At 35.9% G+C, this 72,089-nt stretch overlaps 1 long non-coding RNA gene, 1 other non-coding gene and 1 pseudogene across 2 annotated transcripts; 2 read left to right on the top strand and 1 right to left on the bottom strand.

Annotated features, from left to right (window-relative positions):
- Positions 1-21,123: 21,123 nt before the first annotated feature.
- On the bottom strand, positions 21,124-28,000 carry LOC136204002 (uncharacterized; annotated as a pseudogene).
- Positions 28,001-39,420: 11,420 nt separating this feature from the next.
- LOC136204974 (small nucleolar RNA R71) lies at positions 39,421-39,527 on the top strand. Its single transcript, XR_010675784.1, has one exon. It is a non-coding gene; the product is annotated as a small nucleolar RNA R71 (small nucleolar RNA).
- Positions 39,528-45,315: 5,788 nt separating this feature from the next.
- On the top strand, positions 45,316-45,958 carry LOC136203154 (uncharacterized). The gene is made up of 2 exons (XR_010674722.1): positions 45,316-45,582; positions 45,728-45,958. It is a non-coding gene; the product is annotated as an uncharacterized lncRNA (long non-coding RNA).
- The last annotated feature ends 26,131 nt before the right edge of the window (positions 45,959-72,089 follow it).

Raw genomic sequence — 72,089 nt, 5'->3', positions numbered from 1 at the left:
AAAAAAAATTCATTTTGTTTGTTTAAATGGTAATCTCAAAATTTATTTCGATATTTTTTTTGTCAAAGTCCCACAATCAATCTATCAGGAAGGCCCGAAAGCTTGCGAGCACTCTATCATCGGTCGGATAACTCTGTTGCGAGGGAAATCCCTGTGGAAGCATGCCGAATTGAAATGCAAACTCAATTCTATTTGGAATCGTCAACTAGATTGGAAATTAATATCGATGGGTAAAAGATTTTACCACATAATCATGCCGACTTCACTCAAACCAGGTATTGTGTTTCTCAATAGAGATATTACGAGAAATATCAAGTTAGCACCTCAAGTTTTCCTTTATTTTCAATTGGATCATACTTAGATAAATTACACTGATAATCACTAAAATTTGAATTTTTTTTAAAGGAAGTCACTGAACTTAATTTTTATTTCAATACAACCATTCGTCAAATATAAAAAAATCGCTAAAACAATGATGTGACTGTTACACTGGAAATGTCTTACTTACATATGACATGGCAGATGTGACAAGTGGATTAATTAAGTAAAAAAATGCCTAATACATCAAGAGCCCCCTTCACTAGGCCTAGAAAAATTGATTGGCCTCCCTGAACTCACAACATGTCTCGTTAGCCTTCTGAACTTTCTTAAAATGATATGATTAACCTCCTAAATTCACATGGCTGAACAAGAGATGATTTGGGCAAGTTGGAATGTATATATCACTTTAAGAAAGTTTACGGGGGCATTAAATCACGGTAAACAAGTTCATGAGGTCAATATGTCACTTTAAACAAATTTAGGTTATCGATTGTCATGGAACCAATTGAACTAAAAGCTCAAACTAATAGTTAAGGTTCAATATCTTATATCAATCTCTGACACTGATAGGTAACTTTAAGCAAGTTTATAGACTAATGAGATAGTTTATAAGTGCAGGGGTCCATCAATTTTTTTTACCAAGCTCATAGGGCTCCTGATATATTAAGTAAGTAAAATAATATAATATTTTTTGTTGCCACATGAGTGTCATACATACATAAAAATCAGTCATTTATAACGTGATTCTCTGTGTCACTACTTCGGTAACTTTTATATTTGAGTTGGTTGAATGATTTTATTGAAATAAAAAGGAAACTTTATTATTTTATTGAAAGAAAATTAAGTTTAATGACCTTTATGAAACCGATATTAAACTTTAAGGACGATGGATGCAATTTACCAAATCATGTTTTTCAATTCTTTAAAAAAAATTCTTTAAACTTATCTTAAAGCAAAGGGAAGATTTGGAGATCTGTTAGATTGTGTTTGGGTGAACCTCTTACTAGAGGAAAACCAGCTAATCATGCAGCTAAAAAAGGAAAGAGACTTTCAAGTTGGATGGCATCAGTGGCGAATAAAAGATTGATCGGTAGGGGGCCGATTTTGTACGTGCGTGCGTAAAAAAAATTACTAAATCGAACTTGCTCAAAAAAATTTCCATATACATACGTGTTATATTCTAAGTGATCAAGAACAATTTTTAAGTATCAATATAAAGCTTTTTAAAATTAAGCTAGGTTGTCTAAGATTCTTAACATGTAAAAAAATTGTGTTCAATAAAAAATTTGGATTTAGGGAGGATCTAACAAGCAAAAAAAAATTAGAAATTTAGATTTGAGATGTCCTAACAGGTCAAAAAATGTTAGAAATTTGGATTTAAGGAGGGCTTAATAGATAAAAAAAAATTTAGGTCAAAGGAATGATAAGAAACTTCATGTCATTTATTATGCAAGTCACACACTTTCCGGTGCATAATTAAACTACACCACAACTGAGAAAGAAATGTTAGTTGTAGTTTTTGCATGTGATAAGTTTAGGTCATACTTGTTAGGTTCGAAAGTTATTATTTATACTGATCATGCAGCATTAAGATATTTATTTGCTAAAAAGGATGCAAAACCGCGTCTAATTAGATGGGTTTTATTGTTACAAGAATTTGATATAGAAATAAAAGATAAAAAGGGAGTAGAAAACCTTGTCGCCGATCATCTATCAAGACTTGAAGATGAGAACGGTCCTATAGGTGAAACTAACGGTATACGAGATGATTTCCCTGATGAACATCTCTATCAAATGAAAAGCGTCATGTCACCATGCTATGCGGATATTGCTAATTATCTTGCAGCCGATATTGTTCCGGAAGGATTAAATTTCCAACAAAAGAAGAAATTTTTCTTCGACATTAAACAGTACTTTTGGGAAGATCCTTTTTTGTTCAAAACTTGTGGTGACGGGATAATTAGGAGATGCGTTGGTGAAAATGAATTTGAATCCATAATATCGGAATGCCATTCTAGCTCTTATGGAGGACATAATGGAGCTAACAAGACAGCAGCTAGAATATTTGAATGTGGTTTCTTTTGGCCTATGATGTTTAAAGACGTCCGTTCATTTATTACTCGTTGTGATAAGTGCCAAAGAACAGGAAATCTAGGAAGGAAAGATGAGATGCCCCTCACAACCATATTAGAAGTTGAAGTCTTCGATATGTGGGGAATAGATTTCATGGGACCTTTTCCTCCTTCTAATGGTAAAACTTACATATTAGTTGCCGTCGATTATGTTTCAAAGTGGGTTGAAGCAATTGCAACACCGACGAACGATTCTAAAGTTGTCGTTATTTTTCTTGACGATATATTTTGTAGATTTGGTTGTCCAAGAGTCATCGTTAGTGATGGCGGTACTCATTTTATAAACCGAAGTTTTGAAACGCTTATGAAAAAATACGAAGTACGCCACCGCGTATCAACGCCATACCATCCTCAGTCAAATGGTCAGGCAGAGATATCAAATAGAGAACTCAAATGGATTCTAGAGAAAACAGTTTCATCCTCAAGAAAAGATTGGTCTTGTAAACTAAATAATGCGTTATGGGCATACCGTACTGCATTTAAAACACCAATAGGAATGACTCCATACCACTTAGTGTATGGGAAGGCATGTCATTTGCCAGTCGAATTAGAACATAAAGCCTTTTGGGCTATTAGGGAACTTAACTTTGATTTACGACAAGCAGGTAAGAAACGTTTGCTCGATTTAAATGAGTTAGATGAGTTACGACATCTATCTTACGAAAATGCAAAGATTTATAAAGAAAAAGTGAAAAAATGGCATGATGCCAAAATTAAAGTCAAACACTTTAATGTTGGGGATAAAGTGCTATTATTTAATTCACGACTTCATTTATTTCCAGGAAAACTTAAGTCCAGATGGATAGGACCATATTTAGTCGTCAAAACGTTCGATTATGGTTCTTTAGAACTGGAAGGTCCTAACGGAATTCGTTTCAAAGTTAATGGTAATCGATGTAAAATCTATTACGAAAATATTTCACAAATAGGAATTCCGTTCGTAACAAGATTATCTGACGTATAAATCACTCAGTTTTTCGATCACAGTTTCTTTTGTTTTATTTCTTTTTATATTTTTGTTCATTTTATTTTACTTTATTTTATTTTTAATTTAATTTAATTTTATTTTATTTTTCCAAATGCCAATTTTTGTGATTAGATGACTTTATGTTATGATTTAAATGTATAAAATATGTTTATTTCATGATTTTAGATTTAATTTTAGGAAATTTGAATGAAATTGAAGTTTCAGGCAATTCTCTGCCGAGAATTTAGAATTCTCTGCCGAGAATTCTATTTTTCAGATTTGTCCAAATTTTCTCTGAACTTACCGAGAATAATAAATTCTCTACCGAGAATCAGGAAATAGGTTACGATGCCTGATTTCCGCAAGGAAATCAGCATGTCGCAATCGCGAATTTGGAATTCTCGGTCGCGACACGCGTTTTTCCTGCACATTCAGGTCTGAATCATCCTAAACCTTTAGACGAACCCTTTGACAAACGAAACCTTAAGTTTCTTCATTCCTGAAAGGTGTAATTTTATACCTTTTCATGATTAAAACAACACCTCATTTCATCTAAAATCTTATAAATTAGTCCTAGAAGATTCAAGTTCTGTTACAACTCTTTTCATCTTTATCAGATTTCTGATTTCTTCAAAAACACCATTTTTCATTAAGTACAGAAACTTTGTTTCTTCAAATTCAACACCATGCCTACCAAATACAAACCTTCAAGGCACAATGCTACCTCAAGCAACAAACGCCCAGACTTATCCAAGCGATATGAGGCGCCTTTTCCTATCTTCAATCATGATGAAGGTAGGCGTTACTGGAATCTCCGTTACAAATTCTTCACTGGAATGTTGTATATGGATGATTTTCTTAACAACCAACTTGGCATTAGGGATGACATAAGCCGCTATATGGAACGCCTAGGGTGGACAAAATTCGCCAAAATGCGATTTCCAATAATAGGCGACTGGATACTCGAATTCTTTTGTACCGTTCGTTTCACTAACAAACGACGGGTACGTCTCAGTTTTCGTCGAGATGGCGAAATCTTCACTTTCGGCTATCCCGAGTTGCATGCTTGGTTTGGTTTTCCCCCGAGGGATACAATCAAACATCATTTTGGAAGAGACATGACATCCACGGATGTTTGGAGAATGCTCACCGGTTTCTAGCGGTTCAATTCAAAACTCGCCTATAATCACTCCTTTCGCTCCAACTCCATGCTGTATTTGCACAAATTCTTGTGTCACAGTTTATTCGGTCGCACATTTAGTAGTGTGGTCCGTGACACAGATCTTTATGTTCTTGGAGATGTATTCCAGGGAAATGCAGTAGATTTTTTAAAGATTCTGATGGAGGGTCTTGTCGCCGCTTCTCGATCCATGGATAAAAAGATTGGGTTCGGCAATATAATCTGTGGAATAATTCTTGGTACCAAGGGTACAATTGATGTTCCCTGGAGTGATGATGAATTCTTCCCGACGATAGACTATGAATTTCTCAAGCACGAAGGACTTGTGAAACGTGTTTTTCACGCAAGGCCTCACTTTCTGTCTGCACCGGAACGTGAAACTTTCGTGCAGTTTCAAATTGATCGTATTAAGGCTAGAAATATCCCGCTTGAACGGGATGAATATATAGAATAGTTTAGGTTTATAAGTTTTATTTTTGTAAATATTTGTGTATTTTGTGTTCATTCTTTGTTTTTCTACTTTGTTTTATTCAATAAAGTTTCTATTTCATTTTAGTTCATTTATTAATTTTACAAAGGTTAGATATATGATTGTTCTATTTCTTATATAATCATGGTTAAATCTATATATAATCCATAATGTTGAACAATCATGGTTTTCTTAATTAACACATATATTCACACATAATCCAATTTCACAAACTTCATTCATTGAGTTTAAAACATTAATTCATTCAATTGATTAAATTCATATAATTAATATATATTTATATGCACTTATTATGCACTTAATATGATTCTTTTAACTTATATGCATAAATGAACATTTAAGTTTCATTAATTCTTCATATACCAATTTATTACACTTTAATTCAATTTATTAAGGTTAAACCTTTGGTTTTCCTTGCAATTAATGTTATTTATTTTAGTTTTTAAGTGCAGGGACACTTTATATTACATTCAGGAACCAATCCATCAACAAAATTGCACAAACCAAGTCATTAGGCATCCGAATAGCCCATTTTGACTAATTCTCTACCGAGAATTAATAATTCTCGATATGAGCAGCAAAAACGGACGGATTTCAGGGGAAAATTCCCTGAAAGTCGCGTGCCGCGGCCGCGGCTTTGCTATTCGCGGTCGCGACACGCGTGTTACATGCCCTTTTGATTCCGATTTTGACACAATTTTTGCCTATTCCTATTCCTATTCTACCTATACATCTACCTAATCACCCTATATAAACCTACCTCTTACACAAACCTCACATCACCTCTATTTTTACCCAATCCCTTACTCCAAACTCTTCCCCATAAACCTACTTTTACTCTTCCCAATTTATTCATTCCAATTTCTATCCTCTTTTCCATTCAATCACTTCCAATTACAACTCCCAAACTCATCTTCAAGCTTTACTCTTTCTCTCAATTCCTTTTTTCTTCTTCTTCTTCTCAAACCCTAAACACCCTAAACACCATTACCATGGTAAGGACTAAGCGTGTTGGTAACAAGCCCGCTGTTACGGAAGCTAATCGCCTTCGGGTTCAATGTGGAGCTTATTTCGACATCGCCTCGGAGGAGGAAGCCGTTCGTTTCAAACATTTTTCACAAGCCGATCGCCAATTTGTGGATATGCACTTCCTAGATTTCCATTCGGTAAGAGCATTGAATTTCTCTACTAGAATTGATGCTTTTATTGAGGCGTTGGGTTGGCAAGAATTCGTTAATATGCGTTTTCCGCGTATTAATGAATATGTGGTGGAATTTTTGGTCACTTTGACCATGAACAAGAAGAAAACCTCAATCTCTTTTAGGAATAATGGTACCACTTACACCATTGATTATGAAGCAATTGGAAACATGTTTGGTTTCCCTACTTCTGATTTCTATGACAAGCCTAAGGATTTTGATAATGATGCTGTTTGGCAAACTCTTTCGGACCAAGACTATTTTAATTCGAAAAACACCTCAAACAAGTTGATTAAGGACAACTGTGTGTTTTTCTTTCACAAATTTTTGAGTTTCTCCTTGTTTGGGCGTGTTGAGAGTTCAAAGATTCAGGTTCGGGATTTGTATGTTTTGGATAGTTTGTTTAAAGGCTTGAGGATTGATAGCATTGGTATGTTGTTTGATAATTTGTTCCGTGCTTCGAGGGCTACTACCATTCAGATCCCTCTTTGTAATTTTATCACCGCTATTGTGTTGGGAGCACGGGGTGAATTGGCTGATTTTGACATGTCCACCTACCGTGGGTATGTTCCACTTTTGGACATCTCGGCTCTTGAGCGGGCTCATTTATTGCTTCTGCAAGGTCCCCCCGTCTTTATTTCGTATGCCTCTCGTATTGCCCATCTTCGTGGCATTATGGGTGGTGGCGCTTCAAGTTCTCAATTTGTAGGTACCGAAGGCGGCGGAGAGGCGGAAGGAGAGAAGGATGAACCCCAAGCTCAACCACAACCCCAAGCACCTCAAGCGGATGATCCGGTGGATTTACGGAGGATTTTGAACCAAATCCATTCCAACAATCATCAAATGAACTTAAGAATTGATGATTTGGTAGAAAACAACATGGTGATGAATGACAACCTCAACCTTTTGAGGCGTGAGCATAGATCGACTCGGCATCGGATGCTTTCCTTTTTCCGACGCCGCAATGTGGAGACTTCACCTACACCTCCGGATTCCCCGCCTCAAGCGTAGGTTGTTTTCTTTAATTTTATTTTTATCATGTTATAATTTGGTACAATTTTAATTTTCCTATGTTTGGTACAATTTTCCATTTTTCATTTTATGTTGAATGTTTCATTTGCTACAATTTATATCTTTATTATCGTATGCCTTATTTCGTCCTTACTTTTTATGTTTTCTCCATTTTTGCACCAATGAGGACATGGTCCAATTTAAGTGTAGGAGGAGATATACATATATCATTTACATATATACGAATAAATGCAACAAAATTTTTTTTTAGCAACATTTTGCAACACTTGCTTTATGCAAATGCAACATATATTGCAACACAATTTTTTTACATTATTTTTCATAACGTTACATTTTTTTTATATGTTTAAAATATTTTTAACTTATGATTGTTTTTAGGTTATCATTATCGTTAGAAATAATATTTCTATACGGGCAATATTATTTTTCAAATTTTTCACAAATATCCGATACGATTTTTAGTAAAATTGTCTCGAGTGAATGTATTTTAATTAAATAAATTCTTTATTTTAATCTCTATATTATATCATGCAATTCATGATACAATAAATCTTATTTTAAATTTTCAATTAGGTTTATAGGCATTAAATTGAACTAACAATTTTTCGCTCGGTTTGTTTTCGTCTTACATTAACACCAATTGAAGTTTTTAAGGAAACTTTAGCCATAATACATGTTGAATTTTAAGTCAATATATGATGAATGTGCTATCTTTCTTTTTCCCAAAGTTACAATTTTATAAAATTCATATTAATTAATCAATTAGTTGAATTCTTAACTTTTGGCCACGATTGAGACCAACCTTATCACAATCGAGGTATGAAAGGGAAGAAAATTAAGTACCGTTTACTTTTGGCCACGGTTGCGACCACCCTTATCACAATCGAGGTATGGAAGGAACGTTAAAAGCAAAAAAATAAGCGTGTTTAAGTTTAAAGTAACGATTGCGTCCACCCATGGCATGGTCGGTACCTCTTAAGCGAACACAAAGCAATAAAATACGTATAAAGTTACGATCAAGACACCCCTTATCTCGGGCGTAACTAAGCAAATTAACCTAAGTACTTATTTTAATTTAATATATCTCACATATTAGTTTAGGTTTGGGAAAGAAATTTTGTGCTTTGAAATGCCTTGAGATGAAAGACTCAATAACATGCGTGCTTATATCGTCCCGAATGCTTCAATTCCAAATTGGAAATACAAGACGAATGATATATCGTATTTATACTAAGTTAGTTTGATGTTTTGCGTATAAATTTGCCATGCGAAGCTAGTCTTTTCGGCTTAACTAATTCAAAAGGTAATACAGAGATATATGTTTTATTTTCATAAATAGATTAGTTAAAGACTAAATTCAGTGAAATTTTGCTCGGGACTAACAAAAGATTAAGTGTGGAGATTTGTTAAGCCCAAAATATACCTAAAATATCATCAATAATTACATCAATATTGCTACGAATTTATGCTATTTATAACTGTTTAGAAAGCTTTTACTCTCGAATATGTTTCTTTCTTGTAAGGTACATAAATATTTGGTAAAATCCAAATAGGAATGAAAAGAGCTCAAAACAGAAGAAAAACCCTACAAAAGGAGTCGAAGACGACGAAAATTAATAACGCCAAGTCAAGGACGAGAACGAAAGCCGAAGAAGTGAAAAACGTTCCGTGCCGCGACCGCGGCCCCCAAATTCTCGGTCACGACACGCGTTCTTCAGCTTCTCCTTCCCTTCGTTTGAAGACCAATTGATGCTCCCCCATTCTCGGTAGAGAATTTAACATTCTCGGTACGAGCAGGAGTCTGTAGAGGCCTAGTTACACACTTTCGTTTTCGACGAAACACGATCGTTCGGGTGGATAAAGACGTCCTTTCGCAACGGATACGACTTTCCACAATGGACACGACACTTCAATCAAGACTCTTCAACATCTATAAATAAAGAGTTGATGGAGAGTTGAATATATGTAGAAGAAAGAGATTAGTATAGAATTTATGCAGAAATTTCGAGTCAAGTGATTCAGAAGTTAGATTTCGACTCTGTAAAAAGCAATATGATGTACACACATTGTTTATTCAATAATAACAAGTTTAGTAGCGTTTAGACATTGTTCCAATTTAGTTTTCATTTTGGTAGTAGACCGACCCAGTCTCTATTACGAAGATTCAACGAGAAGATTGAGTAAAGGATCCGCCCCTGAGCCTGGCAAACTCTAACGAAACCCAAGGAAAGGATTGACAACCCGTTCACTTGCAAGTCGTCGAATGTTTCCATGCTCCATGTTCTCTGTAAACTTGTATCAATTTATATTTCATCTAATAAAGTCTGTTCTATTCGATAGATTTTTATGCAGCACTTTGGTAAAGGATCCGAAGTGGATGCTGGTGTTTTCATTAAAACGTATTTAATTCAAAATCTTTACAAGGAAACTTTGTTGAACACTTAAGAAAATTATTATCTCGAAAGAGTTTTAATTTGATTAAGGGAAATTATCTCGTATTGGGTTTTGTCATGTTCAAAGCCAAATAATTAGAGGTTTCGTCATTTATTTCATCTTTATAATTCATACAAAGTTTAAAGTTGTTTTCTTTGCTTAATGCAAACAAATACATTTGTTTACTTTTCTAAAAAGTACTAAACGTTCCTATCTTGCAAATTCATTCTTAAATCAGAGTATTTTCTAACGTTTTCATACTCTAACCTAATTCTTATTCTAGCAATTTCAAAACCAAAACCGATTAAATGATTTTCCATATTATAAACCTTAAAAGTAAATTTAACCGATTCTAAATAAGTTTTGTTTCGAAAAACGTTCCCTGTGGGATCGATATCTTTTATTACTACAAGCGTATACCGTGCACTTGCGAAAATCGCTCAACACTCAACTCAGAAAATCAGGTGACCAAGACAAAATTGAGTATCCCGTTGAGTTCTTCAAACCCGCTGATCACGTAGGAGACATATTCAGTACTTCCATGGGTCAGAATCAGAAGATGGCCCACTACATACTGACCAACTTCCTTTTCCCCAAGATCAACTGCACCAGCTCAGCAACGAACTTCGAATAATACTTCATTTATCACATGCTGAACTACCAGCCGATCAATATGCCAGTCTTTATTATCGGTGGTTTTCAACGGAGCACTGGAACCCTTAGGTTAGGCTCCATAATTACCAGAATCCTCAAAGATCACAAGGTGAGTTTGGTTGAGGAAATCCACACCTGGGGAACAGAAATCACTGCAGCTGCACTATTCGGCTTGGTCTACGACCAACCGATTATCCCTAAGAAAGGAAAAGGGGCCGCTGCTCAGGATACAAGGAGGATGGTGACCCAAAAAGGAAAGAAGGAAACGAGAGCTCAAGCTGACCCAAAGGACAGAAAGAGGAAAGCTGTTCAAAGCCCCTCCAGAGACGCTGTCTCTCCACCGAAGAAGGTTCAGTTTGTATCCAGAGGAACAAAGCCTCAAGTGGCACAAGGACAAGCTGAGCCTAAGTCAGCAGAAAACCTCAAAAGGCAAGTTGAGCCTGAGGTAGACGAGAGAGAGGACACTGATGAGCAACCACTTAGGAAGAAGAAGAAAATCTCTTCTGAGTTAAGTCCTATCAACGTAGCCCCACTAGGAGTCATCATTTCTGAAGACTCTCATTATGTGCGAAGTCTTGGCGTTGACATTGAGCAACCACAGGGTGAACAAGATGAAGAAGAACTGGGTGGTCAGTTTGATAATGAGGAAACAGTGGATGATGAGCAACATGAGCCATCAGATGTTGAACAACATGAAACAACCTACACTGAGCAGGTTGCAGAATAAGAAGCTGAGCCAACAGCAAAGGAACACACTGATCAAGGGGCAACTTCACCCACTGACTCTATTGAGTCCATCCCTGCTGACCCCACTCCTCAAAAGACTAAGAAATTAAGAAGACTTAAGAAGAAGGCACATAGATCCCCTATCATTGACCTTATGAGTGACTCACCTCTGCGGGATCAGATCACTGACCTATCAGATATGCAATTTAAGTTCTTCTCTAATCCCATTGAGTCTCCACCAGAGCAACAGGAAAAGCAAGCCTCTATTTCTAATCCTAAGGAACATACCGACTCAACTGCTCTCCTTAGCCAAGATGATCCCGAGCAAGTGCTCGAAGTTCGTGCTCCTCAACACGTTGAGCCAGCTAAGGAAATACCTGCTCAGGTCAGTGCTAAAATTCTTCAACCTCCTCAAACCAGTCAGCTTCAGTCTGACACTGAGCAAGTAGATCTTTCTGCCGATCATCCTCTTCCACAAATACAAGTGTAGAATATCATCCAGTCAGCGTCTACTGGAAATCTAAACTCAAGACCAGCCGCTGATCATGCTGGCACTTCCAATATTGAGCAGAACCAAACACCTCCACAATCCGGTTCTACTCGTATTCCGGTAATTGAGCCAAATAATGATGGATCCTACTCTTATTTGAATGCCTCTGAGTCAGGTCGAAGAATCATTGACTCAGCTCACGCTCTACTCCAGGACCTCCATCCAACAAATACCGATGCCGCTGGGTCAGTTCCTGTTGAGCCAACTCAGCTTTCGTTTATTACCCAGCTTCTCACAGAAATCAAAGGTCTTAAGGATCTTCTGAGTGTCATGACTTCACTTCAGTCTCAACAGCCCAAACAGGAATCAATAACAAAGCTGGCCGAACTCCAGCTGACCATGGTCAATCACATGAACTCTCTACAGGGTCAAATTTATCAACTGTCAGCTGCGAACACAATGTATGCAACTTCTGCTGAAGTTCATCAACTCTTCAACCAGCTTCACACTGAGCAAGCCAGAACAAATGAGCAACTCTCTTCCTCCTCCCAATGCTCCATTGAGCAAATCAGTGAGGCTGTCCGTCTACTCAACTTGAGTAAGGAAGAGATGGAAACTGGCCAACTCAAGACGAATGAAATTCTGAAGTACTCTCGAGTTACTTTCAACCACGTGCGCCACTCAAATGCTGAACGTCAGTATTTTGACACGTCCTTGCTAAAGATGTTTCATCAAGCCTTTGCCATGCTAACTGACAGTATAACCTGGGTTGGAAAGTCTCAAGCATACATCCTGAGTATGCTCAGTGCCTCGGCTATCAGGATTCCACATTTTGTCTTGGATGAGGGTGTTCCTGTTTTTGATGGCATCAATGAAAGCACACGCAGGCTTAAGGCATTCTCTAAACGCTTAACTCATGCTGCCATTGACGACACCTTCATTCCTCCTCCTGCCGATGGTGGCAAAACGGGGGAGAAAGAACAAGCTCAAAGAACTCAACAATCAGGGGAAGCATCAGGAAGTCAACAGAAATTCAGGGGAAAAGGAAAAGCTAAAGAGCATGAAGCCCAACTCAACTACAAGAAAAAATAGCTTGGCTAGGATTGCTAGACTTAGATTTTAAAAACTTGTAGTCTTTCCCTTATGAATTTTGTTGTGCTGACCCTGAATACAAAACTATGCATGCATCTACCTTTTTCAAAATTGACCAATCTTATGTGATGCTTACTTATGTTTTGTTATAAACTCTAACGCATCTTTATTAAATCAACTGTGTTAATTGTCTACATTGCTCTATGATTGTATGTTGTGTTGATCTATAAGTTGACCTCTTTTATATGTCTTCTTAAACACATTGAACAAAGATATACTCAGCGCTCTCTGATATCTAAATCTTACGCATAAACTGAGTTAAAAAGAATATGTTCCATGAGCTAACCTATTTCTGAAAACTGACCTTAGACTTACTTGATTAAACCTTGAAATGTTTAAAGTAAAACTAAGTCAGTAGCTCAACCCTTACGGGGGAGTATCCTGAGTAATATAAGGTCAACTATCATGGGGGAGCTCAACACTGAGTTCTTCAACTGAATATTTTTGCCAACATCAAAATGGAGGAGTTTGTTGAAACACCTTTCCACATGATTTTGATTTGACAAAATTATTTAAGTAATTGATAAAAAATATTCTAACACATTAAATTTAAATGCTTTGATTTATTCACAACTAATGTGTTTGTTCAATGTTGAGTTTATTGATTTATAAGACATTAAGATAAAAAGTCCAAATGCCCATAAGTGGAAGTCAAGCCCAAGTCAACAGATCAAGACCTCACGGCCCAAGAAGATAAAACGTAGTCGTATCAAGTAAAACAACGACTCAGCATGAAGAAGGGTCGAGAAGCCTTCTAACAAAAGCTTCAAGAGGAAGCTGCTGAGTTGAGCGACAATGCAGTCAGGTCAGCGGCAGAACAAAACCAACTTGTAGACAAAGTATTTCTACTTTGGGTAAAGTTCAAAAGGTGCAGGAAGCTGTCTGGAAGACTTTGCCGTAAATGTCGAAACATTCTGTTTATCTGACGAAAAGCTGCTGAGCACTGCCGTAGACAAAAGATGCAAGAATCTCATTGGCCAACGACACTGAGCACGTCCTGAGTGACAACGACAGGGAGCCGTTTGCCTCCAACGGTTATTTCGAAATTCAAAATTACCGGTGCTTGAAGTGTCACTATATAAAGGCCTCTCAATTGCTTCATTCGATGCAGATCTTCAATTAGTCGAAACGCTGTCCAAATTCATACTTGAAGTTCTGTGAGAAAAGCAAAGCAAAAATCTTACACCAATTTTCAATCATTGTGTAAAAGTCTAGAGTGATTTCAATCATCTAAAGTGTCTTAGCAATTGTTGTTTAGGACAAACACTTTATCATTTCTAGAAGAATAGAAAGGAGAGGCTGAGTACTCGGTTATAGTACTCAGCGGTAGTTATAGGAGTGAGTAGAGGTATAGAGGAAGGTACTCTTGTATACTCAGCTTCTATTGTAAAAGGTTTCATGCTCTTTCTTTAAAGAGCTCAGTAGAGAATTCAAAAAGCTCGGAACGAGTTCCGGGGACTGGACGTAGGTGGAGAGGCCGAACCAGGATATGTCTACTGAGTAACATATTTCTAACCCTTAAACTCCTTTATATATTGCTTGCTATAAAACTGACTAAGTAACGAACTCACGCTGAGTTGAGTTCACTAAGAAGCTGAGTTCAAGAATAGACTCTAAGTGCTATCTCCTGACTCAAGGAAAGAAACAGACTTAGTCACAAGTTGACTAAGCTTGTGTCTTAAAACTACTTAGCGCCGCTGTGTAAACCTTTTCTTAAGAAAAGAAGTCAGCCTTAACGGACAAAATTTTAAATAGTTCCTATCCCCCCCCTTGGAACTAACCTTGTCACGTTTTTCTGAGAGGGTGATTGCTATAGGTAGCTTTGGTCTAATTCTAACGGGTGGGTTCTCAAACCACTTTTTGATACTAACTCTCGAACCGGGTTTAGTAAAATCTTTCTCACCAAAACTTGGGGAGAAAGCGGTTTGAGTTGAGAACGTTTCACGGGCCTAACCAGGTTTCCCATGGCGGCGCCCCTACTTTGTTCTCACCTAAAATCCTAAAAAGGGTAAGACCAGAACCTGGCCTTTGAGTGTTCGTGTGATAGTGGGGATTATGATATGTACCGAACAATGTGATAAACATTTATATAAAAAAATGACATAATAATAACAATAATGAAGATACCTCACATATATTAATAAAACAAATAAAACAAACAAGCAAATTAACACGAATCACATATTAAATTAGCTTGACAGTCCCCAGCGGAGTCGCCAGGTGTCGCTACCGGATTTTTCGAGCACAAACGCCGGGAGCTAAATTGGTTAATAGTTTTTCCTAATCAAAACTATTTTTTAGAGTCGTCACCGATCAGAATTAAGGCGTGATTGGACACCGAAAATGGTTGAATTTTAACGGATAAGGAGATCTGCGAAATAGAGATTTTTGGTTCGTTTGTCGGTTATGTGTAGGGAAGAAAAACTTGATTAATCACCCTACCCCGTCCAAATATTGGTACTAAAAGATGTGATTTTTGTGTTAAATTTATTTGATTTACTTCGATTTTTATTAATACTATTTTATGTATTTATTAATGTAAGAGTATAATTTTATTAATTTCGATAAACGTCTAATTCATGTTTCTATGACATAGGCACATGAATTAGTTCGTTTTTTAAATTTTATTACTTTTACCGCTCTTTACACCCCCATAACATGGACGTATAAATTGAGGTATTCCGTTTGAATTAATTTTATTTTTGAACCACTTTCATACCTCTATGATATAAAAGTATAAATCATTCGCATTAACTTTGTTAGTTTCGTACACGTTTAACTTATATCCCTATAACATAGGGTTATAAATCAAGTCGTTTAATTTTAGTTAATTTTATTTTAACCGCTTTTTATACCCCTATGGCATAGACGCATGAATCGGGTTGTTTGTTTTATTAATTATTTTATCTCGGACGCCCTCATATCCCTAAAACATAGGTGTACGAATCGAGCCGTTTTACTTAAATTTATTCGGACCGATTTTATACCTTTATGACATAGGCGTGTGATTATGGCAAAAATAAATATATATTAGATATATAGTGAGATAATAATTAGGAATTCTATTCCGAATGGAATTCCTATTCAGTAACCTAATTCTATCTAACTATGGATTAGATACAAGAGATTATAAATACCCATTCCCTTGAGATTTTCGAAATCCAAGCAAGCCATACCCTACTTGTGATTTTCGAAATTCACCTAGTCCAAGAGAGAGAAAATTTGACACCCCTAGTTCGAGGACGAGATTTCTCTACGGCTTCGTTTGATCAATTGATTTTCATCTATTTCTTTTATCCTTGATCTTGTGTTGATTAGTTAGAGGCAATCTACTTTGGTTGCTATTCAACGGTTGATACTAAATTAATCTTCCCGTGTTTTATTTCGTGTTTGGGAACTCGAAGAAGAAAAACAAACAAAAGGGAGAAATTCGTTTTACTACTCCTACATCAGGTCAGTTCACGATTTCGCGGATTCCCGAAGATTGAACCGTCGGATCGTCGCGATTTTTGGACAGGAGCTTCTAGACATATTCTTCCACGTTTCCACCGAGGGATTGTCGTTCGGAGGTCTGGAAGGTCTGTTTCGGATAGGGGCAGATTGGTAGACAGTTTCTATCTCTTTTGAAGTTGTGGGCACTTCATTAACAACGGTAGATTGATCATCAAGAGGTAATTCTTCTTATCCCTCTTTATATGAAATAACGGTTAACGGATCTTGTGGTTTATGGAAATAGGTTAAAAATTTTATATTTCCGTTGTTATACCTTAGCCTAATTTCCAACAGTTCTCCCAACCAAAGTTGGGCGTTCGCCCAACTATTTTGGACGTGCGCCCAATGTGATAAAAAACACCGAAAAATCATAACTCGTGGGATCAACCGACTTCAGCTGTCAATACCGATCTTGAGGTATTATCCGAGGACTAGACTCGTTTTATTTATTTATTTTATTTATTCTATTCATTTATTTATTTTTAGGATATAGTTTTATTTATTTATTTAGTTATTTATTTATCACGTTTATTTACTTTTCTGCGTTTATTTAATTCCCATCTCGTATTAAATAAATGTTTTTGTTTTAAATAAAAAAACCCTCGTTTTGACATCCCAACACGAACCGTGACCCGATTTGAGGGTAGTTCGGGATCAAAACGTTGTAATTATAAATTTTAAAAATATTTCCAAATAACGTTTTGAAATAAAACATCATTTTAGGAGTCTCCGTTATTGACTATGATCCAATTTTGGTAGTTCGGAGACCTAAAACGATAGAATAGATTAGATTTAAAGTGCTTGAATAAAAAGTTAGGTGCTGTTTCTATAATTCTGCCATTTTCTATCGCTAAAGGTTGTTTACCGACGGATTTTCCGTCGGTAAATCTGCTGGAACTTTAAAAAGCCCATTTTTGAACATTGTTCTTACCTTTTTGGAATTGATTCTTATATATGTATATATATAACTATGTAATATGTTTATCAAAATTATTTTTGGGTATATAATTATTAAATACTAATTATTCATCTATTTATTCTTTATTTTGATATCATTTATATTAAATTAGCTTTGGTAAATTATATGTATATATATATGTATAGTTTTTTTGGTTTTTTTTGGGATAATCAATAGATGATGTTGGGGGTATTAAACCTTGGTTTAGAGTTTATTAGGTAAAAACTATTTTGGATTAAATGTTGTTTTTCTATGAATTTTGTTCATTGTTGTACTTAATTTTAACTTGGATAAAAGTATATTATATCTAATAGTATTTTCATCATTATTTTTACCTATTAATATGTACTATTTTCTCCATTTGGGTTTAATGGGTATTATTACTCATTTTTATGTATATATATATATTTCAAATGTATTTAGGGTGGAGTTTGGATTTAATGTGTTTATTATTGTAATTGTGTTTAAGTAAGGAGTAAATTGAGTGAAAAAGGGAAAAATAAACGACAAAAGAGATTTTAACTTGATTATTTAAACTAATGGTTTCTAGAGGTTCCTAATGTAATTAAAAGATTTCTCCTTAATTCTTTATCATTTTCAAAACGATTTCTTAAATATCACGTTTTAAAACCTTAATCCGTTCCAACGACGGATTAAGCGAGCCTTGTAATTAAAATTGTTTCTTTTAATTGTAAATAATAGAGTTTTGAATCGTTTTCCCAACTAAACGGTTTTGTACAAAAATAAATGGACTTGTATGCTTAATCACGTTTTTTTGGTTAAAATTTCTTGTTCAAACGTTTTCAAATGCTCGAGTCGTTCCAACGGCAATTCGAGTGGATATCATGTAAATTAACAGGGTTTTGAAACGTACCTAAATCGTTCCAACGGCGATTAAGGTACGAACCGTGTAAATAAGTTCGTTTTTGGGAAGTGAGATTGGCTTAGAGTTAATATATAAATTGAAGCATAAATCACACTGTGAGTAAATCAATTCTTTCTTCTATCTCCCTTTCTCTCCTATATACTTTAAATTCATACAAAATGGGTGATTCTTTACTAAAATGGCTTTCAATAATATGCTCAAAACGATTTTCAAAGCGAGAAAGAAAAGGTTTCAAATGAATTTTAAACTTAAAGAAATATGCGATTAGTCCGTTATCGCCTAACACGCTAAGTAGGAGGCCGGTGGTTCATAACCGGGCGATGTCGGGGTGCCTAGTAGCCTTTCTCTGGAAAGGAGCTAGCCTTTTCGGCTTGTACCTAAGTTTCTCGAACCCTCACCGGTCTCCCGCAAGGGATCGGTGTTCATTTTCCCATTCGTGGGTGGCGACTCTTCCATACTCTGAGCTCCGGCCCTGCCGAGCAGCTTGATTCCGCGATTGGTTGCTTTCGGCGCCAATCACAGCATCTGTCGTCAACGGTGTCCACCCCCCGGTCCGCCCGGGCGAGGCCGCGGCACCTACAGTAGGACCTTTTGAAGCTTTAATGGATTATCTCTAGAACCTAGAGACTTTCCATTAAGGTTTCAAAAGATCCGAAAGTTTCATAAAAGAAGAGAGTGGAGAGGACACTAAATGACAAATAACAGGAGGGAAACAGAAAGTATTACAAGAAAAGAAATAGTTATTACCTGGTGGATGGAGATATTAAATGAAGAGAATCACAGTGGGTTTTTGGCTCTTTCCAGTTACTTCTTCTGTTTCCTTCTCAACCCTCTTCTGTCCTGGGTCCCTCAGCTCAAGTGGGCTCTTTTTATAGAGACTTGGGTAATTAATTAAGGACTTAATAAGATGTTAATACAGTCTAATTAGAATTGATTTGGATTTGTGCCTTGATTAGTGAGTGCCAACTTATTAGAATGGATTTGGGCTTGGGTCCTGGATTTGGGCTTCATGCTTTAGGGTCATTAGTTGTAAATATGTAAATTATGGATAAACTTTTATTTACTTCATGTATTTCATATTTTTTTGTTAAGAATAACAACATAAAAATTAATTGCTATTTTATAACTAGATAACATGTGTTTACATTTTGAATATAATTCTATCAAATAAAATTAAACATCGTTTCATTCATATTTAATCAAAGAAATGACATTCCTTTAATTAATAATGGTCATCCTAATCAATCGACTTAATCTTTATAACATAAACATTCAACCGATTATAGGGATTTTATATAATTTCAGTTCCTTTTCGCAAATATTAGTTATTTAGTAAATATCTATAATAAAAATGTTTATGAAATAAATTGGTTAAAAAATGTAAAATTACTAAAAAATGAGAAATTACCCCGGACAAAATGGGTATCTACAGTTGCCCCCCTTTGTGGAGCTTTATGAAATAAAGATGTACAAAGTAGCTCTAGATATACATTTTGCATGCTTTTAATATGTTGTTTATCTTAAATAGTCGTCGATTCCGAGACCGGATCTCCATCGATCCAGGTGATTAGGGTTCGAATCGTGAGGCTTCTTAGAGGATTCTACGGAATAGACATTTCTATCTTGAATAGAAACGAGTTGCGAGACTAGATCTCAAAGGAATAACAAGATCGAAAATAACAGAATCGAATCGTGAGGCTTGATCTCAAAGGATTCTACGAAACAAACATTTCTATCTTGAATAGAAACGAATTGTGAGACTAGATCTCGAAGGAATAACAAGATTGAAAATAATAGAATCAAATCGTGAGGCTTGATCTCAGAGGATTCTACGGAACAAATGTTTCTATCTTGAATAGAAACGAATTGCGAGACTAGATCTCAAAGGAATAACAAGATTGAAAATAACAGAATCGAATCGTGAGGCTTGATCTTAGAGGATTCTACAGAACAAACGTTTTTATCTTGAATAGAAATGAATTGCGAGACTAGATCTCAAAGGAATAATAAGATAATAACAGAATCGAATCGTGAGGCTTGATCTCAGAGGATTCTATGGAAGGAGGTTTAGATGGGATGCTGAAATTTCCACTTCGTGACTAAACCGCAAGCATCCATCTCCTTGCAAAAACTAAATAGTCCTTTTGGACCAATGGGTGATACCGTCGAGCAAGGACAGTTTTGATCGAGGATGATTTTCACAAGGACCTATATATTCGTGAAAGTATGGCGTGGTGGATACATATGGACTCGACATTTCTTTAAATTCTATATTTATCATGCATTCTAGACACTCTAAAAGAGGCAACTAGTGCATGTAGTGGTTTTGAGGAAAAAGGCGCACATATGTTTTATTCTGTGTGGTATGATGCATGGCAAGCAAATTTACTTCATTTTTGTTTATCTCCTTTTTTCAGTTTCTTCGAACGCCCGAAGGAATGTCCCAAGTAGGGATCATTCACCCCGGACTCATTTATCCAAACCCCGATTGTCTAAGAAGTAAGTCTGACTCCCTCCATATTATTGGTAAGCGTTTGTTTATGCTGCACAAAGCGGTCCCTATTGACCCTCATCTTCTCCCCTTCATCATCCTTCTAGAGTTGGTGCTATCGTGGGAATCTGGTCCCTTATGAACGTTCTTTCTCTCATTATGGATCAATACAATTTTCGAGACTCGATCGCCGCTAATTCATTATTCAAACTTCATCCTTTCGGGTTCTTAAGACAAAAGCGAAATCTCTTACAATCTTCCCCTTTTGTGTAATAATATTCGTTAGCACCATGTTCCCCTCTTTTTTCATAAAAATTCATCAGTATTATGCGAGAGAAAAGAAAATAAGAATATAAAGAAAAGACTTCTTTTATGTGAGCATAATTATATATTAAAAGTATATACGTATATAGGGCGTGTTCGTGGTTGACAGAGGATCAGATATGTTCTTTTTAGAATCATGCGTTATTCGAATACCAGAATAAGATGTTTGACAATCGTTTGACAATCATAAGCACAATTATGCAAAATATTTCTTGACAGAATCAGAATTCACGGGGTTTGCCAGCTCGTCGCCATCCATGTTTGTCAAAGTTAACGCCCCTCCTGTGAACGCCCTCTTCACGATATAAGGGCCTTCATATTTTGGGGTCCATTTTCCCCGAGGATCTAGGTTCTTTAAAATAATCTTCTTAAGCACCAATTCCCCCTCTCGAAACTGCCTGGATCTCACCTTTTTGCCATACGACTTTATCAGTCTTCTTTGGTATAGTTGCCCGTGGCATATTGCTGTCAACCTTTTTTCTTCAATGAAATTTAGCTGGTCATATCTTTTTTTAGCCCATTCCGAATCCTCTATTCTTGCTTCCATCATAATCCTTAATGACGAAAATTCGACCTCTATGGGTAAGACAGCTTCCATACCATAAACTAGAGAGAAGGGAGTTGCACCAGTGGAAGTCCTAGCCGTGGTTCTGTACCCGTGCAACACGAACGGTAACATCTCATGCCAATCTTTGTAAGTCAAGGCCATCTTCTGCATGATTTTTTTGATGTTTTTGTTCGCGGCTTCAACATCGCCATTCATTTTCAGTCTGTAAGGCGTGGAATTGTGATGCTTAATTTTGAAATGCATACACATCTCTTCCATGGTTTTGTTGTTTAAGTTCTTTGCGTTATCCGTAATGATGCGCTCGGGTAACCCATATCTGCAGACGATGTTGTTTTTCATGAACTTCATTACCACTGTTTTGGTTACACTAGCATAAGACGCAGCTTCAACCCATTTGGTGAAATAGTCAATGGCGACGAGGATGAAACGATGGACATTCGAAGCCTTTGGTTCAATAGGCCCAATAATGTCTAAACCCCACATCGAAAAAGGCCAAGGTGCAACCATTACATGAAGCTTCTCGGATGGTGCGTTCATGTCATCTGCATAAATTTGGCATTTGTGGCACTTTCGGACATATTTGATGCAATCAGATTCCATCTTGATCCAATAGTAGCCCATCCTCAAGATTTTCCTAGCCAGAGCATGTCCTCTGAGGTGGGTTCCGCAAAACCCTTCATGTACCTCTTCTACTAGCTTCTGATTGTAAGGATAGCATACACATCGGATTAAAGTGGTATCGTGGTTCCTTTTATATAAAATGTCTCCGCTTAGAAAGAAACTTGTAGCCAATTTTCTTATCGCTCTCTTATCATTATTAGTTGCCCCCTAGGGGTAGATCTGCTCTTGTATGTAGTTCTTGATATCATGATACCACGGTTTCCCATCGGCCTCCTATTCTATATTCCCACAATAGGCCTGGTCTTCATGCAACTTAATCTCGATGGCCGGTAGTTTTTGACATTTCTCTAGTTCGAATGCTGAGGCTAAGGTTGCTAACGCATCTGCCATTTGGTTTTCCCATCGGGATACATGTTCAAATTTGATAAAATGGAAACCTTTGATCATTTCTTGTATATGCTCTTGGTATGGGATGAGTTTACTATCTCAAGTTTCCCACTCCCCATTAAGCTGGTTGATGACTAAAGCCGAATCTCCATAAACTTTCAAATTTTTGATTCCCATTTCTAACGCAGCTCGGACCCCTAAAGCGCACGCTTCATACTCAGCCGTATTGTTGGTATTTTGAAAACATAGCCTTGCTGTGATAGGGAAGTGTTGACCTTCTGGTGATACCAAAACTACCCCTATCCCATGACCCATGGCGTTGGAAGCTCCATCGAACCTCATAGTCCACATGTTAGGAGGATTTTCATCTACCTCGACAGCCACAATGTCTTCATCTGGGAAGGACACTTCCATCGGGCGGTCATGTTCCACGGGGTAATCAGCAAGAAAATTTGCGATCACCGAGCCCTTTATTGCCTTTTGAGCCACATATACAATGTCATATTCAGACAATAAGACTTGCCACCTGGCCAACCTTCCCGTTAATGCAGGTTTTTCGAAGATGAACTTAACCGGGTCCATCCTGGAGATCAAACACATAGTATTATTTAGCATGTGGTGTCTCAATCTCTGAGACACCCAAGCTAATGCTGCACAAGTTTTTTCTAGAGGGGAATATCTGGATTCGCAGTCGGTGAATTTTTTACTGACATAGTAAATGGCGTGCTCCTTTTTCTTTGTTTCGTCGTGTTGTGCCAAGAGTGCACCCATGGAATTATCGTGTACCGTTAAGTAGAGAAACAATGGTTTATCCGGATTAATAGGTTGCAATATCGGTGGATTCTGCAAGTATTCTTTTATCTTGTCAAGGGCTTTTTGACAATCTAGGTTCCACTTGCAAGGATTGCTCTTTCTTAGTAACTTGAAGATCGGCTCGCATGTCGAGGTTAATTGAGCTATGAAACGAGCTATATAGTTCAACTTCCCTAGGAAACCTCTCACTTCTTTTTCTGATTTTGGGGGAGGCATCTCAAGTATCGCTTTAATTTTGTCTGGGTCAACTTCAATTCCTCTTCTACTCACAATGAGTCCTAGGAGCTTTCTAGAAGTAATACCGAACACACACTTCGAGGGGTTTAGTCGTATTTGAAATTTTCAAAGCCGCTCAAATACTTTCCTTAGTATGGCCACGTGATCTTCACTTGCCCGTGATTTTGCTACCATATCGTCCACGTATACCTCCATTTCCTTATGCATCATGTCATGGAATATGGTGACCATTGCCCTTTGGTACGTTGCCCCCGCGTTCTTTAACCCAAACGGCATCACCTTGTAACAGAAGGTTCCCCACAGGGTTACAAAAGTCGTTTTTTCTCTATCTAGCACATCCATCAAGATCTGGCTGTAGCCTGAAAATCCATCCATCAAGGACAACATATGGTACCCGGCAGTGTTATCCACCAACACATCAATGTGGGGTAACGGAAAGTTATCTTTCGGAATGGCTCGATTCAAATCCCTGTAATCCACGCACATCCTTACCTTTCCATCCTTTTTGGAGCTGGTACCACATTTGCAACCCATTCTGAATAATTAGATACCGCTAAAAAGCCAGCATCAAATTGCTTTTTCACCTCTTCCTTTATTTTTAACAATGTTTCTGGCTTCATTTTTCTCAATTTTTGTTTCACCGGTTTGGATTCAGGTTTTAGCGGTAACTTATGCACCACTATGTTTGTATTTAGACCGGGCATATCTTCATATGACCATGCGAACACATCCTTATATTCCTTTAATAAGTTTGCTAGCCTTTCTTTGATGTCTTGGTCCAAATTTCCATTTATCTTAACTTCTTTGGGCTCCTTTTCCGTCCCCAAGTTTACTACTTCTAGGGCCTCATCTTGTGGTTCCATGGTTTTCTTTTCCGTTTCTAACATCCTTTCAATTTCTGTAGGGATTTCTTCCTCGATTTCTCCTTCAGAGTCTATTTCATAGACCGAATTATCAAAATTGCAAATTGGTTCATAATTATCATGATTGTCAAATACCTCATCACTGCTCCTAAATGCACACATCATAAAAGGAAGAGAAAAAGAAATAATAAATATTGGTATAGATATATGAAAAAGACAAGAAAGATGGTCGTAGGTATGAAAACTTGCACTTTATTGAATAACTTTTTATTGAAAAAGAAAAGGGCGCCAGATAACATTTCATTCTTTAAACCTTAGGCATAATTTAAAGAAATTAACGCTTATTATTACTTTTTTACAGGAAGATCATAAGTTTTCCAATTCAAGAGTTCCCCTTCACAATCAGACACCCAGTCACTTGGTCCTGGATCACCCTCGTCTTTTCCTATCACTGAAATGGTCATTGTCCCGTCATTTAGCGAGAACCTTCTCTTACTTATGAAAGCACTGCTTATAGGAGGAAACTCCCTTTTATCTTCATTGACCTCCCTATTTTCCAACCTGGCAAGGCGAGCTTCTCTTTTTTGTTGTTGTATCTTCCACCTTTCGTGCCTAGTAGCGTGGTACCCCAAGCCTACTCGAAAGTAGTTTACTGAAGGTTCCAAACAATCAGCCATTCCTTGATTATTCTTCCCTAAACCTCTTTGTACCCGATAATGGCTTCTTATCATTTCCCTGGCCATTGCCATTACCGCCCTAGAGTGTCGGGGCATAAAAATTTGTGGCCCTTTAGTAGTATAGGCTGCACTCGCAACCTCAAAGGTTTGAAATGAGCTTTCGATTGACTCTTCGGCGGCGTTGATGTAAGGTGTCGAAGGGCATTTTCTTATCAAGATATCCTCTTCCCCAGACACCTCTACCAGCTTCCCATTCACTATGAACTTGATCTTTTGATGTAACGAAGACGGGATTGCTCCTACAGAATGGATCCATGGTCTTCCGAGCAACAAACTATATGCGGGAGTGATGTCCATGACTTGAAAGGCGATGTTGAATATCACTGGTCCAATTTGAATTGGCAACTCCACGTCACCTATCACCTCTCTTTTAGTTCCATCGAAAGCCCTGACTAGAACGTTGCTAGGCTTTATGTATGAACTATCCACGGGCAGTCGAGCTAAGGTCAATCTGGGGATGATATTGAGGGATGATCCATTATTAATCAACACCCTTGCAACAACGTGATCCTTGCATTTAACAGAGATATGCAGTGCCTTGGTGTGCCCCGTACCCTCCACTGGTATTTCGTCGTCTGTAAAGGTGAGATAGTTGGATGCTACCACATTACCTACTATATTATTCAGATTTTCCACTGATATATCGTGGCATACATATGCCTGGTCCAAAATCTTGAGTAAAGCTGCTCTATGGGATGTTGACGACATTATCAATGACAATAAGGATATGCGAGCTGGTATTTGGTTCAACTGTTCAATCACTCTGTACTCGCTTTGCTTTACCAATTTTAGGAATTCACAAGCTTCATCCTCCGTAACAATTTCTTTAGTGGGGGACTTATCAGAGGTATCGAATTCTTTTTCCAAAGAGTCCTCTATCATATCACCCTCTTTTGCTTTTCCTTTTCTACGCCTTTCTGTACTTTCTCGACATCTCTTTTCTACTTCATCTGATGTGAAACATCGACCACTCCTAGTCATTCCCGTCGTTCCGGAAATGTCAGCAAGATTCTCCACATGACTGGTACTGCAATTTTGTGGTACCACCATACTATCATATTTCCAGGGTACCGCCCGTGTACTCTCAAATGGAAAAGGAGTTGGTGCTTGAATGATCAACTTTGTCATGAAAGTAGATTTGAGATCCGCAACGAGATCTTGTTGCTTTCTATCATAGTTAATCACTATAGGAATCGGTAATGATGATTCCTCCCTTTGCACCACGTTCACACCTGCCATTCTTTGATTCGACGCCTCAAAAATTAAAATCTTCGTATCCATGCATTCTTGGACCTTTTGCTTGAACTGATCGCATTCCGCGATCAGGTGTTCCACTTTCTCCGTGTGATAGCTACATGTGGTTCTTCTTTCAGGATTTTCCTGGAGTAGTCCTATTTTGCACATTATGCGGTATAAGCGTTCCATTGGCATCATTATTTCACCCACTTTGGTCTTGATCCAGCAACAATCCTCGTTCATCACCGCATTCACCACCTTTGCATCATGGTTAGGAAGTGGATTCTTATTCACGTCTGGTTTCTGATCTCGTTGATTGAATTTTAACCATCCCGCTTTAACCAGTTGCTGAACTTTTCTCTTAAAAGCAGTGCAATTTTCAATACTATGCCCTGACACTCCAGCATGGTATTCACACTTGGCAGTAGCATCATACCATTTGGGATATGGTGGCGCCATGGGTTCTATAGGACTAATTGACACTTGTCTGCTTTGGAGTAATTGGGGAAGCAGTTCAGCATATGTGATAGGAATTGAATCGATCGGCTCCTGGGGTCTCCTGGTCATAGCGTTTTGGGAGAAGTTATTCCCCTGATTTGAAGTATTGTTCCAATTCCTTTGTTGCGAACCCCTTGCGGCGTGTGCAACAAACCCATTTTGAGGTATGTTCGTGGCGAAAGCGCTTGGTCCATGAGAGAAGTTAGAATATTCTGTAGATGGGTACCCGTGAATCATATGTGTCTCTTCCTCCTTCTTTTTCCCCACGATACCCTTCCGGAAAGCATTCTTGTCAGGCGAACTACTCTCTAATTTTCCCTTTCGTATGGCCTGCTCTATTCTTTCTCCCACTACTGCAAAATCAGAAAAGCTCCCAGTTGTGTTGGCCAACATCATGTTGTAAAAGGGTGGTTTAATAGTATCCAAAAAGCTAGATATCATTTCCTTATCGGACAAAGGTGGGATCACCTCTGCTGCCTTGTCTCTCCATTTCTGAGCATACTCCTTGAAAGTTTCAGAATCTTTTTTCTCCATGGTTCTCAGATCCTCTCTATTAGGGGCCATATCCATGTTGTGTTTGTATTGCTTCATGAAAGCATCTGCTAAGTCCTTCCACTTGCGAATATGAGCTCGATCAAGTTGGGTATACCACCTTAATGCTGGCCCCTTAAGGCTTTCTTGAAAAATGTGCATTAAAAGCTTATCATTGCTGGCATAGGCTGCCATCTTATTACAGTACATTGTCATATGAGTTTGTGGACAGGATGCCCCTCTAAATTTCTCAAACTCGAGGGATTTGAATTTGTAGGGTATCACGATATCTGAAACCAGACAAAGTGTCGTGGTGTCTGTGGTTCCATTGACCCCTTCGATGGCCTTCAACCTTTCTTCCAGCAGACTCCTTTCCGTAACAAACTTTCTCAATTCATCCCTTATATTTGCATCGTCAAGATCTAGGAAGATGAGTGTTTCTGGATGAATCTCCTCATTCCTTGGTATTTCAATAAAAATAGTATCTTTCTTTTTATCGCGAGAGGAAGAAGAGGTCCCAGCGCCGTGTGATTTAGGCATTTTCTGAGCCCCCCCTGCCGATTTTGTCTTCACAATCTCCATTAGTTAAGTCATTTGATCCTTTAGATCCGCAAGCCCAACCAACTTAGCCATTTGTTCCTTTAACTGCTCCATTTCTTTCCTCATTTCTTCGTATGCCTCTTCATTCATCATTCTTACTCTTGCTCGGGTTTCGTAAAAATGAGCCAGGGGTGACTATATCGTTCTTGGTGAACTGCTGGCGTTAAGAGGAATTGTTAATCAAAATCTTTATTTTCATGATTTATGTATAGCAAAGAAAAAAAACAAATGACATGCAGACGATACTTATATGAAGATTCTAATATATCAAAGCAAGTTTTTCCATACAATATCCAAAATATGTCATAACAAATAATATTCAATAAAATCTCGATCAGAATCTTCATTCGTGATTGCCATAAAACTCTAGCTCTCTGATGAGTCCATCGAGATAACATGATAAGTTAACTCCACTAGCATCAGATATCACTAGCTGGTCCTTGAGTTGCGCTAACTCCTGTGCTATGCATCGAGCTCGTGCCGCAGTTTCCCTGAGAATGGTCATGGCCCTCTTAATTTGTTCCCTTGTCAAGTCTCCTTGTTCTTGATGGAGTTGATCCTGATCATACAGCCGCTGCACATCGTCCCACATGCTATTCACTTGTTGCTGGCTAGACTAATATAAAGATCTGAGTTCCCGGATCTGGTCTTCATTCTCTTGAAGTTTTCCGGTTGCTTCCTCGGCACAAAGCTGGTGTTTAAGAGCTGTCTCATCTCGTTCATGGATCACTAAATCCCTCTCCTGAATCGCTGCATTCCTCTCGTGGATTACCAAGTTTCTCTTATAAATTGCCAAGTCCCTTTCATGCTCCACATAAGCTATTCTCCTTTCTAACTCCTCTATCCTTATTTCCATTACTCGTTTCTCAAGCGTTTCAAACTCATCAATTGCCATGGGTTGAGCTTCAGCAATCTCATCGGGGTTGGCAGATTGAGGCAGCTCGTTAGATTCAAGGACTTCATCCTCTTGCAAACATAGAGTGAGTTCCGTTGCAAACCCTTGGTGCCATGAAATATACTCTCTGCTAATGCCCCCGGTCTGGTCCCGATTTGTGATAACTTTCAAGTTTTCCCAAGACTTTATTATGGTATTGACTTTGTCCCTAGTGTTTGTTTTGCCATAAGTGAAGTGGGCTTGATTCAGACCATTTGTAGCTGGAACAAACTGACGAGATCCGGCCTGTCTTCTTACTAAGCAAGGGGCGTATCCCGTTCCTCCCCATGGCCCTAACAAAGGTACCCAAAGGAATTCGCCACAACGGTATATGGTGTTAAGCTTTTCATTCCAAGCCGGTAACCACACAATATCGGACGATTCTATTTTCTGAAGGAATCTAGACCATTCTTTCTTCGATGGACGTTTCTTTGGCCATATAGCTTCCCCGAAATCTGTGACATAATTCTTGTACTGGTTGTAACTCCTATTGTATTTTATTTCTGGAAAGCCAAAGCGCTCCGGGCAGTGAAAATGACTTAGAGCCCATATGCATAACAGTGGCGCGCACCCCACAAACCTACCACCTCCATTAATTCTGCAATAATCTAAAGAACGGAAGGTTTCTGCCAATATCCCTATTACAAGGTTTACACCTTTAGCACCCTGAACTACCTTTGAGAAGTAGACGACAACCGCTGAGTCTATTCTTCCTAAACATCTCGGAAACAGCACCAGACCGTAAATTAATAAGGCCAACATCCGAGTTCCATTGTCATTGCAAAGGTTATCTACTGCGAATGCCATAATCTTAGGCACACTGAATTCTCGATCTGTTTCCCATTCTTCTATATCCTTGGCTTGAAGCCCTATCAATCTGGCCAGCTGTTTCTTTGCCTTTTCATTGTTATTGTAAATGAAGAGTCTGCTTTCCTTGGTCAGCGGGATATGGGTTAAACAGTGGTACTCTTCTAGGGTAGGAGTCAGATCGTTCGTGCCGAACGTGAAACATCTGATGCTAGGATTCTAGAACTGGACCAGTGCTTTAAGCATAGTGGGGTGAGTTGGTACATATATCAAGTGTCGTATCCACCCATACTCATGGGAGAAAGCCCTCACCACTGCAGTTGGCAACATCCCAAACACGTTTTTTAACTCTTCTAAATCATTTTGGTTGAAATCCGTTTTTACCCGGCCGGGGGTCACATGCACAGTCGCGACATCTCCTAGCCTTTGTTGGCTCTCTGCTGACCATGTCTCCACTGCCCTTTCTTCGAACATTTCATAGGCAGGTAATTCCATTGAGATTTTATTGAATATCCTGTGTTATGCATATTTCAGATAAAGGGTTATATAAAAAAATGGAAAAAAAAATGTATAAGTGATGATTATGGGATAAGAAAACAAAATGTTATGTGCATGGTTGAATGATATGTATCTCTTATTACGATTAAGATATAACAAACAGATCTCCCGGGAAAAGATATCATTCATAACGATAAGGTATCACATTTTTTGAAGAAACATGTAAAGGACAGTGTTGAGCGATTTCCGCAAGTGCACGGTTTCGCTTGTAGTTATAAAAATATCGATCCCACAGAGATACGTTTTTTAACGAAAAACTTATTTTTGAATCTTTAATTTCGAACTTGTTAGATTTATAAAATGTAAATAAAAAGTGAAAATTGGATTAATTGAATTTAGGAAATTTATTTGATTGAATTTGAAAACTTTGAGTATTTGAAAATACTGGAATAAGATTATGTATTTAGAATAAATCGATTGTTAGAAAGATCTTCTGATTTTAAGGATGAATTTTACAAAACAGGAACATTTAGAACTTATTAGAAAAAGGAATGAATTTGTTCATTTGCATTAAGCAAAGAAAAAAACTTAAACTTTGTATTATTATGATGATGAAATAAATGACGGAACCTCTAATTAATTGGCTTTGAACGCGACAAAACCCTTTCGGGATAGTTGCCCTTACTCAAATTAACATTCTTTCGAGATGATAATTTGCCTAAGTGTTCAACAAAGTTTCCTTGTAATGATTTTGAATTCAAGTGCATATTAATGAAAACACCAGCCTCACTTATATTGGATTGGTTACCATAAGTGCTGCATAACGATTTGTCGAATAGAACGGACTTTATTAGATGAAATGTAAATTGATACAAGTTTACAGAGAATAAGGAGCATCGAGTTCTTCGAGGGCGTGCAAGTGAAGGGCTTGATCGGTTCCGCTTCCTTGGGTTTCCTAGGAGGTTGTCAGGCTCGGAGGCGAACACTTTACTCAATCTTCTCGCTGTAACTTCGTAATAGGGATTCGGTCGGCCACTACCATGATGCAAACTAAAACTGGAACAATGTCTAAACGCTACTGAGTTATAATTAAACTATAAACAATATGTGTACCTCATCTTGTTTTGTACAGAATCTAATTTCTAACTCTCGAAATGTTTTTGCTTAGAACTTCGACATAAGTTCTACGCTCTGATTTCTATATCTATATTATAGCATTTCATTACACTTTTTCTCAACATCAACTCTTTATTTATAGATGTTGAAGGGTTGTGTTTGAAGTGATGTATCCGTTGGTAAAGAGTCGTGTCCGTTGTGAAAGGACGTCTTTATCCACTTGAACGAACGCGTTTCTTGGATTTTCAGCATGTGTTAAATGCTCTTGATGAATTTCTGCACTTACTGAGGATAGTAATCCGCGGCCGTGAATGACGTAGCACTGAGCTTGAGCGACGGACGAAGGGGAGAATTGGTTGTACCGCGCGTGTCGCGACCGCGGGTCTGGGATCATCTGTCGCGGCCCGGCAGGTTTTCTTACTTCTTGCTTTCGTTCGTGTCCTCGACTTGGTGCTTTCGATTTACGCCGTCTTTGACTCCTTTTGTAGGGCTTTTCTTCTGTTTTAGATCCTTTTTCGTTCCTATTTGGATTTTACCAAATATTCAAGTACCTTGCAAGAAAGAAAGATATTCGAAAGTAAAAGTAATCTAAACAAATATAAATAACACAAATTCGTAATAAAAATGATGTAAATGTTAATGATATTTTAGGTATATTTTGGGCTTAACAAATCTCCACACTTAATCTTTTGCTAGTCCCGAGCAAAATTTCACTGAATTTATTCCTTAACTAATCTCTTTATAAAAAATAAAACATATATCTTTGTGTTTACCTTTTAAATTAGTTAAGCCAAAAAGACTAACTTCACATGGCAAATTTATACGCAAAATATCAAACTAACTTAGTATAAATACGATATATCATTCGTCTTGTATTTCAATTTTTAAATTGAAGTATTCGGGACGATGTAAGCACGCACATTATTGAGTTTTCCATCTCAAGGCATTTCAAAGCACCAAACTTCCTTTCCCAAACTTGAATTATTATATATGAGTATTTAGTTTAATTTATTTGCTTAGTTACGCCCGTGATAAGGGTGGTCTCGATCGTAACTTTATATGCATTTGTTTTGTGTTCGCTTAAGAGGTACCGACCATGCCATGGGTGGACGCAATCGTTACTTTAAACTTTAAACACGCTTAATTTTTCTAATTTAAACGTTCCTTTCATACCTCGATTGTGATAAGGGTGGTCGCAACCGTGGCCAAAAGTACGCTTTACTTATTAATTTCTTCCCTTTCATACCTCGATTGTGATAAGGTTGGTCTCAATCGTGGCCAAAAGTTAAGAATACGATTTATTGATTATAACTTGGGAAAAATAAAATTAGCACATTCATCCTATATTGACTTAAAATTCAACATGTATTATGGCTATAGTTTCCTTAAAAACTTCAATTGGTGTTAATGTAAGACAAAATCAAAACCGAGCTAAAAAATTTGTTAGTTCAAATTTAATGCCTATAAACCTAATTGAAAATTTAAAATAAGATTTATTGTATCATGAATTTCATGATATGAAATAGAGATTGAAAATTAAGAAATTGTTTTTTACTTAAATACATTCACTCGAGACAATATTACTTAAAATCGTGTCGAAGATTTGTGAAAAATATATTTTGAAAAATATTACCCGTATAGAAATATTTATTTCTATCGATAATGATAACCTAAAAATAATCATAAAAATTTTAACTTATGATATTTATAAATGTAAAAATGATATTTCATAAAAAAAAATGTTAAGTTTTTTCATTTGTTGCAATATATTTAAAAGTGTTGCAATATACGTTGCATTTGTATTTTGAAAAAACAAGCGATGCATACATTCATTCATTCATTTGCATACATTCATTCATTCGTTTAAATAAAATGATATATGTATATATCTCCTCCCACACTTAAATTGGACCATGTCCTCATGGGGGCAAAAATGGAGATAAAACACTAAAGATAAAACAAACGGAAATAAACGAAAGATATAGCAAAAACATTCATCATAAAATTAAAGTGAAATTAGAAATTGTACAAAACATAATAAATATAAAAATGTACGAAACTGAAATTGAAATAAGATAAGATAAAAATAAAAGATAAAACCTAAGCATGTGGCGGGGAATCCGGAGGTGTTGGTGAAGTTTCCACATTTCGGCGGCGGAAAAATGAAAGCATCCGATGCCGAGTTGAACGATGCGCACGCCTCAAAGTATTGAGGTTGTCATTCATCACCATATTGTTCTCCACCAAATCATCAATTCGCAAATTCATTTGTCGATTATTTGCGTTGATTTGGTTCAAAATCCGCCTTAAATCCACCGGATCAGTGTCTCGGGTTGCTTGGGCTTGTGGGGCAGCTTCTCCACCTTCCTCCGCTCCTTCTTCATCGGTACCTACATTATGAGAACTAGAAGCACCTCCACCCATAGTGCCATGAAGATGTGCAATATGGGTAGCATACGAAAGAAAAACAGGAGGAGCCGCAGAAACCAATAAATGAGCCCGCTCAAGAGCCGCAATGTCCAAAACTGGAACATAGCCATGGTAGGCGGACATATCAAAATTAGTCAATTCATCCCGTGCGTCCAAAACAATAGCGGTGATCAAATTACCGAGAGGGACTTGAGTGGTATGAGCCCTCGAAGCACGATACAAATTATCAAAAAGCATTCCAATGCTATCCACCCGCAAACCCTTGAACAAACAATCCCAGACAAACAAATCCCGGACTTGAATCTTGGAACTCTTAACACGACCAAAAAGTGAAAAGCTCAAATACTTGTGAAAGAAGAACACACAATTATCCTTAATTAACTTGCTCGAAGTCTTCTTAGAATCAAAAGAAGTTTGGTCAGACAGAGTTTGCAAAAAAGAGTTATTATCAAAATCCCGAGGCTTATCATAAAAGTCACTAGTAGGGAAACCAAATCATATTACCCATAGCCTCATAATCAACTGTATAGGTAATACCCTTATTCCGAAAAGAAATTTCAGTCCTCTTCTTGTTCATTGTTAAAGTAACCAAAAACTCAACCACATACTCTTGAATTTGTGGAAAACGCATAGAAGCAAAAGTTTCCCATCCCAAAGTTTCAATAAAAGCAGTAATTTGTGTAGTGAAGTTCAACTTCCTTACCGAATCAAAGTCAAGAAACTGCATATCCACGAACTTACGATTGGCGTGTGAAAAGTGCTTGAAACGTCCAACTTCTTCTTCAGAATGAATGTCGAAATAAGCCCCGCAACTAACCCTAAGGCGATTAGCCTCAGTGACAGCTGGCTTGTGTCCAACACGCTTTGCTCTAGGCATGGTTATGGTGTTTATGTGTTATGAATGTTAGGGTTTTAGAGAAAAAGATGAAAAAGATGAAAAGAGAGAAAAGCTTGAGGTTGAAGATGAAGTATAAGTGTTGTGGATTCTTGAGGTTGAAAGGTGTAGGTGATTGAAAAGGGTAATGATGAAATTGGGAAGAGTAAAAGTAAGGTATTGGGAAGGGGTAAGAGTAGGGGATTGGTTAAATTTGGAGGTGATGTAAGGTTTGTGTAAGTAATATGTATATATAGGGTTTGAGTAGGAAGTTAAATAGTTAGAGTAGGAATAGGAATTGGAATAGGTAGAGTTGAAATAGGAAGAGTAATTAATATAGTTAGAGGTTGAATAGGAAAAGGTGTAAATAGAGGATGAATAGGAAGAAGAATAGGTATAGGTTAAATAGAAAAGGAAAAGGTATAGGAAGAATGGAAAAATAGGTCGAAAACCGGACCTGTAGTGCCTGAATTACGCGTGTCGCGGTCGTGGATGTATATCCGCGGTCGCGGATCGCGTTTTTCAACCAACATATCCTCTGAAATTTGAGAAGAAAAAATCTGAAGTTACCGAGAATCCAACATTCGCGGCCGCGAATCGCGCTGGGCAGCGAATCTTGTGTCTGAAATTTTCTGGAATTTTTCTGATGTTACCGTAGAAGCGCATCCGCGGTCGCGGGTCACCTCGTGGCTACCCAAATTCAGCTTATTTACTTCATTTCGTGCATTTTCTTGATAAATTATATCCTGAACTTCTTGAAAAATGAAATCTGTACTTAAAACATAAATGAAAATCATTAAATGATAAGGAAAACCAAAGGTTTATCCTTATTAATGAAAAAAAATAAATGAAAATGCTTTAATTAATGAATGTTAAAATTAGAAATATGAAAGGGTTGGAACTAAAATTAATTGAAACATTTATGTGCATTCATTAAGTTAAGTTAAATGAATCTTATGTTAGGAACTTGAAATTTAATTATTAATCAATTAATTAGTTAATGAAATGATTAAGTTTGCATTTAATTGATTCATTGGTCTAAATTTATGAAATTAAAATGTAACCATATAATAAAAAACAAAGTATAATGCAAAAGAGAAATTTTTATTTATTAACATTTATTTACAAACAAACAAAACACAAGCTATGCTAAAAATTCGTCCCCTTCAATCGGGATTTTCTTAGCCCTATATCGATCAATTTTCAACTGCACGAAGGCTTGACGTTCTTGTGCAGAAAGAAAATTTGGTCCTGATAAAAAAACTCGCTTCACTAGACCTTCAAATTCTAAAAATTCATAGTCTAGCATCGGGAAAGATTCAGCATCACTCCAAAGAACAGAAATACTTCCCTTGGTCCCTAGAATTATTCCACATATAATATTCCCGAACCCAACCTTCTTAGCCTTGGATCTAGATGCTGCAACAAGACCCTCCATCAGAATTTTTGAAGAATCAACCACGTTGCCTTGAAATATATCGCCAAGGATATAAAGATCAGATTCTTGGACGACACTACTGAATGTGCGACCGAACAGGCTGTGACTCAGAAACTTATGCAAATATAGTATAGAGTTGGAATAGAAAGACTTATTATAGGCAAGTTTTGGGTGGAAAGGCCAGATACCGGTGAGCATTCGCCAAATATCAGTAGACGTCATATCTCTTCCATGATGGCGTTTGGTAGCATCCTTCAAAGGAAAACCAAACCAAGCATGCAATTCAGGATATCCAAAAGTGAAAGTTTTGCCATCCCGACGAAAACTGAGACGCACACGACGCTTGTTAACAAAACGCAAAGTGCAGAAAAACTCTAACACCCAGTCTCCAATTATAGGAAACTTCATATCGACAAATCTGGTCCATCCTAGTCGCTCCATGTAACGACTCATATCTTCCTTAATTCCTAATTAATCATTAAGAAAGTCGTCCATGTACAGCATTCCGACAAAGAAAGTGTATCGAAGTTTCAGGAAGCGCCTTCCCTCATCGTGATTGAAGATGGGAAAGTTACATCCATAACGCTCTGATATATCCACATGTTTATTGCGTGAAGAAATAACTTTCTTAGATGAAGTGTTTGAGGAAGCCATGATTTTTGGAAAGAGTAAGGAAGAAAAGTTCTGAACTTAGTGTTTGGATTTTATGAATGGTAAGAAAATCAGAGATAGTTCTGATAGAGAAAGTGACAGAAAACTGGACCTCTAGTACCTATATATAAGATCCTAGGACGAAAAGAGGTGTTGTTTCGAAGTGAAAAGGCATGAAACAAACCTTTTAGAAATGAGAAAAACTTAGTGTTTCATTCTGAATAGTTACAACTGCTGAGAAAAGGTTCAATCTGGGCAAAATTTCCCCCGTGTCGCGACCGAGGATGCTGACCCGCGGTCGCGACACGCTGATTTTCCTGCGAAAATCAGTTGTCAAAACTCTAAACTCCTGATCCTCTACCGAGAATCCTCATCCTCGGTAAGTTCAGAAATTTTTCCCTTCAATTTTCAATCAGAATTCTCAACTGAGAATCTGAAATCCTCTACAAGTCCAGAAATTTTCCTGACTTCTAGCCATGCCTAAATTCTCAACTGAGAATTTGAAATTCTCTATAAGTCCAGAAATATTTCTACCTCATTAAGAATTTCATATATGTGAATTCTCAACTGAGAATCTGAAATTCTCAACTGAGAATCACTGAATTTCTTCTAATTCTCATGAAATTCCTAAAAATTAATTAAAATCATGACTTGAATATATTTTTTATATATCTAAAATTCTAATAAAATGATATAATCTAAAACAAAACAAAATAAAAAAAATAAAAAAAAATAAAAAATAAAAATAAATAAAAACTAACTATTAGAAAAATAAAATGATTTATATGTCAGGAAATCTTGTTACGAAATTAGTTCCTATTTCGGAGATATTTTCGTAATAAATTTTGTTAAGTTCCCTACTAGCCCAATATTCTTTGTTGTACCTCAAATGGTTTGGTAACTCTTTAAGTTCTAATTTAGGTGGAATTACGACTGAAGGCGGAACTGGTCCATCTTCTCGAATCAAAGGCTCTGGGTCCTTATCTTCTAATTCTTCACCCATTACAGGTTCTATTATTTCTTCTCTTTGAACAATGTCATTAACACATTCTTCAATTAAATCAAGCTTCATACAAGCGAAATCCTCCATAGGATATTTCATCGCTTGATTCATATCGAACTCGATCTTATCGTCACCTATTCGTAAAACTACTTTTCCTTCCGACACATCAACGAGAGCACGTCCCGTGTTCATGAATGATCTACCAAAGATTAGCGGACAATTAGCATCATAAGCAAAATCTAAGATAACAAAATCAGTAGGAAAAATAAATTTGTCAACTTTTACCAAAACGTCTTCAATTATACCATATGGTCTTTTAGTGGATTGATCCGCTAATTGCAAAACCATATTGGTACGCTTGATGTCTTCTTCTAATCCTAATTTCTCAAAAATAGACAATGGCATCAAGTTTATACTAGCTCCTAAATCGCAAAGACAACTTGGGAATTCCATATTTCCCAATGTACACGGAATGGTAAAGCATCCGGGATCTTTGAGTTTAGTAGGTAATTTGCTTGATACTATCGAACTACATTCTTCAGAAAGAGAAATGGATGAAATTCCTTCCCAACTAATCTTTTTTGAAATTAAATCTTTCAAGAATTTTCCATAGTTAGGGATTTGCGTAATCGCATCCATGAATGTTAAATTTATATGTAAATTTTTAAGTTTGTCCAAAAATGATAACAGTTGTTTATCATGGTCCTTATTTCGGACCCTGTGTGGAAAAGGTGGCTTTGGTACAAAGGGTTTCGGATTAGAGTCAATTGGTGTATCTTTTTGTTTTAATGTATCTTCTTTGGATTTTGGTAAATCATTTCCAGGTAAAGTTGAATTTCCGGGCATTTCCGGACCTAAGTAGTTTTTCCCCGAACGAAGAGTGATAGCCTTAACATGCTCTTTCGGATTTTCTTCCGTTTGGCTGGGAAGACTTCCCTCTTTGCGGGATGGAATTGATTTAGCAAGTTGTCCAATTTGAACCTCCAAATTATGGATGCTAGATGATTGGTTTTTGATAAGCTGATCGAATTTATTTTCGATCCGTTTAAAACCATCGTCTTGATTACTTACCTTTCCATTCATAGCATCTATAAATTTGTCGATTTTTGAAGATAAAGTGCTAATCGTATCTCTTGTTTGATTTTGATAATTGTTTATACGATATTGATTAGCATTTGCATTATTATTACCATCTTTCCAGTTAAAGTTAGGATGATTTCTCCATCCAGGATTATAAGTATTAGAATAAGGATTAGTAGTTTGGTTTTGTCCTTGGACAAAATTTACCTGTTCTATCTCATTCATACCTTCGTAGTCAATGTCTCTCTGGATCGGATCATTAAGATCGCATGGTGCCATAAATTTATCAATTTTGTGCGATAAGGCAGAAAATTGGGCTTGTAACATGGCTACAGGATCAAGATTCATTATACCTTTAACCGATGATGTACATGAGGATGATGGTTTCGCCGTTGGTATATGTCCACGCTCTGCGGGCCACATACTGCTGTTGATTGCCATTTCCTCCAAAAGTTCTCTTGCTTGGGCGGACGTCTTCTTCATAAATAACCCTCCAGACATAGCATCTAATGAACCTCTAGTCGTAGGATTTAATCCATTATAGAATGTCTGCATTAAAAGTGCATCTGGCAATTGGTGGTGTGGGCATAAACGTTGAAGTTCTTTAAAACGTTCCCAAGCTTCATAAAGAGTTTCATTATCATTTTGTGTAAAAGATGTCAACTCTTTGATGACTCTTGCGGTTTTTGCTAAAGGAAAATATTTTTGTAAAAATGCTTGGGCTAATTGGTCCCAAGTTTCAAATGTTGCAGCAGGCATAGAAGTTAACCAAATTTTTGCCTTATCCTTCAAAGTGAAAGGAAAGAGGCGACGTTTGATTGCTTCGGCTGTTACATCAGTAATTTTAAAAGTGTCACAAATTTCTAAGAAATTTGTCAAATGTGCATTAGGGTTTTCGTTAGGCAATCCGTAAAACGTTACGTTGTTTTGCAACATATTAAGCAAAGCAGGCTTAATTTCAAATTGATTTGCGTTTATACGGGGTCTAACTACACTATTAGTTACACCGGCCATTCCTGGCCTAGCGTAATCCATAAGTGTCGGTGGATCGGCCATAATTTCTGGCTGGTCTACTTTTGTTTTTAAGGGTGTTTTGTCTTTTTTGTTGTTTTTCTTGTTTTTCTTAAGTGTTCTTTCAATTTCTGGATCAAAAGGATCTGGTGGCGTGCCCGAATTTCATGAACTGCGCATCAACTTGAAATTGTAACACGAGCCAAACTACCTTCAAAACAAAATTGAAAGCAAATATGTTATAAAATTGAAAATAAATAAAATATAAAAGTTGTATAAAAATAATGTATAAACCTAGATTCGAAAATAAAATGCGAAAAATAAAAATTTTGTCAAAAAATTTGGCGTATCCCCGGCAACGGCGCCAAAAAACTTGTTGAGCGATTTCCGCAAGTGCACGGTTTCGCTTGTAGTAATAAAAATATCGATCCCACAGAGATACGTTTTTTAACGAAAAACTTATTTTTGAATCTTTAATTTCGAACTTGTTAGATTTATAAAATGTAAATAAAAAGTGAAAATTGGATTAATTGAATTTAGGAAATTTATTTGATTGAATTTGAAAACTTTGAGTATTTGAAAATGCTAGAATAAGATTATGTATTTAGAATAAATCGATTGTTAGAAAGATCTTCTGATTTTAAGGATGAATTTTACAAAACATGAACATTTAGAACTTATTAGAAAAAGGAATGAATTTGTTCATTTGCATTGAGTAAAGAAAACAACTTAAACTTTGTATTATTATGATGATGAAATAAATGACGGAACCTCTAATTAATTGGCTTTGAACGCGACAAAACCCTTTCGGGATAGTTGCCCTTACTCAAATTAACATTCTTTCGAGATGATAATTTGCCTAAGTGTTCAACAAAGTTTCCTTGTAATGATTTTGAATTCAAGTGCATATTAATGAAAACACCAGCCTCACTTATATTGGATTGGTTACCATAAGTGCTGCATAACGATTTGTCGAATAGAACGGACTTTATTAGATGAAATGTAAATTGATACAAGTTTACAGAGAATAAGGAGCATCGAGTTCTTCGAGGGCGTGCAAGTGAAGGGCTTGATCGGTTCCGCTTCCTTGGGTTTTCTAGGAGGTTGTCAGGCTCGGGGGCGAACACTTTACTCAATCTTCTCGCTGTAACTTCGTAATAGGGATTCGGTCGGCCACTACCATGATGCAAACTAAAACTGGAACAATGTCTAAACGCTACTGAGTTGTAATTAAACTATAAACAATATGTGTACCTCATCTTGTTTTGTACAGAATCTAATTTCTAACTCTCGAAATGTTTTTACTTAGAACTTCGACATAAGTTCTACGCTCTGATTTCTATATCTATATTATAGCATTTCATTACACTTTTTCTCAACATCAACTCTTTATTTATAGATGTTGAAGGGTTGTGTTTGAAGTGATGTATCTGTTGGTAAAGAGTCGTGTCCGTTGTGAAAGGACGTCTTTATCCACTTGAACGAACGCGTTTCTTGGATTTTCAGCATGTGTTAAATGCTCTTGGTGAATTTCTGCACTTACCGAGGATAGTAATCCGCGGCCGTGAATGACGTAGCACTGAGCTTGAGCGACGGACGAAGGGGAGAATTGGTTGTACCGCGCGTGTCGCGACCGCGGGTCTGGGATCCTCTATCGCGGCCCGGCAGGTTTTCTTACTTCTTGCTTTCGTTCGTGTCCTCGACTTGGTGCTTTCGATTTACGCCGTCTTTGACTCCTTTTGTAGGGCTTTTCTTCTGTTTTAGATCCTTTTTCGTTCCTATTTGGATTTTACCAAATATTCAAGTACCTTGCAAGAAAGAAAGATATTCGAAAGTAAAAGTAATCTAAACAGATATAAATAACACAAATTCGTAATAAAAATGATGTAAATGTTAATGATATTTTAGGTATATTTTGGGCTTAACAGACAGCTGCTCCCTCGTCTAGACTAATCCTTTTTACGCTTTACCCTTGTGGTAGTGGGCCCTAATTTATAACGTTTGAGAAGAACTGATACTAAGACGTGTCAGTTTCCTTCAAAAGTTAAATTTACAAAATACTTGCCCTATCATGTGCGTCTATCTGAATGAAACAAGGGTGATTGCTCCTCTTCTTTTTTTCTTTTTTTTCTTTTTTTTTTGGACTCATCACCCATTGTTTCATTTTTTACAAAATCCTACTTTCCAAAAAGGGACTTAAATGTAAACACAACAGAATGAAATGGTCCTAAGAAGTAATCGGCTTGTTTCAACCTTTACTTTTACAAAATATCTACTAATATATGCATCTACTAGAATGAAATGATAGATGGCTATCTTCACCATTTTCCCTATGAAGATCAATCCACTATCATCTCACTTTACAAGGCTCCTAATTTATATATATAACAAAAAAGAAGGATGAAGTCTTGTTTTTCTTGTTCAAGGTTGTGTTCCCCCTTTGTCATCTTCACCCTGCTTGGAGGACACTACCAATCTACCTCAAGGGCATCTTGAAGCCCTCCCATTACCATATCATTATTGAGGAATTCAAAAATATCCTCGGGTAGCTGCTCGTGACGCCCTTCGTCGAGTTCTTGCATTACTTGTCCTGGTGCTCCTTGGCCTATTGGAGCCATCGAAGGCTCAAAATTCTGATTGATTTCAACTCCCAAAGGTTGGCTGCATTACCCCTTTCCATGGGTTCCTGATTAGTGGACTCTGAAGATGCCACCTCTTGCTCTCTCATATCCCTATCTTCGTCCTCTTCTTCGCTATCCTCTTCTAGCTGGGATCCTCCTTCCTCATCATCTTCCTCTTCTTCATTATCCTCTTCTGATTGGGATCCTCCTTCCTCATCATCTTCCCCACTATCATAATCAAATGGGATCGGCTCCCCTGCGTTCATTGGCTGGTCATGTTGGGGAATATTCCCATCTTGGATTGGGTCTAAGCCAACCATAGCTAGCGGGGCAGTGTAGTAATGAGTTGCTACGTGCCTTTGCGCATTTATCGTTCCCAATAGGATGACTGAGGGGAGAAGTTTGACTCTACCATCAAAATGGTAGTTTATGGGATTCAACAAGGCTAGAGGCACATCGTCAATGTGGTAATTGTTATGCATCATCAACTTTTGCTTGACCTCCAGCCAAGCATGCCTGTTCCTAATTGGGTCTTGCATAGGGTTGAAGGCATAGTTGCTTTCCAAATGGACCACGTATCGGTTTAGGATGTGAATCCCATCCTCCTGCATTTCTAGCTCCTCCCTGATGTCAAATACAAAGAACCCGTATGGGAGATTCGGGACAACATGGAGAATCTCGAGCCATTCCTCGTAGTCCCCATACTTCAACAGCTAATCATTAAAAAAAGAGACAGCCCAGGGGTTCTCAATCCAGTAGTGAATACAATGTATCATCCACGCCTTGTCTAAAATGAACCCCATTTTCCCTGCTCGAGAGAGGTACAATAACAGTGAATAGGCTTCATACGGAAAGCCAAGTACATCTTCCGCTGTCGTATAAAAGCAGTTCAAGTGTGGGAAAGTAGGGTGCCAGTCCGTAAACTTGACCGGGGTATTGTGTATCCCATAATGATGAAGTAGGATGTCTTGATGAGTCCCGACCATCTCTCTGGCCCTATCCTCTAAAACAGCTCGGGTAATGTTTATCATAACGTCAGGGGGTAGCTCATTGTCTATAGGAACGTTCCCTATCGGGTGATCCATTTTCTTGGTGAAATGTGTTTGTTATATCTTTAATTTTAATAAGGGGTTATGCATATGTATGTACATATGAGATAACATATGTGTGGCAAAACATCATGCAAGACTCTATTGTACCACATTTCTATTAATATATATGCATGAGTGAGTACCTAAACGTTTTTCTGAGAGGATGATTGCTATAGGTAGCTTTGGTCTAATTCTAACGGGTGGGTTCTCAAACCACTTTTTGATACTAACTCCCGAACCGGGTTTAGTAAAATCTTTCTCACCAAAACTTGGGGAGAAAGCAGTTTGAGTTGAGAACGTTTCACGGGCCTAACCAGGTTTCCCATGGCGGCGCCCCTACTTTGTTCTCACCTAAAATCCTAAAAAGGGTAAGACCAGAACCTGGCCTTTGAGTGTTCGGGTGATAGTGGGGATTATGATATGTACCGAACAATGTGATAAACATTTATATAAAAAATGACATAATAATAACAATAATGAAGATACCTCACATATATTAATAAAACAAATAAAACAAACAAGAAAATTAACACGAATCACATATTAAATTAGCTTGACAGTCCCCAGCGGAGTCGCCAGCTGTCGCTACCGGATTCTTCGAGCACAAACGCTGGGAGCTAAATCAGTTAATAGTTTTTCCTAATCAAAACTATTTTTTAGAGTCGCCACCGATGAGAATTAAGGCGTGATTGGACACCGGAAATGGTTGAATTTTAACGGATAAGGAGATCTGCGAAATAGAGATTTTTGGTTCGTTTGTCGGTTACGTGTAGGGAAGAAAAACTTGATTAATCACCCTGCCCCGCCCAAATATTGGTACTAAAAGATGTGATTTTTGTGTTAAATTCATTTGATTTACTTCGATTTTTATTAATACTTTTTTATGTATTTATTAATGTAAGAGTATAATTTTATTAATTTCGATAAACGTCTAATTCATGTTTCTATGATATAGGCACATGAATTAGTTCGTTTTTTAAATTTTATTACTTTTACCGCTCTTTACACCCCCATAACATGGACGTATAAATTGAGGTATTCCGTTTGAATTAATTTTATTTTTGAACCACTTTCATACCTCTATGATATAAAAGTATAAATCGATTCGCATTAACTTTGTTAGTTTCGTACACGTTTAACTTATATCCCTATAACATAGGGTTATAAATCAAGTCGTTTAATTTTAGTTAATTTTATTTTAACCGCTTTTTATACCCCTATGGCATAGACACATGAATCGGGTTGTTTGTTTTATTAATTATTTTATCTCGGACGCCCTCATATCCCTAAAACATAGGTGTACGAATCGAGCCGTTTTACTTAAATTTATTCGGACCGATTTTATACCTTTATGACATAGGCGTGTGATTATGGCAAAAATAAATAGTCTAAACTAAACGAAGTATAAACGGACCAATTGGTGAAATTTTAATGGAAATGAAATTAATAAAATGATGATCGCAAAAATTCATGTTTAAGAGTAAAACTAGTTAAATATATGAATAAACTAATTAGTTAAAAGTTGAATTAGAAAAAAAACAAACTTAAACTAAAAGAACCTAAGTTGATTAAATAAGAAAAATGAGTGGGACAGGAAGTGATCATGGAAATAACAGTGGTTAAAAGGAAAAACATAAACCACACAAAGCTATGTTTAATGTGTTTAGGCCCATAGTTTATTATATATCGATTTTTAGAGGGCCCAAACTCTTGATCCCCTAATATAAATAGTATCATATCTAGTCATTAACCTAGCCCCCTCATTTACTCTTTGGCCGACAGACACAGCTTGTCCCCTTCTAGACACACTATTCATCACCCCTAACCCACCTTTGCCTTTTCTCTAGTTTTATGGGCGAAACAGAGCTGAATCACTCCAATCTACCATGTCCACGGGGTTTACATATAGTTTGATAAGGTTTACCGACGGTTCGACCCCTTCGAAAGGCGGACAGCCACCGCCGGATCCTTGAAAGATCCGATCTACTCATGCATGTGATCCTTCCTAAGGTAAATCGCGTTTTTTTGTATTTTTTTCTGTTTGTGTTTGCTCTTTGCGTTTTTTCTAAGTTCTTTGCGGTTTTTTTGTATTTTTCTGTTTGTTCTAGCTAACTTCTCTTTGCATTTTTTGTGAGTTCTTTGAACTCGGATGCAGGTCTCGTGTCTGGTCGTGGATTTACTACGGACTTGGGGTATTTAGATGCAACATTTTGCTTTGCAGCTCTCTTGGGGTTTTTGGCAAAAAGATCCTTTGTGGAAAAGAAAAAAAAGGCTCCTTTTTTACAGTTCTGTACAATGAGGGGTTCAAGTTCTGATCTTGACTGTTTAAAACTACAAAAAAACATTGTTATTTTATGATTCTTTTTATTGGTGTTCCTTTTCCTAATGTAGAGTGAGGAGATGAAGAGAATAAAAATGTTAAAGGAAAGGGCTTTTCCAGAAAAAAGGGCAGGACTTTCAGATCTGGAAAGTTCTCCTTTTTTCTTGAATGAACCCTAAGTGTGATAAAAGGGTGGACCTTTACAGACAAAAAATGAGAGGGCTTTCAGATCTGGAAAGTAGAACCTATTTTCCAGATCTTTCAGTCTTGTTCTTATTGTTTTTGAAGTTTCAGAAGATTATTCTATCAACCAAAGTTTTAATGAACAATATCTGTTATAAAAAGCATAGATTTTTACAGATAAAAAAGGCCAGAACTTTAGATATGGACAGTTTTAGGTAGTTTGGATCATTTAATAACTATAAATACTATAAAAGCGTAGATTTTTACAGATAAAAAAAAAGGTAGGTGTAGACACCGAGTCGGAGGACCTGTGACGAAAACCCACGACAAACGGCTAAAGCGGTTGATTCTATTAGTTAGGAAATTTAAAAATCAAAGGGAAACTCGGAGAGACGGCATGTGATAGTCCCGCTAACAAATTCAGCGTCTCCTGAGTGAGGTCGAGCATGTTCATCGTCGTGTCGATATATGAGAGGGCTTCGAAAGTCGGACGTTAGTCGACGAGTGACCAGTGTCGCTCCCGGCGATAATCGTCGTTACGTAAATAACGGCGCACGACACGTCGAATGCCTGTCCGATGGGCCGGGTGTCGAACGTCGCCCGTCGGACGACGGGCGTCGCTCGTCGAGCATTGGGCGCAGCCTGAGGCACGTCGACATCGCCTGACGTTCGATGGGCGGACGCCCCGCGGCGTCGGGCGGACGCCCAACGTTCGTTGGGCGGACGCCCGACGAGGTTGGGCGAACGCCCGACGAGGTTGGGCGTCCGCCCGACGGCTGTTGGGCGCGCGCCCAATGTGGTTGGGCGCAACAGTTGGACGTTCTTATTGGGGTTTAGTGTCCTATAGACAATTGTTCTAGGATACAAACTTAATGTAAATGAATTGTTTTTATATCATTTGTTTCATGAGATATATGTTTTATAACTATATAAAGGCAATCTCTTTTAAGCACTAAATAAAGTCTAATAAAAGGAAATCCGTAAGTTTATTTAAAGTGATTATAAAGTGTTCATACAAGCATGAAGTGAGACAAAACTTTATAGTAAACTGATAAACTTAAAACCACCCCAAGTCAAGTGATATGTTTGGGATTGACATATCACTGTTGAGACTTGTATGTAACAATGTCTTCTGTCCGACAGAAAGCTGATCTCACAAGCTTCATATATACAGATATCCGGACAATTACATAGATCCGATGAAACGTTGTTCATTAGGATTGGGGATCCGATTTGAGATAACAGGATGGGTAGATTCATCCTTGTCACCTGTTCATCTCATTGGTATTAATAGGTATAACTAATCCTCAGACTCAAAGGAATATTAATTGGTATTCTGGATTACGGAATGTGATGCTTTGACTCTGGTGTAACACGATCCTTAACAGAGATGACTCTGGGGTGTGAACAGTAGACGTTATGTATCACAGGAAGTAATTGCGGAGTCGTTATATATTGGATTGAGCATTTATCACTCCCGATAAATAGGAGATACATCCATGGATCGCTTGTGGAAGACTCGACTCTAAATCCTTGCAAGGTGATAGCTTAAGAGTAAGAAATACAGATTTCACTTAACCTATCTTTTTGAGTTGACTCGGCCTATACAAGTAAAACGAACGTCTCGCTATATGTGACTTGACATCACTCATAGTCATAAGATTCAGTTCAAGGATGTAGTTGATAAAGGATCGAATTATACTGTAACTAATACGGAAAGGTTAACGACAGAATCAACCTGTCTTCTTATAGCTCTGGGGGAATGATTACGGACTTGCTAATCACATACTCTGTACATCATTCCGTTATGCAAAGATTAAATATAATTCTTTGAAAATTAATTTAATAACGTTGCATACGGCTAGAAGCAATAAGAACCTAATGGATCACACATAAGACTTGGAACCTAAAAGAGAGATAGATGTTAATTAATTGATAGAAGCCTAATTGAGCCCAATAAGGCCCATGGACATAAGGGGGTCGAAATTCATGTAGTGGCATACATGAATAGTTAATTTGATTTTGTTAATCCTAATTAGATTAGGAATATGAATTAAATTAATTAAGAGATAATTAAGTTAGGAGTTTTAATTAGATTAATATACTCCCATTATTATCCAATAAGGTTATTATTATTATCCTTAATATATTAGATATATAGTGAGATAATAATTAGGAATTCTATTCCGAATGAAATTCCTATTCAGTAACCTAATTCTATCTAACTATGGATTAGATACAAGAGATTATAAATACCCCTTCCCTTGAGATTTTCGAAATCCAAGCAAGCCATACCCTACTTGTGATTTTCGAAATTCACCTAGTCCAAGAGAGAGAAAATTTGACACCCCTAGTTCGAGGACGAGATTTCTCTACGGCTTCGTTTGATCAATTGATTTTCATCTATTTCTTTTATCCTTGATCTTGTGTTGATTAATTAGAGGCAATCTACTTTGGTTGCTATTCAACGGTTGATACTAAATTAATCTTCCCGTGTTTTATTTCGTGTTTGGGAACTCGAAGAAGAAAAACAAACAAAAGGGAGAAATTCGTTTTACTACTCCTACATCAGGTCAGTTCACGATTTCGCGGATTCCCGGAGATTGAACCGTCGGATTGTCGCGATTTTTGGACAGGAGCTTCTAGACATATTCTTCCACGTTTCCACCGAGGGATTGTCGTTCGGAGGTCTGGAAGGTCTGTTTCGGATAGGGGCAGATTGGTAGACAGTTTCTATCTCTTTTGAAGTTGTGGGCACTTCATTAACAACGGTAGATTGATCATCAAGAGGTAATTCTTCTTATCCCTCTTTATATGAAATAACGGTTAACGGATCTTGTGGTTTATGGAAATAGGTTAAAATTTTTATATTTCCGTTGCTATACCTTAGCCTAATTTCCAACAGTTCTCCCAACCAAAGTTGGGCGTTCGGCCAACTATTTTGGACGTGCGCCCAATGTGATAAAAAACACCGAAAAATCATAACTCGTGGGATCAACCGACTTCAGCTGTCAATACCGATCTTGAGGTATTATCCGAGGACTAGACTCGTTTTATTTATTTATTTTATTTATTCTATTCATTTATTTATTTTTAGGATATAGTTTTATTTATTTATTTAGTTATTTATTTATCACGTTTATTTACTTTTCTGCGTTTATTTAATTCCCGTCTCGTATTAAACAAATGTTTTTGTTTTAAATAAAAAAACCCTCGTTTTGACATCCCAACACGAACCGTGACCCGATTTGAGGGTAGTTCGGGATCAAAACGTTGTAATTATAAATTTTAAAAATATTTCCAAATAACGTTTTGAAATAAAACATCATTTTAGGAGTCTCCGTTATTGACTATGATCCAATTTTGGTAGTTCGGAGACCCAAAACGATAGAATAGATTAGATTTAAAGTGCTTGAATAAAAAGTTAGGTGCTGTTTCTGTAATTCTGCCATTTTCTATCGCTAAAGGTTGTTTACCGACGGATTTTCCGTCGGTAAATCTGCTGGAACTTTAAAAAGCCCATTTTTGAACATTGTTCTTACCTTTTTGGAATTGATTCTTATATATGTATATATATAACTATGTAATATGTTTATCAAAATTATTTTTGGGTATATAATTATTAAATACTAATTATTCATCTATTTATTCTTTATTTTGATATCATTTATATTAAATTAGCTTTGGTAAATTATATGTATATATATATGTATAGTTTTTATGGTTTTTTTTGGGATAATCAATAGATGATGTTGGGGGTATTAAACCTTGGTTTAGAGTTTATTAGGTAAAAACTATTTTGGATTAAATGTTGTTTTTCTATGAATTTTGTTCATTGTTGTACTTAATTTTAACTTGGATAAAAGTATATTATATCTAATAGTATTTTCATCATTATTTTTACCTATTAATATGTACTATTTTCTCCATTTGGGTTTAATGGGTATTATTACTCATTTTTATGTATATATATATATATATATTTCAAATGTATTTAGGGTGGAGTTTGGATTTAATGTGTTTATTATTGTAATTGTGTTTAAGTAAGGAGTAAATTGAGTGAAAAAGGGAAAAATAAACCACAAAAGAGATTTTAACTTGATTATTTAAACTAATGGTTTCTAGAGGTTCCTAATGTAATTAAAAGATTTCTCCTTAATTCTTTATCATTTTCAAAACGATTTCTTAAATATCACGTTTTAAAACCTTAATCCGTTCCAACGACGGATTAAGCGAGCCTTGTAATTAAAATTGTTTCTTTTAATTGTAAATAATAGAGTTTTGAATCGTTTTCCCAACTAAACGGTTTTGTACAAAAATAAATGGACTTGTATGCTTAATCACGTTTTTTTGGTTAAAATTTCTTGTTCAAACGTTTTCAAATGCTCGAGTCGTTCCAACGGCAATTCGAGTGGATATCATGTAAATTAACAGGGTTTTGAAACGTACCTAAATCGTTCCAACGGCGATTAAGGTACGAACCGTGTAAATAAGTTCGTTTTTGAGGAGATGAAGAGAATAAAAATGTTAAAGGAAAGGGCTTTTCCAGAAAAAAGGGCAGGACTTTCAGATCTGGAAAGTTCTCGTTTTTTCTTGAATGAACCCTAAGTGTGATAAAAGGGTGGACCTTTACAGACAAAAAATGAGAGGGCTTTCAGATCTGGAAAGTAGAACCTATTTTCCAGATCTTTCAGTCTTGTTCTTGTTGTTTTTGAAGTTTCAGAAGATTATTCTATCAACCAAAGTTTTAATGAACAATATCTGTTATAAAAAGCATAGATTTTTACAGATAAAAAAGGCCAGAACTTTAGATTTGGACAGTTTTAGGTAGTTTGGATCATTTAATAACCATAAATACTATAAAAGCGTAGATTTTTACAGATAAAAAAGGTAGGACTTTTTGAAGCTTTAATGGATTATCTCTAGAACCTAGAGACTTTCCATTAAGGTTTCAAAAGATCCGAAAGTTTCATAAAAGAAGAGAGTGGAGAGGACACTAAATGACAAATAACAGGAGGGAAACAGAAAGTATTACAAGAAAAGAAATAGTTATTACCTGGTGGATGGAGATATTAAATGAAGAGAAGCACAGTGGGTTTTTGGCTCTTTCCAGTTACTTCTTCTGTCTCCTTCTCAACCCTCTTCTGTCCTGGGTCCCTCAGCTCAAGTGGGCTCTTTTTATAGAGACTTGGGTAATTAATTAAGGACTTAATAAGATGTTAATACAGTCTAATTAGAATTGATTTAGATTTGTGCCTTGATTAGTGAGTGCCAACTTATTAGAATGGATTTGGGCTTGGGTCCTGGATTTGGGCTTCATGCTTTGGGGTCATTAGTTGTAAATATGTAAATTATGGATAAACTTTTATTTACTTCATGTATTTCATATTTTTTTTTGTTAAGAATAACAACATAAAAATTAATTGCTATTTTATAACTAGATAACACGTGTTTATATTTTGAATATAATTCTATCAAATAAAATTAAACATCGTTTCATTCATATTTAATCAAAGAAATGACATTCCTTTAATTAATAATGGTCATCCTAATCAATCGACTTAATCTTTATAACATAAACATTCAACCGATTATAGAGATTTTATATAATTTCAGTTCCTTTTCGCAAATATTAGTTATTTAGTAAATATCTATAATAAAAATGTTTATGAAATAAATTGGTTAAAAAATGTAAAATTACTAAAAAATGAGAAATTACTCCGGACAAAATGGGTATCTACACATCTTATGTATACATTGCTTCAAAAAAAAACAAATAGTTGCTGCTACATACATTGCCCCCAAAACATAAACACTCCTGTTTCATTTCAGTGATCTCAGTTCCCTGGTTGAGAAGACGAATTTCAAGAAAAGAACATCTCTTGCATCTTCGAGCATGATTGCAAATCAAAGACAGTCGAGTCTGTCTGCAAGGGCTACAAAGACAATCAAGTCCAAATCGGTAAGATACTCTGATCCAAAACTATGATCACCTTTAGCATGTTGATTCATTAACAAAGGTACCAACCAGTAGATTTAAAATGACTGATACAAAAAAATAGGAGAGTCCTAACTTAAAGGTGTGAGCCATACAATTCACAGCCTGATTTGTGAGTTCCCAAATATAGTTAGTGAAACAAAACTGTTATTGAGAGTTAATTTTAGAAACAGTAGGAAACAATCCAAATAGTAAACCTAGCACTAAATTCCAATCCTACTTCAAAGTAATTTGTGTTTGAAGTGTAACAATGCAGGCCTGAAGTAGAAGTTCTTACATGCACTTATATGTGATAGATGCAATTGCAAACTTTACTAACATCAATCACGGTTAGCTGGTGTATGCACCGAGTCAGAGGACATATGAAGAAAACCCGCAATTCACGGTTGAGACGATTGATTCCACTAATCCGGAAATTTTTAAATAAAAAGTCAAATTGATAATGAGGAAAAGAAAAATTGCGGAGAACGATGATTGCGAGTCGCACGAGCAAACTCAATTTCTGCCGAAAAATGTTCCAAATAAGACACAATATCATAGTGAATAGATTATAGATCAACCTTATAATAAATATAGAAATAAAAGATAAAGGTTAAAATAAAAGAAAAGGGAAACAGGAAAAAAAGAACATTCAAATTTATAATAATATTAATATTAGCATAAAAATGGTAATATTAAATAAATAGAAGACATTCAAATGAATTCAGAACTTTCTCTTATCGCAGGCACTGAGTGAGTATCACCATGTGGAGCCTTACCTCCAATTGTACTCTAACCATGTGTGGCACGTTATCTACACACACTGAGCCAGTGTAGTCACATGGGGAGTGCTTGGTAGGAGACTTATAAAAAGAACAGGTGCTGCATCTTATGTATATGTTAAGCCCAAAATATACCTAAAATATCATTAATATTTACATTCAGTTTTGCTATGAAATCGTGCTATTTATATCTATTTAGAGTACTTTTACGTCCAAATATGTTTCTTTCATGCAAGGTACCTAAATATTTGGTAAAATCTAAATAGGAGCGAAAACAGATCAAAAACGAAGGAAAAACCCTACGAAAAGAGTCAAAGACGAAGAAAAACGAATGCACCAATACAAGAGACGGGAACGAAGTCCGAAACGGGAGAAAATATTCCGAATCTCGGCAGGGATTCTGGAATCTCGATAGAGATTCCAGGTCGCTACCGAGATTCCCTATTCTTGGTCGCGACGCTCCAAATCCTGTCACTTCACCTTTCCATTCTGAACACTTAAAATTGATCCCCGAATCTCGACCGAGATTCTGGAATCTCGGTAACTTCAGAAATTCCTACAGCACTCATTTCACATGTTTAAATTCTAAGAAACACGTTCGTTCGGGTGGATAGAAACGTCTCTTCGCAGCGGATACGACCCTTCACAACAGACACGACCTTTCAACATCTATAAATAAAGTATTGATTTTAGAGTTGAAAAAGAGTTAGATTTGGAAGATTAGTGCAGAAGTTATGCAGAAACTCTGACTCAGAAATGAGTTAGAGATTAGATTTCATTTTTGTAAAGCAATCTTGCCGTACACAAGTTGTTTATTAATTAATTACAAACACAGTAGCATTTAGATTTAGATTAAGATCTGTATATATTAGTTTACATTTTGATAGTAGAAGTACCCGTCTCTATTCCGAAGATTCAGCGAGAAGATTAAGTAGCAGATTCGACCCCGGAGCCTGACAAACTCTAAAACGAGGTTTGAGGAAAGGATTGACGACCCGGAACTCTAATGTCGTTCGAATGCTTCCATGCTTTTTATTCTATGTAAACTTGTATCAAATTCATACTTCATCTAATAAAGTTCATGCAATTCAATGTATTTTTATGTAGCACTTCTGTAATTGATCCGAAGTGAGTTCTGGTGTTTTCATTAAAACGTAGTTAAATTCAACATCTTTACAAGGAAACTTTATTGAACACTTGGGCAAATTCATTCTTACAATCGATATGATCGTTAGGTCGGCTTATCGGAAGTAAGAATGAATTTGGTTAAGGTAGCAATCTAACCCGACCGTAGGAGGATTGTCTGCGGTTCAAAGCCTTTTAATTGAAGGAGTTTACGTTATTACACTTTTATAATTTATACAAAGTTTAAAGTTGTTTTCTTTGCTTAATGCAAATGAACACAATTAATCTCTTATTTTAAACACTAAATGTTTCTGTTTTGTAATTCATACTCAAAACATAATTGATTTCTAACATTCTACATATATTCTAATCTAATTCTTATTAATTCAATCTCAAAACCAAATCCAATTAAACGATTTTCCATATTATAAACCTAAAACGTGAATCAAACTGAATTAAAATAAGTTTTCGTTAAAAAGCGTTCTCTGTGGGATCGATATCTTTTTATTACTACAAGCGAAACCGTGCACTTGCGGAAATCGCTCAACAAGGCGCCGTTGCTGGGGAACGCCAAATTTTTTTTAAAAAATTTATATTTTTCGTGTTTTATTCCGAACCTTGGTTTATAATATATGTATTTATTTATTTTATAGTTTTTATTATTTATTGAGGATGGTCACTAGGACTAAATCCTCGTTGTTATTTAACGTTTGCATTTAGATGTTTGCAGATAAAAAAAAATTCAAGTTTTTTTCAAAGATAACCTGGAGATTTGATTATCAATGAAATTCACAGAAGGAGTCTACAGAAAAGAAATTAAGCATGCATATACATCAGAAGGAAAAGAAAATTTTATGAAACAGGATGTCAGACGTGACAGATGATTTTTCCAGAAAATTTACCTTTTCCCAAACACCTTTAACCCTTTTCTATAAACTTAGCCCTTCACCAAAACATCATATCTCTTTGTTAAGAAAATATCAATTCCTACACTCAACCCAAATAATTTCCCTTTATATCACTTCCTTAAACACCTACATCTATCTCTCTAAGAAATCACCATGGAAACTCTTCTCAGACAGATATATCAGAAGTAGGATGAAATTATCTTATCTGCCAGGAAGGAATTGTATACTTTTAATTTAGTTTTGAAAATTTCGGTTCATGTGCGTAGTTTTTTGTTCGTGGCCAGAACTAGAAGTTCGGGCATTCAACCGAAATCATTAGATCCTTAAATTGAGAAAATGCTAAAAAAGAAAGCGCTTAAAAAAATGCTAAAAAAAGAAGAAAAAAAGAAGAAAAAAATATAATAAGAATTTCAAAGTTTGGGATACAGTTCTACTTTTTAATTCTCAGTTGAAATTATTTCCAGGTAAGTTAAAATGGACAAGACCATATTTAGTTGATAAAAATATTTTGAATATGAATGAGCTCCAATTCAAGCAATTGAATTTGTGAACAAGTTCTTTGAAAATTAATTCGTTTAGTTTTCATTTTTTTAAATTTTCATTCTTCTTATTTCTTGTTCATAATTTTTATGTTTATTAATTTTTAGTTTAATTTATTTTTGTTTTATTTTTATTTCATAAGTTTGATTTATGTATAAACAGGTTTTATTCAATAAAAATTATTTAAAGTCATGTTTCTAAATTAGTTTTCAGGAAATTAATAGGTATTTGTGAAATTTCAGGAATCTCAGTTGAGATTTTAGGAATCTCAGTTGAGATTCTAGGGATTAAATTATTCAAGGAAAGGGAGGCAAATTTTCTGATCTTACCGAGAATATATATTCTCGGCCGAGATCCACAATTAGGGGTTTCGACGCCTGATTTCCAAAAGGAAATTAGCATGTCGCGACCGAGATTAGCCAATCTCGGTCGCGACATGGGCGTATATCAGACCTGTATTCTTTCTTTTCTTCTTCAGTTCATGCACCATTGTTGAAAATTTTGAAAAATTGAGTTTCTTCATATCCAAATGGTGTGAATTTACACATTTTTCATTCCAACAGACACATTGATTTGTCCTGGATTAACTATAAATAATTAGAGAGGATCAGAATACTTTTACTTCCCATTTTTTTTCATCTCTATCAGACTATTTTGATTTCTTCTCAATTATTCAGACCTTTTCCAAAACGTTACAGACACCTTTTTCCTTATTCACCAAACATGACTACCTCTCTTAAATCTTCCAAGAAAAATGTTTCTGCACGCACCAAGCATACTGATATGTCAGAACGCTACGGAGCACCATTCCCTATTTATAATTATGATGAAGGAATGTATGTGTTGGGCGACATTTTCCTAGGCAACACAGTTAATTCCTCAAAAAAAAATCTTCATGGAGGGATTAGTTGCCGCATCACGTTCTAAGAACAGAAAAATTGGATACGGGAATATAATATGTGGAATTATTTTAGGAACCAGACACATTGTTTCGGTTCCATGGACTGATAAAGAACCATTCCCTATCCTTGACTATGAATTCCTGGAAAGTGAGGGATCTGTCCAGAGAATTTTCCGAGATGGCCCACGATTTCTTTCTGCGGCAGAAAGATAGATCTTCGTGCAAGCGAAGATTGATCGTTATCGGGTTATGCAAATCTTAATTCAATGGGATGAGCTTTTAGTTTAGATTGATTTGTTTTGATTAATTTTAATCTATTTATTTGTTTCTGTATATAGGGTTGTTTTTTATTTTCCTTGTATATATGTTCTTATTGATTTATGTAAATATGTGTTCCTGCAATAAAAATTCAATTCATTTCATACTTTAATCTTATGTTCTGGTTTATGTCTGTTAAAATTTATACACTATTAGCAAATGAATCTGTACATATATATATGCTAATAAGTTATAAATCATTATTAACTATTGAACATGATAGTGAATTTTCATTTTAAATTAAATCATCAAGTTTACTTTTTAGTTGTTGATTCATTTATGTTAACCATGCTAAATTATTTAACATATATCAGTATGCACTTATCAAAATGAAACAGTATATCTTTTCACATGAATATGTATATCATGTTTGAATACATCTGTGTCAATTTAATTATTTCACATACATTGCAAATACCTAAACTTTAATATGATTACATGATTACTCGTATTTAAGAGTTGATATACATTCCCTATTCATTTATTACCACTTAGAAGATTAATTTCCATTCAATGCTTGTTCATTTAAACTTATGTGAATTAATGAACATTGATTATACATTAACTCTATTTAAGGCTTTAATTGTTTCATTACTCCGAATTTAATAAGGATAAACCTTTGGTTTTCCTTGTATTTAATGTTTTAATTTGTGTTTTTTGAGTTTCAGGTATACATTTACTTAATTATAAGACATATTTACCCAGAAAAATTGCACAAACGGAGTTTTTACGCGCAATTAGTCGCAGCCAAACACAGATTCTCGACCGAGAATTTAACTTCTCGGTAGGTTCAGCGAAACACAAGTTTTCAGAAGGGAATTCCTCCCTGGAAACACCATGTCGCGACCTGTAGGGGGGGTTTGAGTCCGATTTTTGACAAAAATTAAGCTTTTCCTGTTCCTACACTACTTCCTAACACCTAAATTCATACCTATACATACCTATCACTTACACACACATTACATCAATTCTATTTCAAACACATTTTCTTCTTCCACAATTAATTCCACACCATATCACCTTTACTTTTTACCAAAGTTTTCACCTACTCCTCTCTTTTTCTATCTTTTTACACACATTTTCTATTTTATTTCTCTCTTAAAATTCAAAATTTTATACACCATGCCTGGTCCTAAGGTTACTCACATGCTTCCCACTTCAACCTCCAATCAGTTGAGTTGTTTCTTCGTGACCACATTCGACTTTATTTCATATGAGGGAGGGAAGCGGTATATGCACTCTTTTGGGCAAAATTCAAGTTTCAGATATTCAGTTTTGGATTTTGCTACAGAAGATTACATTTTGGATTTCAGTTCCAATTTATGAAGTTGGGGATGAAGAGATGAGTATTTGGTTTAGATATCATGCAGAACAATTTATTATTAAGCCCATAAATTTTCAAACCAATCTGGTTTGGACATATTTTGCCTAGATTAGATGAATTTAATTCCAGGCACACTTCTAGCAAGCTCATTAAGGATAATAGTAATTTCTATTTCAATAAATTTTTATCCTATTTTCTTTTTGAATGTTAAAAGGTAAAGGGTTCCAAGTCCGGATTTATTTGTTCGTTTTGGATTACATCTTTAAGGGTTTCGTGGTAGATTAACATTGGAATGCTTTTTGCCAATTATGTCCATGTTTCTGTTTCAACCACTAAGCAAGTTACTATGCGTACTTTGATTACGAGTCTTGTTTTGGATGCTACGAGTATCATGGAGTAGTTTTCAATCACTTACTCCTAATTATTTTCCGATATTGGATTATGCCGCAATTCTACACATTCATTTAATGGTTAGCCAATGTTGGCTGGTTTTGCAAGCTTCAATGTTGGTACTTCAAGTTCACATGGTAATGTTAATGAGCAAGCGAATTTTGGTGGGGATGACGATATGTATTAAAAGGGTGCGATGGAGGAGCGTGTTGAAGCCCAAACACAAGCACAAGAGCATGTTGAGGAAGAGCACAATGTTGATCAAGTTCATTTGCAATAAATTTTGAACCAAATGCATGCACACAACCGGCAAATGAATTTGCGGTTCAACGATATTGTGGAGAACAAACAAGAGACGAGTTCACGATTAAATGAGGTGGATGCTTATATCCATACTTTGAGGAGAGAGCACACGTCAACCCGATGCCGGTTATTATCAGTTTTCCGTCGTCAAGGAGTCGTGCCTACGCCGTCTCCACCGAGTTCACCTTCACCAAGAATAGGTTTTATCTTATCTTTTCTCAACTCATTTATCTTTTTGTGTTGTTTTTACTTAAGTTTGGTACATTTTCAAATTTATTATATTATGTTGGATGATTAAATTTCATATTTCTCTATCTTATTTCGTATGCTTTATTTTCGTACAATTTTTCGTGTTTTATCAATTTTTGCACCAATGAGGACATGGTCCAAATTAAGTGTGGGAGGAGATATTGCATATATCGTTTTATTTTTAGTACGAATGAATGCAACGAATAAGAATAAATGACATCCATATTAACATAAATGCATGTTAATAAATTTTTAAGCAACATTTTTCAAAATGCAACAATTGTTTTATGCAAATGCAACACATTTTGCAACGTTATTTTCCAAAAATGATATTATTTTATAAGCATTATTTTTATTAACTTTACATTTTTCATATGTTTAAAAAATATTTAACTTATGATTATTTTTAGGTTATCATTATCGTTAGAAATAAACTTTCTATACGGGCAAGATTATTTCAAAACTTTTTACGAATCTCCGATACGATTTTAAGTAAAATTGTCTCGAGTAAATGTATTTAAGTAAAAAATTCTTTATTCTCAATCTCTATTTTATATCATGAAATTCATGATACAATAAATCTTATTTTAAATTTTCAATTAGGTTTATAGGCATTAAATTGAACTAACAATTTTTTAGCTCGGTTTGATTTCGTCTTACATTAACTCCAATTGAAGTTTTTAAGGAAACTTTAGCCATAATACATGTTGAATTTTAAGTCAATATAGGATGAATGTGCTATCTTTCTTTTTCCAATCTACAAATTTAATTTTATATTTCATATTAATTAAATCAATTAGACGCATTCTTAACTTTTGGCCGCGATTGAGACCAACCTTATCACAATCGAGGTATGAAAGGGAAGAAAATTAAGTATCGTTTACTTTTGGCCACGATTGCGACCACCCTTATCACAATTGAGGTATGGAAGGAACGTTAAAAGCAAAAATTAAGTTTAAAGTAACGATTGCATCCACCCATGGCATGGTCGGTACCTCTTAAGCAAACACAAATAAAATGCATATAAAGTTACGATCAAGACCACCCTTATCTTGGGCGTAACTAAGCAAATAAATTAACCTAAGTACTTAATTCATTTAATACAATTCATATAATAGTTTAGGTTTGGGAAAGGAAATTTTGTGCTTTGAAATGCCTTGAGACGAAAGACTCAATAACATGCGTGCTTATACCGTCCCGAATACTTCAATTTAAAAATGAAAATACAAAGACGAATGATATATCGCCTTTATACTAGTTAGTTTGATATTTTGCGTATAAATTTGCCATGTGAAGTTAATCTTTTCGGCTTAACTAATTTAAAAAGGAATACAAAGATATATGTTTTATTTTCATAAAGAGATTAGTTAAAGGATAAATTCAGTGAAATTTTGCTCGGGACTAGCAAAAGATTAAGTGTGGAGATTTGTTAAGCCCAAAACATACCTAAAATATCATTAACATTTACATCAATTTTGCTATGAAATCGTGCTATTTATATATATTTAGAGTACTTTTACGTCCGAATATGTTTCTTTCATGCAAGGTACCTAAATATTTGGTAAAATCCAAATAGGAGCGAAAACATATCAAAAATGAAGGAAAAACCCTACGAAAAGAGTCAAAGACGAAGAAAAACGAACGCACCAATACAAGGAGACGGGAACGAAGTCCGAAACGGGAGAAAATATTCCGAATCTCAGCAGGGATTCTGGAATCTCGGTAGAGATTCCAGGTCGCGACCGAGATTCCCTATTCTCGGTCGCGACACGCCAAATCCTGTCACTTCACCTTTCCGTTTTGAACACTTAAAATTGATCCTCGAATCTCGGTCGAGATTCTAGAATCTCGGTAACTTCAGAAATTCCTACAGCACTCATTTCACATGTTTAAATTCCAAGAAACGCGTTCGTTCGGGTGGATAGAAACGTCTCTTCGCAGCGGATACGAACCTTCACAACGGACACGACCTTTCAAACACGACTCTTCAACATCTATAAATAAAGTATTGATTTTAGAGTTGAAAAAGAGTTAGATTTGGAAGATTAGTGCAGAAGTTATGCAGAAACTCTGACTCAGAAATGAGTCAGAGATTAGATTTCATTTTTGTAAAGCAATCTTGTCGTACACAAGTTGTTTATTAATTAATTACAAACACAGTAGCATTTAGATTTAGATTAAGATCTGTATATATATTAGTTTGCATTTTGGTAGTAGAAGTACCCGTCTCTATTCCAAAGATTCAGCGAGAAGATTAAGTAGCAGATTCGACCCCAGAGCCTGACAAACTCTAAAATGAGCTTTGAGGAAAGGATTGACGACCCGGAACTCTAATGTCGTTCGAATGCTTCCATGCTTTTTATTCTCTTTAAACTTGTATCAAATTCATACTTCATCTAATAAAGTTCATGCAATTCAATGTATTTTTATGTAGCACTTCTGTAACTGATCCGAAGTGAGTTCTGGTGTTTTCATTAAAACGTAGTTAAATTCAACATCTTTACAAGGAAACTTTGTTGAACACTTGGGCAAATTCATTCTTACAATCGATATGATCGTTAGGTCGGCTTATCGGAAGTAAGAATGAATTTGGTTAAGGTAGCAATCTAACCCGACCGTAGGAGGATTGTCTGCGGTTCAAAGCCTTTTAATTGAAGGAGTTTACGTTATTACACTTTTATAATTTATACGAAGTTTAAAGTTGTTTTCTTTGCTTAATGCAAACGAACACAATTAATCTCTTATTTTAAACACTAAATGTTTCTGTTTTGTAATTCATACTCAAAACATAATTGATTTCTAACATTCTACATATATTCTAATCTAATTCTTATTAATTCAATCTCAAAACCAAATCCAATTAAACGATTTTCCATATTATAAACCTAAACCGTGAATCAAACTGAATTAAAATAAGTTTTCGTTAAAAAGCGTCCTCTGTGGGATCGATATCTTTTTATTACTACAAGCGAAACCGTGCACTTGCGGAAATCGCTCAACAGTATACATTGGTTCAAAAAAAAATAGTTGCTACTACATACATTACCCCCAAAACGAAATAAAAAATAAAGGTTAAAATAAAAGAAAAGAGAACAGGAAAAAGAATTTTCAAATTTATAATTATATTAATATTAGCATAAAAATGGTAATATTAAATAAATAAAAGACATTCAAATGAATTCAGAACTTCTCTTATCGCAGGCACTGAGCGAGTGTCATCACGTGAATCAAAGATAAAGGTTAAAATAAAAGAAAAGAGAACAGGAAAAAGAAAATTCAAGTTTATAATAATATTAATATTAGCATAAAAATGGTAATATTAAATAAATAAAGAACATTCAAATGAATTCAGAACTTTCTCTTGTCGCAGGCAATGAGCGAGTGTTAATACGTGGAGCCTTACTTCCAATTCCACTCTAACCATGTGTGGAACATTATCTACACGCACTGAGCCAGTGTAGTCATGTGGAGAGTGCTTGGCATGTGACTTATAAAAAGAACAGTTGCTGCATCTTATGTATACATTGCTTCAAAAAAAAAAAAAAACAGCTGCGGCTACATACATTGCCCCCAAAACATAAACACTCCTGTTTCATTTCAGTGATCTCAGTTCCCTGTTGGAGAAGATGAATTTAAAGAAAAGAACAATTGTTGCAGCTTCGAGCATGACTGCAAATCGAAGACAATCGAGTCCGTCTGCAAGGGCTATAAAGACAGTCAAGTCCAAATCGGTAGGATACTCTGATCCAAAACTATGATCACCTTTAGCATGTTGATTCATTAACAAAGGCAGCCAACCAGTAGATTTAAAATGACCAATACAAAAAATAGGAGTCCTAACTTAAAGGTGTGAGTCATACAATTCATAGCCTGATTTGTGAGTTCCCAAATAGAGTTAGTGAAACAAAACTGTTATTTTAAGTTAACTTCAGAAACAGTAGGAAACAATCCAAATAGTAAACCTAGCACTAAATTCCAATCCTACTTCAAAACAATCTGTGTCTGAAGTGTAATAATGCAGGCCTAAATTAGAACTGCTTACATGCACATATATGTGATAGATGCAATTGCAAACTTTACTAACATCAATCACAGTTAGCTGGTGTGGACACCGAGTCGGAGCACCTATGAAGAAAACCCGCGATAAACGGTTGAGACGGTTGATTCCACTAATCCGAATTTTTTTTAATAAAATGTTAAATTGATAAAGAGGAAAACAAAAATCGCGAAGAACGATGATTGCGAGTTCCACGCGCAAACTCGGGTTCTCCCAAAAAATGTTCCAAATAAGACACAATATCATAGTGAATAGATTATAGATCAACATCATAATAAATATAGAAATCAAAGATAAAGGTTAAAATAAAAGAAAAGAGAAACAGGAAAAAAGAACATTCAAATTTATAATAATATTAATATTAGCATAAAAATGGTAATATTAAATAAATAAAGGACATTCAAATGAATTCAGAATTTTCTCTTATCGCAGGCACTGACCGAATATCACCACGTGGAGCCTTACCTCCAATTGCACTCTAACCATGTGTGTCACGTTATCTACATGCACTGAGTGAGTGCAGTCACCTGGGGAGTGCTTGGTACGAGACTTATAAAAAGAACAGTTGATGCATCGTATGTATACATTGCTTCAAAAAAAAAAAACAGTTGTTGCTACATACATTGCCCCCAAAATGAAATCAAAGATAAAGGTTAAAATAAATGAAAAGAAAAACAGAAAAAAGAACATTCAAATTTATAATAATATTAATAATAGCATAAAAATGGTATATTATATAATAAAGGACATTCAAATTCATAACTTTATATTGTCGCACGTTATCTACACGCACAGAGCGGGTGTCGTCACGTTGGGAGCATCGATCCTTACCTCCAATTCCATGCTAACCATGTGTCACACATTATGTACATGCACTGAACAAGTGCCGTCACGTGGGGAGTGCTTGGCAGGTGACTTATAAATTTTATGTATATAAAAGAAATCAAAGATAAAGGTTAAAATAAAAGAAAAGAGAAACATGAAAAAGAACATTCAAATTTATAATAATATTTAATATTAGCATAAAAATGGTATATTAAATAATAAAGGACACACAAATTCATAAATTTCTCTTGTCGTCACGTGGGGAGCATCGATCCTTACCTCCAATTCCACACTAACCATGTGTCGCACGTTATCTACACGCACTGAACGAGTGTCGTAACGTGGGGAGTGCTTGGCATGTGACTTATAAATTTTATGTATATAAAAGAAATAAAAAATAAAGGTTAAAATAAAAGAAAAGAGAAACAGAAAAAAGAACATTCAAATTTATAATAATATTTAATATTAGCATAAAAATGGTATATTAAATAATAAAGGATATTCAAATTCATAAATTTCTCTTGTCGCACGTTATGTACACGCACTGAGCGAGTGTCATCACGTGGGGAGCATCGATCCTTACCTCCAATTCCACGTTAACCATGTGTCGCACGTTATCTACATGCACTAAATGAGAGTCATCACGCGGGGAGCATCGATCCTTACCTCTAATTCCACGCTAACTAAGTGTCACTCATTATCTACACACAATGAAAGAGTGTCGTCACGTGGGGAGTGCTTGGCAGGTGACTTATAAATTTTATGTAATCAAAGATAAAGGTTAAAATACAAAAAAACGAGAAACATGAAAAAGAACATTCAAATTTATAATAATATTTAATATTAGCATGAAGATGGTATATTAAATAATAAAGGACATTAAAATTCATAACTTTCTCTTGTCACACGTTATCTACACGTATTGAGTGAGTGTCGTCACTTGGGGAGCATCGATCCTTACCTCCAATTCCATGCTAACCCTGTGTTGCACGTTATCTACAAGCACTGAAAGAGTGTCGTCATGTGGGGAGCATCGATCCTTACCTCTAATTCCACGCTAACGATGTGTCACACATTATCTACACGCACTGAACGAGTGTCATCACGTGGGGAGTGCTTGGCAGGTGACTTTTAAATTTTATGTATATAAAGGAAATCAAAGATAAAGGTTAGAACAAAAGAAAAGAGAACAGGAAAAAGAACATTCAAGTTTATAATAATACTAATATTAGCATAAAAATGGTATATTAAATAATAAAGGACATTCAAATTCATAACTTTCTCTTGGTGCACGTTATCTACACGCACTAAGCGAGGTCGTTACGTGGGGGGCATCGATCCTTACCTCCAATTCCATTATAACCATGTATCACACGTTATCTACACGCACTGAACGAGTGTCGTCACGTGGGGAGTGTTTGGTATGTGACTTATAAATTTTATGTATATAAAAGAAATCAAAGATAAAGGTTAAAATAAAATAAAAGAGAAACAGGAAAAAGAACATTCAAATTTATAATAATATTTAATATTTGCTTAAAAATGGTATATTAAATAATAAAGGATATTCAAATTCATAAATTTCTCTTGTTGCACATTATTTACACGCACTGAGCGAGTGTCGTCACATGGGGAGCTTCGATCCTTACCGCCAATTCCATGCTAACCATGTGTCGCACGTTATCTACACGCACTGAACGAGTGTCGTCACATAGGGAGTGCTTGGCATGTGACTTATAAATTTTATTTTTATAAAAGAAACGAAAGATAAAGGTTAAAATAAAAGAAAAGTGAAACAGGAAAAATAACATTCAAATTTATAATAATATATAATATTAGCATAAAAATGGTATATTAAATAATAAAGCACATTCAAATTCATAACTTTCTCTTATCGCACGTTATTTACACGCACTGAGCGAGTGTCGTCACATGAGGAGCATCGATCCTTACCTCCAATTCCACGCTAACCATGTGTCGCACGTTATCTACACACACTGAAAAATATAAAAAAATTAAAACCATAAAACAAACTATAATTTCAAAATAATGCAACAAAACCTTTATTATAAGTGCATTATACCTCTTCAGCAAACTTCAAATTATTGTCCATTACAATATCTCTCATGTACCGCATTACAAAAAAACCACATGTTTTGTGATCTTTTTGCTCTGGCACACCCTACAACACAACAAGTACAACATTAAAATCATGTACATCAATCTAACATTTATGTTCTAAAAAATTTCACATACAAAACCAATATACAAGTTAAGAGTTACCAAAAGCGCAGTCCATTTGACTTGAATTTTATCATTCTCAGAGTATAACAGAAGAGCATTGTGATAGCTCCCATTTGTATAGGGTTTTTAGGCCCCTTTTAGCTTCCTTTTGCTTTATTTCCTTTTAATTTCAGTAGCGTTTTATTATCTTTTAGTTTAAATTAGCAATTTCCCTTATTTTTGGCATTTTCGGTGTTTTCAGGGATCATCAGGGACTTTTCGTGCATTTCCGAACCAGACCAAAGCCCATTGGGGAATTACTAGACTTTTCAGGGACCATCGGAGCACATTTGGGATTCATCAGGGACCATTAGAGCATCTTTCGGAAGCCCAGGGACTCAAAAGGATAAAAACCGGAGTTTAATCCCCCAAATGGGACCTGTCTCGGCGAGACACAGGCTGTCTCGTCGAGACAGGACCTCGTCTCGTCGAGACAGGCCTTGTCTCGACGAGATGAGGCGGGGGAAGGCGTGCCTGCGCCTTCCCCTTTGCTGAAATCCGCGAATATTAAGCCCAAAAGCCCATTAAACACTTTGTAAATACCATTTTTACCCCTGAGGCATTAGGGTTTCCTTCCTAACTCTATAAATAGGGAGCTAATCCTGATCTTTCAGGGGGGGATTAGCCATTGAATAAATCGGAGAGCCGCTAGGGCTTTCTCTCCTTCAAAATGTAGATTTTTAGCTTTTAGATTAGATTTCCTGCTTTCTAGATTAGGTTTTATTTCTGTTTTGTCTTTTCTTTCAAGAACAATTGATGGGAGAAGTTCCTCATCTTCTATTTTTGTAATCAGAATCGGCAAAACGGGTTTTGGATTTCTATCTCTTTCCCTTTTATCTTTTGCGATTATATTTAATTGAAGCTTTTTCCGTTATTCATGATTTCCTCCTATTTTGATTAGTTTGTCTATGAACTGATCCCCATCCAATTTGGGACGGGGATGAAATTGATTGTATGAATATGTATGATTAGGGATCTAGGACCTTTGATTGATCAGTTTATGCATGCTTAATGCCTAGATATTGTTAGGAACAGGATTTATGCTAGAATGAACATTGATAATGATCAACTAGCCTGTTTATGTATATAATGTGCCTAATACCTGTTACCCTGACATTAAATAGGATTATAGATAGATGAGAACCTGACCACGGAATCGTCTATACCGAACTTGTGTAAATCTGACTTCGCTAGAGACCACTAGGAATGAGGCTTTGTGGCTGGGCTACGGCTTTAGCCTTAGTTGTCAATAAACCTAATGCTTTGCATGACCTAGGGTATATGCCTAATCAAGCCGTCACCCGAATGCATATGAATAGGAAGGACAATTCTGATCAAATTTGCCTTTCACTTAGGACAATTACCTTCAATCATTGGTAAAACACAAATCTGGACTCCCTAAACCCATACCTAGGATTTAATCAAAGGAATCCTCAACCTAGGTTGTGTCATCCGTCAATTCACCTTCTACCCTGTCAATTGTTCCCTTTATTTTGTTATGTTTATTGCTTTTAATTCAATTAGTTAGTTATTCAAAAACCCAAACATTTATCCAACCCTCTAAACAATTAGATCATTCTAGGTAGATTTGCTAGTTATAATGAATAGTCTTTGTGGTTCGATCTCGTGCTTAGCACTTTATTACTTGTTGCGATAGGATACACTTGTCCTATTAACTGCTATATAATTTACGAGCATCAAGTTTTTGGCGCCGTTGCCGGGGACTATTTTGTTTATAATTAGATTAAATTTACCTAGACCAATGTGTTTATAATTAGATTATATTTCAAAATACCCGACAACAACACCACCAAGTTTTTGGCGCCGTTGCCGGGGACTATTTTGATTATAATTAGATTAAATTTGCTTGGAACTATTTTATTTATAATTAGATTATATTTCGAAATACCCGACAACAACACCATCAAGTTTTTAATTAAATGTTGCCGGGACTATTTCGATTATAATCTATGTAAATTGAATAGGTTGAGATAATTGTTTAGATATGTATATATATATATAAAAAAATAAAAAAAAATTCGGGTTTTTAAAAAAAAAAAAAAAATCTCGTGTCATCTCGCCGAGACACTGTTCATCTCGGCGAGACACAAAAAAATTATTTTTTTATTAATATATAAAAAAACAAAATTCTCATGTCGTCTCGCCGAGACACTGTTCATCTCGGCGAGACACACCAAAAAAAAATTTTATTTTTTATTTTTTATTTTCTATTTAAAAAAAAATTGAATTAACGTTTTTTTTCTTTTTCTTTTCTTTTGCTTTTTCTACTCTTATTCTTTTGTTTTTTTTATTCTTATGTTTGTTTTCTTTTTTTTCTATTGGCAGAACCCTCTAATCGGAATACTCACCGACGCCGGATTGATTTTCAGGACTGCAGCTTGGAATTGAAAATTTAGCATCGGAAATTCGGGGTTGGATTGACAAGCCACCCCTGAGGGAGTTTTTCTATCCTATTTCTTTTCTGCACTTTATGTTTTACTTTTATGTAATGATGGAAGTAAATGCATGTTGTAAGTGTGAGGAGGAGATACTAGGATATGATGATTTTTGATTCTGCCAATTGCATGTTTTTAATTTCTTTTTGTTTTTTTTAGGTTGCATGTTTTTGTTTTAATTTTAGGATTTCGTTCTTTATGTTTTTTGTTTGCTTTTTAATTCTAGGAATAAAAAGAATCCTAGGCAGTTGAATTTGATACATTTAGCTATCCCGCAATATAGTTGACAATGCGCTTAAATATTTGTACATTCTAAACGAAATTGATGCATGAGAAAAATCTTGAACAACGTTTGAGTCTCCAAAGAGTATTATTTGCCTAAAATTGACATGGAACGGAACATTAGTTCAGGCTAAGATTGATACAAATAACCCTTCAATTGTGAGTTAGAGCCATAAAGATCAATATTTTAGACTCATGATTAGGAACAATTGATCTCTTAGGTGTGGGATTACATTTATTGTCTTTGTGCTCATAGGAATTGCATCCAATACTGGTTGAATTTTGTGTTTCTATTAAACTTGAAATGATTAGGCAACCTAGGTATAGCCCTTTGTGAAATTTAGCCTATTTCTTTGTTTAGCCAAAATCCCTTAACAATTCCACTAGATAAGCCCCTTTGAGCCTTTTACCTCTTTCTTTGATCAACCATGTTACAAACCTTAGCCTTCTTAAATATCTTTTCTCACCCAAGTTAATTGACTCAATTTAGTTTTGATAAATCCTTAGACACACATCTCCTTCAAATTCTCACTAGCAATCTTTAAAAGGTTGTAATTTTAATAGAAGAAGCAACCATTACCCATTTGATTTTCACTCTTTATCCCCTCTATTAAAAAAAAAGGGTTAAAAACCAAATAAAAAAAAACAATAAAATAGAGGAAAGGATAAAAGACGTGTTTATATTTTTAGTTGCTTCCCGAATACTTCATTGATTCACAAATACAACCTTGAGCTTAAACCTTCTTTTACATAGCGGAAAACGTGTCCCTTTTGGATTTCGACTTGCTTGAGGACAAGCAAGATTTTAAGTGTGGAGAGGTGGTTTATAGCTCCCTAATGCTGAAAATTTGTCCTTTTTGCAAAATTTTTAACTATTTGAGTCATTTAACTTTTTGCCTATAAATTCCCTTTTTCCTACCCCAACCTTTAGCCAATGTTACAACCCTTAAAGACCTATGATTTTGTTTAATTTTAATGCATTAATTTTGACCGGATGGATGATGCAATCCCAACGTGACCACTTTGTACAATAACATGTAGAGCGTTTCCAAAAAAGTTTTTACACCCAAACACTTGAGCGTTAGAGTGACCACTTGTGAGCTATCAATTTTAGTCCTTTTCTTTCGTTTTCATGAAGTGTTGATCGATAAAACCAAATTAATCAATTTTGGAGACTCGTCTGAGGTTCATTATGTTTTTAATTGCAAAATGAGTAGTCTGAATTGTTGCGGATAATAAAGTGTAGAAGAATCTTGTTTTTCTAAGGGAGCTATTTGTTGATTTTTCTCTGCTTTAGATTCTGTCTTGCTTGAGGACAAGCAAGATTCAAGTGTGGGGAGGTTGATAGCTCCCATTTGTATAGGGTTTTTAGGCCCCTTTTAGCTTCCTTTTGCTTTATTTCCTTTTAATTTCAATAGCGTTTTATTATCTTTTAGTTTAAATTAGCAATTTCCCTTATTTTTGGCATTTTCGATGTTTTCAGGGATCATCAGGGACTTTTCGTGCATTTCCGAACCAGACCAAAGCCCATTGGGGAATTACCGGACTTTTTAGGGACTATCGGAGCACTTTTGGGATTCATCAGGGACCATTAGAGCATCTTTCAGAAGCCCAGGGACTCAAAAGGATAAAAACCGGAGTTTAATCCCCCAAATGGGACCTGTCTCGGTGAGACACAGGCTGTCTCGTCGAGACAGGACCTCGTCTCGTCGAGACAGGCCTTGTCTCGACGAGACGAGGCGGGGGAAGGCGCGCCTGCGCCTTCCCCTTTGATGAAATCCGCGAATATTAAGCCCAAAAGCCCATTAAACACTTTGTAAATACCATTTTTACCCCTGAGGCATTAGGGTTTCCTTCCTAACTCTATAAATAGGGAGCTAATCCTGATCTTTCAGGGGGGATTAGCCATTTAATAAATTAGAGAGCCGCTAGGGTTTTCTCTCCTCCAAAATGTAGATTTTTAGCTTTTAGATTAGATTTCCTGCTTTCTAGATTAGGTTTATTTCTATTTTGTCTTTTCTTTCAAGAACAATTGACGGGAGAAGTTCCCCATCTTCTATTTTTGTAATCAGAATCGGCAAAACGGGTTTTGGATTTCTATCTCTTTCCCTTTTATCTTTTGCGATTATATTTAATTGAAGCTTTTTCCGTTATTCATGATTTCCTCCTATTTTGATTAGTTTGTCTATGAACTGATCTCCATCCAAATTAGGATGGGGATGAAATTGATTGTAAGAATATGTATGATTAGGGATCTAGGACCTTTGATTGATCAGTTTATGCATGCTTAATGCCTAGAAATTGTTAGGAACATGATTTATGCTAGAATGAACATTGATAATGATCAACTAGCCTGTTTATGTATATAATGTGCTTAATGCCTGTGACCCTGACATTAAATGGGATTATAGATAGATGAGAACCTGACCACGGAATCTTCTATACCGAATTTGTATTAACCCGACTTCGCTAGAGACCACTAGGAATGAGGCTTTGTGGCTGGGCTACGGCTTTAGCCTTAATTGTCAATAAACCTAATGCTTTGCATGACCTAGGGTATATGCCTAATCAAGCCGTCACCCGAATGCATGTGAATCGGAAGGACAATACTGATCATATTAGTCTTTCACTTAGGGCAATTACCTTCAATCATTGGTAAAACACAAATCTGAACTCCCTAAACCCATACATAGGATTTAATCAAAGGATTCCTCAGCCTAGGTTGTGTCATCCATGAATTCACCTTCTACCCTATCAATTGTTCACTTTATTTTATTATGTTTATTGCTTTTAATTCAATTAGTTAGTTATTCAAAAACCCAACATTTATCCAACCCTCTAAACAATTAGATCATTCTAGGTAGATTTGCTAGTTATAACGAATAGTCCTTGTGGTTCGATCTCGTGCTTAGCACAATATTACTTGTTGCGATAGGATACACTTGTCCTATTAATTGCTATATACTTTGCGAGCATCACATTGTTAAAATGAAATTCATTAAAATCAGGTATATCATCCTTATCTTAAAACATAGTTATATATCAAGTAAACTATAAAAAAAAGTATAAACAAAAACCATACTCATTCACAACATCCATCCATACATCTCCCTTTGGCAAACGCCTTCTCAACGGATCCAACCAATAAGCTCTAAAATTCATCACATCGATAACTGACGACGTCCAGTGTCCACTAAAAATAATACTATTATTATTTCAAAATAAAGAAAATTACTTACAAAAATATTAAATAAAATAACTAAAATATTCATACCCTGTATTATATGGACACAA

The sequence above is a fragment of the Euphorbia lathyris genome, chromosome 8 (assembly GCF_963576675.1).
Source record: "Euphorbia lathyris chromosome 8, ddEupLath1.1, whole genome shotgun sequence".
Classification (NCBI taxonomy): Eukaryota; Viridiplantae; Streptophyta; class Magnoliopsida; order Malpighiales; family Euphorbiaceae; genus Euphorbia; species Euphorbia lathyris.
The sequence above is the reverse complement of the archived record's forward strand: the minus strand, read 5'-3'. Positions and strand labels throughout refer to the sequence as shown.